The sequence below is a fragment of the Diadema setosum genome, chromosome 22 (assembly GCF_964275005.1).
Source record: "Diadema setosum chromosome 22, eeDiaSeto1, whole genome shotgun sequence".
Lineage (NCBI taxonomy): Eukaryota > Metazoa > Echinodermata > Echinoidea > Diadematoida > Diadematidae > Diadema > Diadema setosum.
The window spans coordinates 26,046,370-26,118,458 of NC_092706.1; the positions used below are offsets into that span (position 1 = coordinate 26,046,370).

At 39.1% G+C, this 72,089-nt stretch overlaps 1 protein-coding gene across 1 annotated transcript; it reads left to right on the forward strand.

The window, feature by feature from the left end:
• The first annotated feature begins 15,594 nt into the window (after window positions 1-15,594).
• On the forward strand, window positions 15,595-44,766 carry LOC140245081 (alanine--tRNA ligase, cytoplasmic-like). Its single transcript, XM_072324681.1, has 19 exons — window positions 15,595-16,002; window positions 16,529-16,717; window positions 17,880-18,025; window positions 18,989-19,180; window positions 19,978-20,122; window positions 20,704-20,849; window positions 21,527-21,635; window positions 24,739-24,889; window positions 26,491-26,618; window positions 27,022-27,172; window positions 28,228-28,397; window positions 28,862-28,975; window positions 30,220-30,357; window positions 31,034-31,284; window positions 32,429-32,591; window positions 33,508-33,702; window positions 34,647-34,739; window positions 42,763-42,870; window positions 43,921-44,766. Exons 1-19 carry the CDS (start codon window positions 15,643-15,645, stop codon window positions 44,101-44,103), a joined length of 3,132 nt encoding a protein of 1,043 aa, XP_072180782.1. The 5' UTR covers window positions 15,595-15,642; the 3' UTR covers window positions 44,104-44,766.
• The last annotated feature ends 27,323 nt before the right edge of the window (window positions 44,767-72,089 follow it).

Genomic DNA, 72,089 nt, shown 5'->3' on the forward strand with positions numbered 1-72,089 from the left:
TATCTGATATGCACAGTGCTACAAAACCTCTTGCAATAAAAATGCTCGAATGAATGATTCTTTAATGCATGGAGTAGGTTCTTTTTTTTCTAATTGCAACAAATTGACAAATTGCCTTTTATTGACATAAATTACGTACAGTGATTATTCAGTGTTTTTGCATACTAGCTGTGATAAACATCATGGGCATACATATTGTCCATACATACTCAGTTCGGACTCGAACCAAAGACTTCCTGATTGCTAGACAAGCGTCATATCCACTAGACTACCCAGCTTTTGCCCAAAAGACAGTGATGGCTCTGATCCCTTGAAATAGCAGCAGGTACTGCATTATGAGCGACTCTTGTGCTGAGTTGTTTTTATTGCAACTGAACAACAAATTGCACTTCGTCAACGTAAATTAAGACTAAACTAGAGAAGCACTCTGAGAGTGCAGACCTCCACCGAGCAGCTCATTTCCACCAATGATCTTGTTCTTCCATAGAGATCAGTGATTTCCACTGATGCATACATGCATACTGAAAGTCTCCCAATTTCCCAATATACCGGTAGAAGCCTTTTGTTACATCATCAACTTCCAGCTGAAGGGATGGTATAGTTGAAAATGGGGCTTCAGGTTTCCAACTTTATTGAGAGATAATGAGAAACCTCGTATGAAATATGAAAGAGCATAAATGTAATTGATGAAAATTGGTTTTGAAATGGCCGAGATACCAAAACCAAAGAGGTCCTAATAAATGGTGGAACCCACCTTTTGACCGTTTCGATTTACTTTCGTTTTGCTTTTTGATATCTCATCCATTTTAAAACTGATTTTCATCAAATAAAGTTTGGAGTCCTCTTAGAATTGTATGCTCTCTAATGAATTCATAAAGGGTATCTAATTATCTTGCAAAAAAAAAAAAAAAAAAAATCGAAATCTGAACCACCACCCCCCCCCCCATCTCAACCCAAACTATACCATCCCTTTTAAGTCATATCACGTTATGTGACAAGGCGCCATACCAAGCTGAGTAATTTGCAATTTAATGCATAATTTGCATCACCGTGACTATGTATTTGCACAATAGTTGTATTAGCTTTGGCGTAAAAGATTCAATACACTCTTGATCTCATTAATACTAGGGACCAGGGAATTACACACCATGTACACATTGTACATATTGGACTGAGCATTATAAAGTCCAGCTGTCAATTGTACACAATGAAATATGTTGTATCAAGCAACCATGGAAACCCTAAAGCATGCTGAAATCGTGCCTTATCAGGTATAGCAGGTAACGCACGAACCGTGCAATTCAGCCGATGTAGACAAAACATGAATTTCAGCAATTTGCAACCTTGGAATAAGTCAGTCGCTCACTCTGTTGTTGTTTTTTTACGAACAGACACTATCAGAAGGGAAGCATGCATCACTATTAACTCTGTATTTTGATACAAAATGTATCTTTGAACTTCTAACATATTCTGGTTGACACTCTGGCTGAGACCAGGGTGGGTGGGGGCATTTCATGAAATGCTTTGTCAGAATTTTTTTTTTTTCCCCTGACAAACTGTTACTGATTTGAAGCTACTGAAATCCTTGCATCTGACTGGGTGAGAGCGAATTGGTTCAACGCTTCATAAAATGACCCCCCAATTTCTTATCAAATTCAGAAAACTTCATCCACCCTGCATGACCAGTCTATGAATAATCAATGGACACAATGGACATTCAACTTGGACAGCTATGCAGTATACAAGATAATTTGTCAAGAATTTACATCCTCCCAAAGAGCATTCACAGAAACAAACTGTACATTACCTTACTGTGTGTTAGCAAGAAATCTTCACGGTATGAAATTCTGGTGAATTGGAGCTGACAGCCTTTATCGGGGCATGAAATTATCACAAACTGCACTGGCATTGCGTGCATATATAGTGTACAAATGTAGATGAGAACCTTCACATGCATTTTAGAACAGAATCTGGGCTCAATTGCAAAATTTTGAAATTAAAATGCATGCAAACATTTCTGGTTTTACAGGATGCAAACTTCCACTTTGATTACAAATTCTTCAGCTTTCATCATACATACTGTACAATGTACGCAATTGAACAGATTACACTTCATGTTTGATACGTAACTTGCATGTGTTGGTTGACTCTCACTTTTATTTTGTCGCCTCTTCTTGGTACACCGGGGGCCTGTTTCATAAAACTTGTCATCAGTGACAACTGCCACATTTCTGTGACAAACTTGCTCTCAGCCAATCAGATGCAAGGATTTTGGTAGCTTGTCACATCTATGACAACTTGTCACTGATGACAAGTTTTATGAAACGGGGCCCCAGGTTGGGCTCACTGCTTGCTCGGCCCACCCCCTCCCCCCAACTCTTGTTGTTGCTATTTCACTCTTTTCCTTTCTTTATCCGTCTGTTGTTTCTAAAGTTGTTATCTTGTTTGATGTTGCCTTCCTATTCATAGGGGATCATCACCAAAGACGCTTAACTAATAAGACAGGAAAATGCGCGCTATTCCTGTACAAAACAAATGGACAGCGCGCGGTCCTCAAGCGCATTACGCACATCACCTGAGACACGCTGTCTTGACACTTGATAAACAACAGCAGCGGCTTCAGGGACAGCGCGTCTCAGGTGATGTGCGTCTTTGCCTATGACGCGCTGTCTTTGAAGATGTAGCCATTTGAAGGGTAGCCATTTTGTGTCCATTTTTATCGCGCGCCTTCGTATCTTGTTATCTCTATCTTTGATCATCACTGACCCTCCTCTACCTTTTGTATGTCCACCCTCCCTTTCCTCCTCCCTTTTTACCTGTTGGGCTCCTTGCCCATGACCTTCAACCCTTCCATTTTGTTTTCTTTGTTCTGTGTCCCTAGCCCTCCCCTGACTGTTCTTGTTGCGTGTAGTCCTTATAAGTGATTGTTTTCCCTACCTGTTTGTCATTTTGCCTCTGACGAAGATTCTGCTAGGATCGAAAGCTCAGGCCCCTTTTGACTCCAATTGTACAGTTTCTTTTTTGGGGGGTGGGGGGGATGGTGATGGCGACATGTGATACATTTGCATAGCTACATGTATTCCCATTCTGTCCCCTCCCCAATATAGTTCATGTAAAACATAATTTACTTCATCATGCATGGAAGTGGAAATATTTAAAGGGATGGTACAGTATTGGTGGAGATGGAATTGGGCTTTTAACTTTTTGCGAGATACCAAGAAAACACTTACGACATAGTACAGGGCATACCATTTTAAGAGGAATTCAAAGTTTATTTGATGAAAATCGGGTTTGGAATGACTGAAACATCCAAAAACAAAGTAAAACAAAGTGATCGTAATAAAGTGTGGGTCCCACACTTTATTATAATCGCTCTTTTTTTGGATATCTCAGCCATTTCAAAACCAGTTTTCATCAAATAAAGGTTGAATTCCTCATAGAATTACATGGTCTTTCATACTTCATATTAAGAGTTTTCTCATTATTTCACCCCCCAAAAAAAATTTTTAGAAATCCGAAATCAGGTCTCAACCAAAACTGTACGATCCCTTTAAATAATGATCTGAAGTCATGAATGGAAATCAGAGCGCCATTGCTATCTATAGACTTTGTTGGAATACAGGAGTCTAGCGTTGAAAAAGAAGAAACAGATTCAGTCATTTCAAATTTGTACTGACATCTTGTTTGATTGAAGCTATATTTCTATCACATTTTTAAGACGATCTTCTCTGCGGAGCTTGTATATGTCTCAGACAGTACCTGATTGATCACCAGACTGTGACGTTTAATTCTTAGTTGTTCTTGGAATTTTGTGGTTGTTTGCACGGTTTCGCATTCAATGAGAAGATGAAAGAGGAAGGATCTGTACAGTTGAGTGTAGGCTCATATCATTTTGAATGTCCAATCCACACACCCTCCATTCTCAAATAGTGCAAATGAACTTTGCAGACTGCCAGCGTGGGGGTGGGGTACTACCACTGCACATTTCATACAATGCAATGTGAATACTGTACATTGACGGGTGCCACTGGATGAGAGACTTTTTTTTTAATTGAAATTTGTTACATGAATGTACTGCACTTTGATCAGAACAAGGGCTGGATGCGCACTTCTTCCTGATTCTTTCTGGTTTGAGCATTTGAAGATGATCCTGCTGCTGAGTCCCTGCCAGTGCTTACTGTCTGAAACATCTGATTGTTTTTTGGTTTTTGGGTTGTTTTTTTTCCGATATTTTAGGCAGGTTAAAGATAATATAAAGTTTTGGTATTACCTCAAAAGTTTCCCTGAATTTCCTTGTCTTAGTTTGTGTCTCAGGTTAAAGTGCCTTAAACTAACACTGTGAGACTTACTCGCCCCAAAGTGCTCTCATGTCTTAGTAATCATTCAATAATGGTTTCGTACCAGAGCCGCCGCCGTACGATGGCGGCGAGGTAGTACACGTATTGTGCGAGATAACTGCGACCAGCAGCGTGCAGCCCCATACGCATACTGTGTAGCTAACTGCGACCAGCAGCCCCATACGCATAGCTAAATGGGGCTTCGCATTGTAGCATTCAGGATCATGACAGATTTAGTATCGCGGGTAAATATCAACTTAAAATCCAAAAATTTCTTCAATTTGAAGACTTACCAGTTAAGTTGAAGTATTGAAAACAGGCTTTGGGCAACATTTGGTTTTGCCAATAGTCCCTTTCTGTTCGAATTGATGACTGAATGTGACTCGGTCGAGAGGACCTTGGGAGAGCTACACTGAATTGACGGCCAGCGCATGCGCACACAAACATCTTATCCGTTCATGGATTTGAAATTTGTTCGCATGTGATGTGTGCGTATGCGCTGGTCGTAGTAATCAGTGTATGTAGCTCTCCCAAGGTCCTCTCGACAGAGTCACATTCAGTCATCAATTCGAACAGAAAGGGACTATTGGCAGAACCAAACGTTGCTTGAAGCCTGTTTTCAAGACTTCAACTTAATTGGTAAGTCTTCAAATTGAAGAATTTTGTGGATTTTAAGTTGATATTTACCCGCGATACTAAATCTGTCATGATCCTGAATGCTACAATGCGAAGCCCCATTACGCTATGCGTATGGGGCTGCTGGTCGCAGTTAATTGCATGATTACTAAGAAATGAGAGCACTTTGGGGCGAGTAAGTCTCACAGTGTTGGTTATATGATAGATACTTTAACCTGAAACACGGAAATTCAGGGAAACTTTTGAGGTACCAAAACTTTTTATTATCTTTAAGACTTCTTCCACCTAATACATCTGGTTCTGATTTATATGTATTTGGTTCCTATCAAATGAAGAAATCCATGCACATCCATTATAAATATCACTCCAAACAATCATAGACTAATTAGAAAACGGCTGAACTTTATTTGTTTTACTGCATACTTGAGAATTATTTTTTGTCAGAAAAGTTTTTGTTTTTTAACTGAACAGTAGATATTGGCTAGAACCTAGAAGAGGAAAAAAAAAAAAAGCAGATCCCTATTAAAAATTCTACTGAGTTAAGCAAGATGCCGTGTTTTAATAAAAATACCATTTCTAGACTTACAATGTACAAGTAGTGGTTAGCAATATGTTACTTTGACTGATCAAACTATCACATTTTTGTCAGTCCTCCAAGTACAGTATGTAATAGCATACTACACATTCACCAACAAGTCTAGAAATGGTACAAAACACAGTGCTCAATAGAATTTCAGAGAGCTACGCTGTATCTTTTAAATAAATGAAGGGGTCGGTGCAATATAGTGCTAACCCACACTTTTGTCAAAATTGAGTTACATATGCATTTTCATAATCCTTATCCTTCACTCTAACCTCTGTGAAAATATCATATCTGAATTCAACCAGTAAGATGGTAAAAAATGCCTGTATTCATGTTTTATCAATGTACAATGTATGGACTTTCCAAACATTCAACAGCGATTATCTCAAAATGACTATTGTGTGGGTTAGCACTATATTGCATCGACCCCTTCAAATATCAGGCCATTCGAAAAACAACAATTTTCAATGAACACTTTTTTTTTTTTACCTTCACATGTTTGTACCTACAGTAGATGTCAGTCCAGCGTAATATACAGTATGTTCATCCCCAAATTATCATTTTGGCATTATACATTCTACTAGATTGCTTGTTTGAAGCAAGTTTGGGGCAAAGTTATCTCTCATTTTTAAATGTTCTAAAAGATAATTTAGTATTGGCGGGGGGGGGGGGGGAGATGCACAGTGGAAACAGAAAATTAGCCAACAGCCCTGACATGGCCCTTTTACTGATAGAAATATAACCCTTATGTGCAATGTACACTGCACATTGTACATGTACATCGTGCATGTGTTACAATCTGTCAAGGAGCAGGACCTTGAAACAAAATACTGTATTTCTTAACTTGGTTTACCATTCTAATGTGATCAAGCAATTTTTTTTCCCCTTTGTGGATGTAATGATTATGCTGATTGTACATGTAGTGGTAGTAGTGCTGAACGGTGATGATAATTCTTATAGCGATTATGAGTATTATCATCATTACTATCATTAATATTCTGAACATTATATCTTTGAACATCTTGAGCAGAGCTATAAAAAAACATCTGGGTCTTGAGAAATCATAAAACGTAATGTACACTGTACATTGTAGTTCAACCACAAACCAAGCACACACTACACAAGTTACCTTGTCAAACAGTCATTTGACCAAATAAAAACTTTCTTTGAGGTACCAGTACAGTGTACCTCAACACAAGTGGCTACACGAGGATACACTGTACATGTTTGATAGGCTTAACTACCCAATACATGTATTCCAAAATTCATTACTTCTTGATATCACAGTCCCTCATTCACATTATATTTGTATGCACCAAACTGCTGCCCTCGCTCTTCTACAGAATAAGACCCATTCTGCTTCCAGTAGGTAGGGTAAATCTCTTTAATTAAAAGTGATTTTATTCTTTAATTTAAAGTGATTTTATGCCTGATTTCACAGAAACTGCTGAACATTTGTGTGCTTAATTCATCAAAGCGAAATGGATGAACAGTAACTTACTACAGGATGTACACTTTAAATTGCACCAAATTTCACTTTAGATGTAGACACTCAATTTAGGAAGCAATTGCATTATACTTCATGTACCTGTAACAAATACCATCCCATCTCAGCAAAACAAAATGTAACTGTAGCTGGGTAATTCCATGAAGTTGGGGCAGTGTCCATGTAGCATTGTGACATTTAAAAAATACATTTCAGCATAACTCAATATTAATTATGCTATACATTGTATTGTTTGTAGGCTTTAAATTTGCATTGAGGCCACACATTTTCCTGGAAATTTTATGCCATTCAGACTCAATTTTGATGAAGTTATTAAACAATATATGTAACAGTGTCCTGTAGCATCGTGAGGTGTCCATGTAGCATCGTGATATTTTAAAATTTGGTCCTAAGAGACAAATTATGGCAATTAGCTTGACCAAAATTTGATGCAATATGCATATTTACAAGATATGAATGAGATAGCTAAATATCTCAAATTTCCTGTACACAGTTTTAATTTTAAAAGAAAATTACAAAATGTATCACGATGCTATGCGGTGTCCTTTTTTGTGACATTTGGTGGACACCGCGTAGCATTGTGACACATAGTGTAATTTTCTTGTAAAAGTAAAATTGTGGAAAGGAGAGTTAAGATATTTAGCTATCTGACTAATCTACAGTAGTAATTATAATGCATATCATATCAAATTTTGGTCAAGCTACATGTAATTGCATTAATTTGTCTTTTAGGGCATGGACATGTCACGATGCTACAGGACACCGTTACATATCGTTTTAATAACTTCATCAAAATTGAGTCTGAATGTCACAAAATTTCCAGGAAAATGTATGGTCTCAATACAAATGTAAAGCCTATAAACAATACGGTATTGGATGTATATTATATAGCATAATTAGTATTGAGTTATGCTAAAATGTCACACTTTGTGCCCCAACTTCACAGAATTACCCAGCTACACAGCATGTACATGTTGTACAACTTCACTTTGGTTGGTGGATTTCACTTGACTACCTATAGTATTGTTACACAGCAGATTCAAAAACCAAAGACGAGAAGGCTTCATATTCTTAACCCATTATCGGGCCAACTACGGGATATTCTGTAGCTCGTTCAAACGCCACAGGGGCCACATACGGAATATCCCATAGTGAATGAGATGACATATAAACGACGTCATTCCAAAGTTCTTTCACCTTCTAACCTTTGACAACATATCCCAGAATGCTTTGCTAGATTGTCTGCGATAATTCAAGAAGGTTTTGTCAGTGGAACGCCAACAAAATTGTAAAAATCATCGGAAAAAATGTGTGTTTACATGGAATAACGCGAATAACCACGAAGCGTCAGTGGGTACTATGTACATGTACAGCTGTACAGACTGCTCGATTTTGGATTTTCTGCAGCAGTTTTTGAGGAGGTTTGGACACTTGATTCGACTGTGATAATAGTCCCGCATGTACATCCACATGTATGTACAATAATTGTATAATTCAGTAGAACCTGCAAAAGCTGTAGCTGTATCTATCGTGACGAGTTTCGCTTCAACAAACTATAGGATGCACCAGGGCTGCCAACTCTCACGCATTGAGCGTGAGACTCACGCAATTCAACCAATTTTGACTGTCTCACTCTGATAAACGAAATCTCACGCTGAACCCCCAAAATGGAATGTAAATGACTACAAAAATAAATATATCTCTAAATTCTCTGATATTCCGAATATTGATATGCCCAAGCCCAAAATTTTGAGATTTTCCCACGCGGGTGTAAAGCTTAACCAATAATAATCGTTTTCGGTTCACGCGCAAAAACGAGCTATTGGATTACGATTGGTTTCTAACTATACCACGTGAGCGTACAATGTAGCTTGTGCTTTTGGCAAATTACAGTACATGGCTATGACGTGTGCTTTACATCGCTTTACATACACTGACTGTGTACGTAGTATGTGTACGTACGGCCACACAGCAGGCAGGCACACAGCAGGCACACAGCAGGCGCTAGCCAGGAGGTTGCTCCGCTTCCTCGCATAAAGCAGTGTCTCACGCCAAACTCTCACTCAAGGTTGGCAGCCCTGGGATGCACACATTATACTACTGATTTCCCATGCACTCGCAATGGCTTCATCGTCATAAATATAAACATAAACCTGTAATTATTGTATCAATGGTCATGATATTTATATGTCCAGAGAGCTGACACTCTGAGCATTTCATTTCCGGTACTGGATGTGTAAAATTACTACATTTGCTATTTTTAATCCATGAATGAAAGCAAACAAACAAATTTATTTCATAACTTTTGGATGACTGTACTTCACTTCTGCTGAGTGCTATGACTGCACTGTGAATTGAATGGCAACATGTCATATATATCATTTAAAAGGGAATTTTATCCTCTTTCAAATGATATTGTCTATGTTTTGTTTACTGTTTGCTAATGAAGAGCGATTGTTTGGAGAGTTGTCTGCCTGTCGGCGTGTGTGTGCAAACAGTGCTGGGCCACTGCGGTGTTTGTTAATACACAAGTGCGTTGGCCCGATAAGGGTTAAAGTGAATTCTTGGTTCTGTGAGTCTCCCCTCATTCAAAAAAGAAACAAGAAAAAAAAAGACTTATTAAAAACTTTGACAAACAAGAGGGGGGAGGGGTGGTATCGCAGTACTAACACAGGTCTGTTAAAGCAGTCAAAAACACAAAAAAGTTATGAAAAAACTCTGGCTCATAATAAGTCTAACTCAAAGAGCTAACCTACATAATTTCCTTCTACAGGTCATTGTGTATTATAACCAACAAAAGAAAATAAAAAAGAAGGCCCAACATGTACATTGTACCTCCAGTATTAGACAGCTAAATATCACGGAAAATTCATGAAAGAAAACAAAATACAAAACAATTTCATTTTCTACTCAATCACAATTGAGGGGCAGTTTGATCTACACAGTAATCGCCATTTACATTGTAAATCTAGGTCTTCTATAACCACCTGTAACAAACCTAATAGTTACTGCATTTATTTGTTGCTGTTCTGCAAAAACTTTACAGAATGCATTATATCAGGCTGAATTTTTATCTTAGGATTACAGATTTTTGCATTGTAGTTCCCTCTGCCAAGGGAGGAGGTTGTTTTCATTACCTTTTGTTTGTTAGTTTGCTTGTTTGTTTGTTTGTTTGTCTGGGTGCAAAATAACTCAAAAAGTTGTGAACGGATTTGGATGAAACTTGCTGGAATGCTTTAGAATGACACAAGGAACAGACAATTAAATTTTGGTAGTGATTCAGAAATTTTATGGATTTTATGAAGGATTTTCAATATTTTGGCAGGTAGGGTCAATTAACTTGAGAGTTCACGCTGCACATTTTTTAGGTTTTCATAAGTGCACTAATGTGTGCGCTCAGTGCCCACTCTAGTTTCTGCCAGGAAGAGGCTTGCCATGCAGCTGAGGGTTGATGATGTAACAAAAGGCTTCTATACTGGGAAATCGGGCAACTTTCAGCATGCATACGTATGGATGGAAATCACTGATCTCTACAGAAGAACAAGATCATTGGTGGAAAGTAGAGTTGCTTGGCGGAGGTCTGCGCTCTCAGAGTGCTTGTCTGGTTTTGTTTTGTCTTGTTCTCAAATAGTCTAAAGTTTCTCACCTCTCTCTCAGAATGGGCATCCTCTTCATCATCTCCGTCCGCCTGTTCATTATCAGACGAATGTGACGCACCCGATGAGCTGTAGTTCTCATCTTCTTCTTCCTCCTCCTCGTCGCTCCTCTCATATCCCCGATTCTCATCCCTCTCCTCCGCCTCGACCTCACCGGTGACATCCCCTTCCGCTACGGCTCCCAAGTCCTCCTCCTCCTCCTCCTCGCTGACTTCTTCCTTCACTTCCAGGTTCGTGTAGTCGTACTTGCCGTTCTCCTGACCGTCCACCACTTCGGGTTCTTCTTTCCACGGCGGCTGCTGCTGCTGCTGCTGCTCTGAGGGGTAGCTCCCGGCGATATATCCTCCTGCTCTGGTGTCACTGTAGTCGGTGGGCGGAGCCAGAGCCAGGCTCTCTGAAGCGGCATCCATGTTCTGTGTGGGGGGAATTTTCATGATATGCCTAGTTGTGGCGTTTCTTCATTGCAACTGTGAGGTTCAATGAGTACAAGTATTGTATGTACAGGATTGTCATAACAATGAGAGGGGGTATTATTCTCTTAAATAGTGTGATAAATACAACCCTTTATCTTATGACACAATTTAAAAAGAAAGGGTCATGGCCATGTCCTCCGTGTTCAAGCTTATTCTTTGGGGCAAGCATTGCATTTCTTTTATAAGCTGCAAATGAGTCATCTACAATTGTATTCACAGGTGTAAATGTAGAGTGGAAGGCTATATTATCACATTTATGAGCATGGCATATAAACCACAAGTATCCATTATCCTTACTTTAATGCATAATCCAAACATTTTTTTTCTTCTTCATCTTTATAAATCTGTTTCTGTAGTATCGATTGATGAATATCAACTGCAGTAAAACACGGATATCCTTCTACTTTTATGTTGGCGCCAACACTACTGCCAACTTTAGAAGGAATAATCCTAACCCAAATCAAGGGGTTGGTGCTTGACTGGTCATCCAAGGCAAGGGATTAGCAAAATCAAAGCAACATTGTGCATTTCTGCTTTTAATAAAGCAGACAACCCGTTGGTGACCAAATTGCGGGTAGTCGACACTTGCATTCAACCCCTCTGTTCATTTAGTCACTGCATCAGGACATACAGAGATTTTACTTTTCGTTTGTATTTTTGTGGATACCATTGCCATCACACTCTAAGCCTACGACAAGTGAAAAATCTCACAAGAGAATGGTTTATTTCTCTATTTTTAGTGCTTTTTCAGAAACCCTGAATCTTAACACTGGACTTAATTTGTGCATGCTTCTAAAAGTTGCATCAATTGTGCATTTTTTTTGCAGCAAAATTTGGGATTTTGGATGGATTTCTGGAGGTGACTATGGGTATAATTGATTGTATATTGATTATATTTGCCACCTGCAAATACACTCCGTCCGTTGGCCATTGATGTCACTGTGTACCATCCCAGACCAAGTATAGCTTCCCACAAAAAGCTGCAACAGGGATTATATTAGTCCTTCAAGGTTCAAGGGACTTTCCTGTTGTGAACAGTGGCACAGTGCCAGTATGAGAAATGTGATTTGGGTGTGTTGTGACAATAGAATGTGATTAGACTTGGTGATAAGTGACGGAATTCCGTAAGGAGACTGAATACTGCTAGTAAGCTTTACGAATAACGTAGATAGATCTATCTAACGTTACATTTCTTGACCATGAATGGACATGACATGACACCACTTACTTATAGTTTTTGACTTTGAGCTGTGCAAACAGCACAGCAGTTCTTCTAACCGCTCACTACTGGTACTTTCTAGCACTAACGTAAAAATAGGACATTCACCTAGGGACTCATAATTGCACTAGCACTGGAAAGAAGAGCAAAATCTGTAGAAAATCTGTGCATAGACACACATTTCACATCATACCAATCATCATCACGCATATAGATGCCACTACACTACAGTTGTACTACACAGTCCCACACAAGACCCAGCACCTGGCACCTCAGCTTGTAGATGCAGCAACGCTACACTTACAGCTCCCATGCATACACTCCCTTGCTTTGCATGCTCACTTGCATAAAGTGACCTGCAGCAGAGCCAGACAACTCTGCTCTGTACACTGTACGTTATACATTGCTACAAAATAATCACAACTTCTCATACTTTCGTTTTAGTACAACAATTTGAATACTCTTGTAATATATTCATAAGAGAGCCATGAGCACATGAGTAGCTACTTTCACCTCAAACATACGCATCTCTTACCTTTAGAGGTCAGAAGTAAGCCTCGAATGGAGCAAAACATCGATGTTTTGAGGCATTATGCCCCTCTTTGGATCCCCAGGATCTAATGTTGAAAACAGTATTATATACTCATTGTCTAGAGGGGGCGCTGTTTATGGATCGCGATCGCATCGCTCATGCATGCGCATCAGGGTCGGCGCTCGCTCATTGCACTCACCACGGCCAATCGCGACCGCCGATCCTACTCCATACTGTGTAGGATCTTTGGTTCAAGCATGCAATTAAACAGTTTACGACGGCTAAGCGAGCTACAAAATCTAGCTGCAGTGACCTGTAGAAGTACCTACCTGCGGAGCAGTTTCAGCAGTGTGGTAGAGAGCTACTACCGTACCACGTCCGGCCGGACGCCCGAGTAGATCTGCGTTGCTTGCATGCTATGCTGCTAAAATGCGTTGAGAAGACTCATAAGGTAAGTTTAAATAAGTGATGGAATGTAGCTCTGATCGATCGGAGCCCTCTGATCTTCTGTTGTAATTGTGCTATTAGGATATGTTTGCGTTGTTGCATGATTGATAACGCTGAGCCACACAGGCCTGGATCTGCTGTGCTCGAATGAGCTCGACGCGACAAGTGAAGCCTGGGCTGAAAAACAAGGGCCAGGGCAGGGGCATTCAGGCATCCCCATTGCATTGCCCGTAGTGTAATGACTAGGGCCTAACGTTAGGCCTACACACACAAAACACACACAAAACACAAGACAGTGAATGCCCAAAACATTTTAGGCTCGATAGTCAATAATGGTGTGTTGTTGCTATTTGAAGTATTGTGTTGTGGTGTGTTTGTGGCTCAGATAATGCTATATTATTATTACATGCTGAAATGGTGTGTTGCACGCGATTCATACAGTGAAGTGTGAAACTAACACTCCTGTGAGTCCTATAAACATATTGATAAACGTTGGACAAGTTAGAGCCGTTACCAGGTTACGGGTAAGTGTTACTCCAAAATGTCCAAAGCCCCCAGGCCATCCAGGCCAGTGTCTTGGCTAGGTCTATATAGAGTCTATCTAAAATTTGTGTTTATGTGAGTCATGTTTGGCTGCCATGCGATCAGGGCCATTGGCCAAAGGCCAACAGGGCCAGGGCTTGCATCGTTCTGTACTTCTGTATAATATTAATGCTAATCGTTGGCGTTAGTTCTAATTTTCGGTGCTTCTCATCAAAGGCCTGTTTATATAATGGTTAGAAACTTAATGAGGCGAGGGTTTGTGGTGTGGTGTTTCTGACACTGGATGCACTTTTATTTTATGCGCGCATTCTTTCTTGTAGTCCTGAAAATAACGAATTTTGATGAAAATTATATGACATTTAATATTTTCTCTGATTGAAAAATTTGACTTCAAGTTATAAAACCCCTCCCACAAAAAGTTATCATTTTGCGCGGTGCAGATCGCATTAATTCTGATCGACAGTGTCTCTCACATCTTATTCTTGTTCCAGAATCACAATTCATACTCGTGATTCAACATACACATTTGTACCGAGCGGACGACAAGAGTGAATCAATGCAAGTGGGGCTCAAATTTTGTATTGTACGGTAAAAGGTCAATCATGTACATTTTGAACAATAAATGCGGTAAAATCATGTCTTGTCTTCGTCTAAATGTGTGGTAAGATGTGAATTTCTGTACTCTTTTACATTTCTACATTTTTTTGTCACATTTTGGGGATTTCCCCAAACTTTGTGCGATGAATTTCTTTACTCTTTTACATTTCTACTTTTTTTTTTGCACATTTTGTGGATTTCCACATATATACAACACTTTTATTTTCAAAACAGTAAAAAATGGCTACCGGTATTAAAAGATACGTGAGTGAAGTCCCATGCATATCAGGGCTGGCGGAGCGTTTTCAAAAGGGGGGGGGGGGGGCCCACTTCCGGGTTTCATGAGCTAACAAGCAAAAAAGAAAAAAAAAAAGTTGCCAGATCATCTTTCTCCTTCTACGTCCTGGTTTCTTCAGCTGACAAACCAAAAAAGAAAGGAAAAAAAAAGTCTTCAGCAGAAAAACATAACCTCATTGCCCTCAAACTTCAAGATCTCTGTTTTTTTTTTCTTTTTAATGCCACTCGGGTACTTCCGGGTTAAAAATAGTGGGGGGGGGGGCCCAAAGTGATGACACCTTACAGTGTACACATGTATGTATTCCTATGTATGATGCACAAAAAGTGTGGGGGCCCGGGCCCCCACGGCCCGCACGGTTCTGCCGGCCATGCATATAGAATGTCATTATTTCGCAGAGATAGCACACGTCTGGTAATACTGTGCCATTGTGCTTGTTGTGCGGGTAAAAAGTCTCTGCCACTGCTTCAAGGCTTTATATTTGTTTGATTTTTCTTCTTCTTATTTGAACTGTTTGGCAGAATTAAGGCAGTTCACATGTGTTGAGAGAAACATGAAATTAATCATGTTGTGGTGACAGTTCCATGATCTACTGGGTATAAGTTTCAGATGCTAAAATCCAAAAGCAAACTTCATGGATGGCTTTCATTAAAGAATGTGTGATAATTGACAAGTTTTATCCCAAATCCTATTATCATGTTTTCATCTCTTTTCCTTCACTAGTCTTCTATAGGTCATCTCCTATACACTGAGCTGATACAGTCCCTCGTATAACCCAAACTCTTTCCACCGTCCCATCGAAGTGGATTGATTCAAAATGTCCTGGACTCGGCACGTCTCTCCACGGATGTCTCGGACAAAGCGGCTGTCCATATTACGAGCAGCCAGACACTCCAGTAGTGACTGCGCGCCATCGCCGATATCAGCGGCACACGTCTCGGGGCACAACGCACGCGACAAATGGAAGCGCCGCACGTCCAACCTGTACACCAGCGCCAAGATTTGCCAAAGCCAGTGGCGGCCGAGTCAGAGTGCAGAGGCGCTGACGTCGAGCCAAGTGAGGAAAACGTTTCTGGATTATTTCCAGGGACCGAACGACCATGTTTTTGTACCGTCATCTTCAGTAGTACCTCATGGAGACCCAACGCTCCTCTTCACAAATGCTGGCATGAATCAGGTAAAGGTACAATATGGTGTGATCGCCTATCATACATCAGCAAAGATAGCAACAGTGACAATGATAATTGTAGTCATAAAGATTTACAAATATAAAAGGCCTCACTGAATCTATATTCTATAATAATTTCAATACCTGACATAAAGTGTTGTAGTTAAGTGCCATTGACACACTCGTCCAAAACTGTGCAATTTTTCCATGATTCATTTAAAATGCTACCATCCTTTCAATGATGGATGGTGTAGATGGCATTGCACACTGTATGATGTTTGTACTGTTTATCACAAGTCTGTGTCAAAGATTCTTTGTAGTCAGGCATGTACACAAATTTGCCATTTATGTATCAGAATATTTATTCCACACTATATTCAACATTGAAACAAGAGTGCAGTCTTTAATTCAGTTGTCTCACTGCCTCTACACAGGCAGTGGTACAGTCTAGGCAAAGATTATATTACCCCTTGAATAATCCATGCTGTTGGTTTTTGTTTTGTTGTGTGTTCAACTCTCATGATCTCTCTTTCAGTTCAAAGATATTTTCCAGGGCACTATTCATCCAGACATGGTCCAGAACTGCTACCGCCGTGTGGTCAACAGCCAAAAGTGTATCCGCGTCGGGGGCAAGCACAATGACCTCGACGACGTGGGTAAAGACCACACCCACCACACTTTCTTTGAGATGCTTGGCAACTGGTCCTTTGGCGACTTCTTCAAGGTGGGCTGCTGATGCAAAACTTGTCCTTTCAATACTTCATCCCTTGATTACAGTGACACTGCTGAGCAATTTGGGATACCACCAATACGCAAAGTGATGTTGTAGAGCCTAGCCCTGTTGCAGATGCACTGTGGGATAACTCTGTAGCATTGTTGCTTTGGGATGTGGAGCTTGTTTCTATGTCCATGTGATGCAATGCGATCGATGTATGCATTTCATTTATAAGTGCTCTTTTCCTTGGTTTGGATTTGGCATACAAAGAGTTTACAGGTTTTCAATTTGACAGATTTGCATCCATAAAAGTAGTGGGTCGTCTCTGCAATGCTGCAATGTGCACGTCACATGATAAGCAAAGAAACCTTCAAAAATACCTCTGGATGAAAGACATGACCTGGGTTGGTTGGTTGGCAAGCTCTACCGCTGTAGGTGCTTCTTACCCTAGCTCATCTTGGTCACACTGGTCGCAGGCTGGTTCGGTGAGCGAGATGTCACCTAGACCTGGGCCCCATTTCATAAAAAGTTGATACGATAGCAACTTGTGCTGGAATGACAATTGTCATGGGAATGACAATTGTCATGGTAATGACAAGAATCCAGCTTCCTGATTGGCTGTAGCTATTGGAAGTTGACATTCCAGCAAGAGTTGCTATCCTAACTTCTTTTATGAAGTGGGGTCCAGATCCAACTTTGCTACTGAACCATCCCACAATTGAAAGGCATTTATGCATTGGCAGCACCTCATATTGTACACAGAGTGTGTCTTTACCTATATCTGTACCTGTTCAACTCTTAGAGATCAGTCATGTGTACGTGTATGTGGCTGTCATGCTCAAACACATTGCAAATTTGCAATTTTTGTGGGGGGGGGGTGGTTATGTTTACTTTCATGTAAATGCTGTTGCCTTTCCCTGAAGCTCTTGAATCCAATTTCTAATTTTCATGATCATGAGGGGGCCGAAGAAATTATGTTCATGAGAAAAAATTCATATTACGAAACTTGTGGTCATGAAAATAGGGTTTGGGGAAAATTCCCAGGGAAAGGAAATAGAGAAGAGGTGTCTAAGTTTGACCAATCTGGCTCTGCTGGCAATCATGTGAGTCTGAAAAAAGCAGACCTTTGAACAATAATGACATTTACATCTCTCCTTTCTGCCCTTTGCAGAAGGAAGCGTGCACCATGGCCATGGACCTTCTCACCAACGTGTACGGCTTGCCCGTGGAGAATCTCTACTTCACCTACTTCCAGGGAGACGGGCAGCTCCAGGTGCCCGTCGACATGGAAACGAGGGAAATCTGGCTCGAACTTGGGTGAGGATGATGTTGATGATGCTTCTAGTAATGGTGGTAGTGAGACGACAATGACAGTGGTGATGGTGATGGTGATGACTGTGATGGTAACGATGGTGATCATCGATATCGATAGCGGTAATGACAGTCAGATGAAGCATTTCTTAATGATTAACACATACACAGTATGCCAAATGTACTTTGGATCAGAAATCAAACGGGAAATTGTGTTTTTAGCAGTTTTCTAGAGCAGGTATAGTATGATAAGGTACCGTATGTCTTTAATAGAGGCACCTTTTCATGTCTTAGAAACCCCTTTACACACTCTTCACTTCTAACTCCAATAGCTTTACAAAGGATGGTGCCACTGCTTTGAAAGTTGGTTACAGTCATTGATGAAATGTGTTAATAGAGCATGCTCAATTTCAGCTTAACCTGATAATCCCTTCATTGTTGTTGCTATCAAGTTTTACATCCTGTTTTTTGTCCCATTCACTGCACAGAGTACGGCCTTGTAAGATTTAATGCTTGAATAGACCCTATACTTTAGAGCTCCTTTTCTCAGTACAAACTTTTCCAGAGTGTTTGCTTCTTTTCCATTGTTTAGATCGGTTAGGAGAGTCCATTTGAATCAAGTTATACATCATTTTAAAGCTTAATGTCTGCTCTTTCAGAATCTGCCCTTAACAAAAAAAAATCCATGTCTGGCGACTTTTTGTTGGTTTTGTGCTGCAGGGTCACATATATGCCTTAATTCTCCCCATAGACATCAGTTTACATCATTAAACTTATCATGTGATTTTGAAATAACAGCCCATTTCAATACAAAGGTGTAAGCTATGACTCCTGTGTACAATACTGTAGCATTGATTAGTGAAAACTTGTGTGCGATGATGTAAGTTGCACTGACAGTTTCTTTTACCTAAAAGTACTATGAAACAATGACTGAATTTGCCTCCATATTCAATCTGTTTTCCTAAACAGTGTCCCAAAGGAGAGAGTTCTCCCGTTTGGCGTGACAGACAACTTCTGGGAGATGGGTGCTGTCGGGCCCTGTGGACCTTGTTCAGAGATTCATTTTGATCGCCGTGGTAACAGGGATGCGGGACACCTCGTCAACCAGGACAATCCGGATGTGGTGGAAATCTGGAACTTGGTCTTCATGCAGTTCTACAGGTGGGGTAGAATACAAAACATGCTGATGATTAACCTGTGCAGAAGGGCTTCTTTCCTTAAATGGAATAGAAATTCCTCCTTCCCAAATTCACCAATTGCCCCCCCCCTCCCCCCCCCTCCCCCCCCCCCCCCACACACACACACACATACACAAACACACTCCTCAGTCATAACTGGTCATATGCCGTTTTTACTTTGGCTGAAGTGAACCTGCGATAATTATCCTGATTGTGCTTGCGGGGATGTTTTGTTACAGAGAAGACAGATTTTTCATTTTCACCTCCAAAAACTTTTTCTGATCTCCCACACAAAGCTCCACTTCAACGATTTAAGAAATAATGGTATGAATAATCATGATAAATAATCATGATATGCTTAAGCCTACCAAAGTTTTGAAGAGCAAGTAGCTTAACACCCTTTGAGTGAGTTACTTTGTATGACTACAGCTGCAAACTTTTGAAGAAAGTTAGAGGAATGGTAGACTGCTCTGTTTTACTTGCTTTTCTGATCAAGATGAATATAGAGTAGGTTTTCTTAATTATGTTGGAAGAGTAGATAAGGAATTTCTGGAGGATAAAACTTCTAAAGATTATTGCAAGATCAGAGTCTTGAGATATTTTTTTTTTCTTGGGAAAAGTTAGGTGCAAAGGCATTTGTTGATGCTATGTGGTTATAGGTGTCTTTGGGGCATTATGATTTTGTTTTTGTTTTTGTTCCTGTCTGCTTTAATCAAGCATAATATGATTCTTTGTTTTCTTGTGTGTGCATTTCCTTTTGTCCAATCGCCTTGACATCAGAGATGAGACTGGTAGCCTACATGGTCTTCCCAAGCACCATGTAGACACAGGAATGGGACTGGAAAGACTGGTGTCCATCATGCAAGGGATGGAGTCCAACTATGACACAGACCTCTTCAGGCCACTCATTCAGAAGCTAGAAGAGGTAGGTAACCAACAGCCATGTGTTTAGCTCATCAGAGCTACAAGCTCTTCACATTATCATCTTCTTGAAAACAGGGAGTTGGATTTTAACCAAACTTGGCAGGAATCATCAGTGGGGGAGAGGGGATCATAGTTTGTACAAGTGGTGGTGACCCATGGGGGGAGGGGGGGGGGAGGTAGGGCTTATGGCAGGGCCAAATGCTCCAAATTATCTTAGGTCTTAGTTGTCATGTTCTTGAAAACAGGTCAGTAGATTGTGACCAAACTTAACAAGAATCATCTGTTAGGGATATTTCATGTACTTTCATGTGACATTACTCTAAGTAACTGACATATTTTCATAGTAGAATAAGAGGTTGATGCATGGTTCAGTCCCATGCACTGATTTCTGTGTGATGTTGCTTACATCACTAAGCATTCTACCTTTTTATAAGAAGAGCTGCTTGACCAGGAGGAAAGCCGACTCTTCCTAAGGCTTTTGTTTTGATGAGATGTACTCTGCAGACCCCCTTACATGTATGTATGGTCTTGCTTCTACCTTCTTTCATCTCTCTGTTTATTCTCCTTGGTGTTGTGATGCAGCAATGTCCAGTACGGCCTTACCAAGGCTTTGTAGGCGAGAAGGACTCTGACCACGTGGACACAGCATACAGGGCTGTGGCTGACCATGTCAGGATGCTAACCGTTGCCATAGCCGATGGCTGCCGGCCAGACTCTCAGAAACGCGGGTCAGTGAGAACAACTATTCGATTATTACTGTAAAACTGGAAATTTTCACATGATATGAATTTCCATGCATTTCACAGAACACAAAATTGGTGCAATAAGAATATAGATGTGTGAAAATTTATGCTAGATATATGTAATATTATTTCATGTATTTTATTTTAAGGTGGGTATGTTGTAGGATAGTAACTGATGCACTATTTGTAGTTTTCGTCACGTTTGGTAGTTATTTAGCGTGAATAATTTCGCTGATGTAATGCAGACCAGTTATCATTAACCATAGTGTGTGCTGCCGCCTTAGCACTGGTGAGCTGTAAAAAATGCTCACTCAATTGTTGTGACTGACCATGAATTGAAACTACACAAGATTTATCTTATCCATCCACACATGAAAAAAATTTCCACTTTTACAGTATGGCATTTTATCAATGAATGCTCATCGGGCAGATAAGTTGTCAAGTATGAACATTTCTATCAGCAGTAGTAGTGTAGGGGTGCGTTGTAAACACATCACAGTCGTCTTTCTACCAATGAGACTATTCTTTCCTTTCATCAATCATTGCAAGATTTTCAGAAAGTTCAATTGTATCACCAAGCGAGGACTCTGTTTTGGTTATACTGTATTACCTGACAGATGCCCCCTTTTTTTTTCTCATTTTTGTTCCTTTCCCTGGTTTAGCTATGTGATCAAGAGGGTCATTCGAAGGGCAGTGCGGTACGCCACGGAGAAGCTGAAGGCAAAACCCGGCACGCTGGGCAGCCTTGTCCCTCTCGTTGTGCAATCACTGGTAAGAAAAGAGGAGACTGCTGCAGTGGCAGATCCAGGGGAGAGTACAACTTGCGCATGCCCCCACCCCATTATTATTTTTTTTAAACTAAAGAAATAAAAAGAAACACCCCCCGCTTAAATTTTGTAAAGGCACCTCCTCTTCGGAATTCCTGGATCCGCCCCTGCTGCTGTACCAACCATTTCCACATTGTGCACCATGTTCAGAACAATTTCTTCTATCACATTATATACCCACACTCACACTTCTGCACAGACGTTGATACCGATCTTTACTTGTTACCTTTACCTGTCTTTACCTGTTGCACCAAGCTGTTTCACTGAGCTCTAAAATTAATCCTAAGTTCAACTCAATTGATCTTAGTGACAATTTGTGACCCTGTATCACAAAACCAACAAAAAGTCGCCTGACATGGACTAAGGGCAGATTCTGAAAGAACAGACTCTAAACTTTAAAATGATGTATAACTCAATTCAAATGGATTCTCCTAACCTATCTAAATATCGGAAAGAAAGCATGCACACTGGAAAAGTGTGAACGGAGAAAAGAGGCTCTGAAGTACAGGGTCTATTCAAGCGCTTAATCTTTACGAAACCACACTAGCTGTGCCATGAATGGGACAAAAAACAGGATGTTAACCACTGGAGCAACAACAATGAAAGGATTATCAGATTAAGCTGAAATTGATCACGCTCTGTTAACACATTCTGTCCTTGTTTAATGCTTACTTTCAAAGCAGTAGGATGATTCTTTCAAAAGTTATTAGAGTTGAAAGTGAAGAGTGTGCAAAGGATTTTCAAGAAATGAAAAGGGGCCTCTAAGACATACCTGATCTCACTACTTCAAAAAAAAGTTGTAGAAAAATTGCTGAAAACATACTTTCCCATTCCTTTTATGATGCCAAACTTAGGAATAATGTAGAAGAAGAATAGCTCTATCAGAAAATATTTAAAACTCAAGATTGACTTGCTTGACCAATTTCACTTTTTTTTTAGTCCTCATGTATAATCAAGGGGCGCAACTTTTTGTTGGTTTTGTGATGCACGGTCACATTTATAGGTCAATCAGTCGTCAGAATTTAGGGACTGTTTTACTTGGCCATTCGCGAACAATACAAGTATCTTTCACCCACCTTGCCACACTCTAGAACCATCTATCATGTCTACATGTACATGTATGTATCCTTCCCAATGGGAACTGATCTGAATTTGTCCCAACTCTGGACTCCTTGTTTGACTCGATATAGTTCCCATGTATGTGAACTAGGGCCCTGCTGGTCCTTTCCTATAGTACTGTATGCGCCAAATATTTTGCGAGGTTTTTATTTTTCTCGAGTCAGGTGCTATTTGAGAATTTAAAGACACACAAAAATATTAACTCTGCTCCCAATGTGAATGAGATTTAAGCAAGTATTGTACTCCACGATTGTGAATTCAACCACTCGTGAAATCGTCGGGAAGTCGTGATTGGCAGAAATTTTGGCTCGCTAAATATATGGCTTATACAAGAAATGAAAGGATGAGGTATAGCTCAATCAATCAATCAATCAATCAATCAGTCAGTCAATCAATCAATCAATCAATCAATCAATCAATCAATCAATCAATCAATCAAACAATCAATCAAGTCTGGTAGATCTCCTGATATCAATGGATAAGCATATGATTATGAATAGACCTAGTCGGGGCACGAACCATCACTTTCATGGACTTATATATCATCAACGCCGGCACCACGTTTTCAAAAGTGGGGGGCCCACTTCTGGGTTTCATCAGTTAAACAAGCAAAAAAAAAAAAGAAGAAAAAAAAAAAGGCCTTCAGCACAACCTATGGTGCACTTCCAGCTTTCTTCAGCTGACTAGCCAAAATAAAAAAGGTCTTCAGAGCAAAACCAAAGGCCGTGCCGTGCTCACACTTCAAGGTTTCATTCTATCTCTAGTGCCATTTCCGGGGTAAGAAAAGTGGAGGGCCCAAAGTGGTGACACCTATGTAGTCCTATGTATGTTGCAAAAAAGAGGAGCCAAGCCCTGTCATAAGCACTTGGTACTTGATGGGTACTTATTTCTCCCTGTGTGTTCTAGGTATGTAAGTACAATTAACCACTTCTCTTTCTCACATAGCTTCCTCTTGGAAGTCTATAGTTGTGGATAGTAACACAGTAATAAAAGCTGAAGTCTCAAGGGTTAAGAATATGGGAAGGTTATGTTTGAATTGAGAGAATATGTAGTGTTTGTTGTTTTTCTTTTAAAATGCATCCCATGAGGGTTCAGACATGCTTTACAATTTTTTTTTTTTTTTTTTTTTTTTTTTTTTTGGGGGGGAGATTAAATGGTTAAAAACTCACGCAAAACCATTGTAGCAAGTACATTTACATGCCTCAATCATTTGATATTATCAATGGTAAATCCAGCCAAAATAGGGTGAAATGAGTCAACCGAGTCAATCTCGAGTTTTTAATATTTTCTGAAAGAGCTATCCTTCTACATTATTCTTTAGTTTGGGATCATAACATGAATTGGAAAGTTTGTTTTCACCAGTTTTTCTACAAACCTTTTTGGGGGAGAGTAGAGGGATCAGCTATGTCTTAGAGGCCCCCTTTTCATTTCTTGAAATCCTGTGCATACTCTTCACTTTCAGGTCTAATAACTTTTAAAAGGATAAAGCTTCTGCTTTGAAAGTTGCCATTAATCATGGACAGAATGTGTGATGGATCATGCTTAATTTCAGCCTAATCTGATAATCCCTTCATTGTTGTTGCTCCAGTGGGTTACATCCTGTGTTTTGTCCCTTTCATCGCACAGCTGCATGGCTTGGTAAAGATTAAGCGCTTGAATACACCTTATACATCAGAGCCTCTTTTCTCAATTCACACTTTTCCAGAGTGTGTGCTTTCTTTCCTGTATTTAGATAGGTTTAGATAGGGGAGTCCATTTGAATTGAGTTATACATCATTCTAAAACTTAGAGTGTGCTTTTTTCGGAATCGGCCCTCAACTAAAGATCCATGTCTGGAGACTTTTTGTTGGGTTTGTGATGCAGGGTCACATTTTGTTTCAGTTAGCAGTTTTGTTGTCAATTTGATTTCAATCCATGAATCGTTACAGGGGAACACGTACCCCGAGTTGGAGGAGAACCCGCAGTATATCAGCGATCTCCTCGACAAGGAAGAACAGCAGTTTCTATCAACTCTCAGGAAGGGCGAGAAGTACCTCAAGAAAGCCCTCACCACTCTCAACTCAAGCCAAGTCCTGCCAGGTAGAGCACATTCTATTTCTTTCATTGTAAACCAAACCTCTTTCCAGTCATATCCTGCCTTCCTCTGCCTAGACAGATCATTTACCTCCATGAGAACGTTATCTGGGGGGGCATTTCATGAAGCATTTTGGTCAGATAAACTCCTCAAAATAAGTTCTGCAATTAAAGTTTGATATATCATATTTCTCTTATACCCACATTATCTTCATTAAATATGACATCATAAGAAAACGTGATTAATTATCTTTAACATGACACCTCACTTGCTACGATTGGACATTCTTGGAATGTGCAAAACAGCTGAATATGGGGATAGATCAAAAGTGAAAAGTCACAACAATTCTGCCACTGATAATGTAAAGTTTTGATGAAAAAGGGCCACAGGAATAAGCAATGCTGAAATGAGAGCACTTTCAAAAACTCCCATTTCCTAGACAATAGATGACTTTTTGGTCAACCTTTATGTTTGATTTTAATCTGCAGATACTACTGCAGTTTTTGATTCATGGATGAAGCATTGAATCTAATGATAATCTTACAATTGCGTTCTTTTCAAGCACATTCCTTCCCTGAAATGACAAAGCAAGTGGGAATTATACTGTTAGACATAACATGTTTGCTCTACATATTTTGCAGCATTCACATTTGACCTTTCCTCATACTCAGTCATACTGTGCATTCCAGGAATGCATAATGTAAACAAGTGAGTTGTCGTTGTAAAGAAGATTAATCAGGCTTTCTTATGATGTCACATTTGAATGAAATGATGTAGTCTTAAGAGAAATATGATACATCAAATTGGACTTTACAGGACTTTTTTTGAGAAGTTTATTTTTCTGACAAACTGTTACAAGCTCCTGAAATCCTTTCATCTGATTGGCTGAGAGCATGTTTGTCCGACAGCTTTGTCGGACAAAATGCTTCATGAAATACCCCCCCCCCCCCCCCAGAATGAAATCTCTGAAGGACAGATATAAAGTGATCAATGAAAAGTTTGCCAGTATCACAAAAAGCATAAAAGACAATCGATACAAGTGTATGGCACAGGTTTATAGCATCATAGAAGATTTGGTCAGGCGACTGTCATGTTGTGTCTCCCTTTCTGCTTTGTGCATTTCAAGATTCGATTCTTGTACACATTTGACATAATCCTCTAAAAATGGATTTCTGCAGAACAAGGTCAGTTGCAAAGATACCCTGGGTTGTTTGTTTCTTCTTTTCTCTCTCAGTTTCTATACAAAGATAGATGACAAATACTATGCACATGAATAAGAGGAAATTCAGAGTGAGCCATTATGATGAAATTGTTCATATGCTATTATTGACTAAATGTTCAATAGATTTCTGTTGGTCAATTACAGAATAATTGGCTTTGATTTCCATTTATTTTTCGGTATATATGCTTAGGGTATTTTTTTTTTTCAGTAGGGTGAAGATCTTAGTATGCATTATAAACTTCTCTTCTTTTTTTTTTTTTTAATGCAAGTAGTATGTTTCTTAAATTGTAGCCAGGAAAAGAATTTTAGGCTTCTTTATGCCTACATTTTGAGCTCCTGTCCAATATAAAGTAATCAGTTACATTTGTGCACTATTTTTAACAGGTGACATTGCGTGGAGAATGTATGATGCCTATGGCTTTCCAGTAGATCTCACCACCTTGATTGCCAATGAGCATGGGCTCACTGTCGACTTGGACGGCTTCGAGGAATGTCGGCTGAAGTCTAGGGAGGTGAGATGAGAGTTCGTACTATCATATGAAACACTTACCATTCAGTGCAAGTCAGTGATATGCAATGCAATTTAAGTTCCCTTCCCATAGATTTGCATGTAGAATAATTGTATGTATTCCCCTTTAACACCCCATGCCCCTTTCCCAAATCACTCACAACCATCCATGCAGTATATGACCTAGTATATAATGTGCAATGTTGAACTTTTCTAGCATTACAATTTATTATGTCTAGCTGTGATGTATCCTTCTTGCCAGGTGGAAAGATCAGTATAATTATTTCTGTATTTGCATCTTCATGTACATGTATACAATGTATCTATCTGTATCATCAATTTCTCTGATGACATTTTGGTGTTGGACAGTATTTAATTTCGCATTTTGTTGATCTTTCTGCTGGAAGATTACGTCAAGAGGTGGTGTCAAGAATATTCAAGTATCGGGAGAGATATCCCTGGACACCAATGACCTCGGTCACCTACAGACGGCGTCCGTGCGGGCCACGGACGACACCTACAAGTACGACTACCATCACAAGGAGCATGGCAAATATGGTGAGTTGTGTACTGCTGGAGATGTCACGAGATACATAACTTTCTCTCTTCCTGTCTTTGTCTTCTGTGTGTGTGTATGTGTGTCTTTGTGTGTGTGTGTGTGTGTTTGTCTTTCTGTCTGTCTGTCTGTCGTTATGTTTTTCTGATTGTCTTCCCATCTCTCTCTCTCTGTGTATCTCTGTTGTCATTGTTATGTTTATAGTGCACAAAACTTTCATCTTGGCATTATGATTGAATTTAAATTCCATTTTTATATGACAGTAAATGGGAAATGTGCACTTGTACAGAAGTGTTCATTTCATTATGATGACTTGGTTTCAGACAGACAAAAATTATGTAGTCATGCAACGTCTCAAAACAAGACAGTGAGAAAGAATAGATAGTGGTTGCCTCTTTTATTCCCAAAGGATGTTCTATCAGTTCGATGTGATGTGAATGTGAGAGTGTGTGTTGTGTACAGGTGTATGTATATTAGTGTGGGTGTTCCTGGTGTGTAGATGTGTGTGTGTGACTTTGCTTCTGAAATAAACATACGAAATACATTTTTGCACTCTCTACATCAATGTCTCCTGTTTATCCAAACATGAACTTGTATCACATAAGAACGATACCAAATGATTTGAAATAAAACAGTCTTTCAGAACATGTATGATAACCATTTGTTCATGGTTGATTTGTGAAGGTAAATGGCGATGTTGTGAGTGTAAGCTTTTTTCCTGACTCACCCTGTAGTGAGAAACATGTGCATGGCACATAATACATTGATTGTGTTAGGGAGAGGAAGCCAAACTTTACTGGGAGTGGGGGGGGGGGGTAGGGGGCTGTTTTACAAAGATTTAATTCAAATTAAGTTGGACTTGTTTTATGAATGGTTGCTTGCTTATGCCCTGTGCCAGACCACTCATACCATTTCTGATTTCAGGATGGTTTCCAATTTTGTATGGGCAGTGATGGCCATCTGTAACTTGAGTGCAATCTGAGGCAGACTTAAATATAAGTACATCTTTGTGAAACATACCCCTTGTCTTAGAAATATTCACTCTCTCTGCTCACAGTCTTTCCACACGTTCACGCCCACATCCTTGCCCTGAAGACTGCTGATGGTTTCGTGGAGAGGGTGAAAAGTGGGAAGGAGTGCGGCATCATCCTGGACCGAACGTCCTTCTACGCCGAGCAGGGAGGTCAAGAGTGGGACGAGGGGTGCTTCATGTCAGCTGATGATGAGGTAGCTCAGCCGACCAACTATATTTTAATAAATTCAGCATGTAAATGGAATACACACATTTCTTTATGTCATAAAGTGCTTGATGTGTTCTTTCATATGTGCCAGTAGTCCTATGGATCTGTTGTATTTGGTTTGTGGTATCAATTCTTTGTCCAAATAAATGATCTTTTTATGCCTCCACCCAAAGGGCGCCGGAGACATTATGTTTTCGGGTTGTCCGTACGTCATGATTGAGAAATGGATTTCTGGCTAGAAAATTGTCCCCATTCTGTAATACAAATGATGCACACGTCTTTGTGCGTGTGCATGTGGTAACTATGGAATTTAGCCTAAACCCGCTTGGCTTCGCCTCGTGGGTTAAGCATTCCATAGTTACCTTATACACACAGTTTGGACTGATGCACTCGGACCTGCACGCCATTAGTATGCTGTAACCTACAAATATTTTGTTCCATGTCTAACAGGAGCTGGTGTTTACTGTGTCCAATGTGCAATCCCATGGTGGCTATGTTCTACATCTTGGAACCTCAGTGGAGAATCTTGCCATCGGAGACCATGTCAGTCTCTACATCAATGAGGTGTGTGAGCTCAGGATTTGATTTTTTTTTTTTCCAGTAGTCTGGGGTCATTTGCATATTTTGAATCTTGATGCTGTGTACGGTGGTTTATACATGTATTTTGTCATGTTTGATTGTATGTATATATGCAGACTCTTTCACACACACACAAAAAAAAATCAACTAAAATAAAAAGTTTTCCAGTTTGGCATATTATCCGCACTGTGAAGAAATTGAACATTGGCAAAAACTTTTTGCGCGTTCTCATATTTTGCTTTGTTTTGTTCTCATAATCTTTCTTTGCTTACAAAGTTTCATTATCAAATCATAATCAGATCTGGTTTTGATACATACTCCACTGTTATCTTGCATATGTGTGTGTTTGTGTACAGTGTATGTGTTTGTATTTGTATTTATCATGCAGGTGCCTAATTTTACGGCTTAAAATGCACACCATGTAGTCCAGTTGACATTTTCATTGAAGTATTACCCTGCCCTTTGCACACTTTCTTATTACTGTAAAACCAGGAATGTTCCCTTGCATTTTGATTTCACAAACTTCATGAGAGCCAAGATTTGCAAAATTAAAATGCACTATATGCATAGAATGCCAGCGACATTTTGCGAAAATTTCATGCTCCGATAAAGGGCATTGAACCTTCGCTTCTATTTGCGAAAATTGCATGCCATGAAAATATCTGGCATTACAATATGACTTCAACATGTTCACAGATGATGTGAACAGTGTACATTTGTAAATGCTTCACACCTTGAAATAAAAGAAGGTTTATCATGAAAAGTGTTTTGAGAGTGTGTTGACAATTACACCATAGTAGGCATAGCAATCAGACATTAGGGAGCTTTAGATTTTTGCGACGGGGACGTTAAGAGGGGAAAAAACTTGTTCTGAGCATGCGCAGATTCGCGTATCAAAGTCAATCTAATAGCTCGTGTCATCTGAGTTTTCACTACGCGTTCTGTGCTATTTTTATGTCCGCCCAATTCACGACGTAGAGAGCTATTTCATGCACCGATTATGTTGGGGTGCCATTTTATTTTTTATAGTTACGTCTCTGTGTAATCTAAAGCGTCTTTTCAACATGATGCAGGGAAGAGGAGAACGTCCAGCTCAAGCGTCGTCTCAAACGTCCGCGCTGCAAATCTAAAGCTCCCTAATGACAAGAAAGGAGAGGACATTCTTTGAATGGTTTTGTAATGGAAGATGTGGTTATTTTGTGTCATGTTTCTTCATCTTCTTCCAACAGGAGAGAAGAGAGGCCCTCATGAAGAATCACACAGGTACCCACCTCCTTAACTTTGCCCTCAGATACGTCCTGGGGAACACCGAGCAGAAAGGGTCACTGGTGGCGCCAGACAGGTTTAGATTCGATTTCTCCGCCGAGGTAGGCAGCTTCATTGGCTGTGTATATTTCCATGAATGCGTATCTATTCTTCAAAATAACAGAAATTGTGTATGGCTAAAAAATTGCTTTGATTACCACTGGCAGTCAAGTATAAGTGGACATCAAACGCATGAATTATGCATTCATTGTACGTGCATATGTACGTGCAATATATGTGTGTGTGCATTTGTATCACAGGTATCCTTGTATATTTTATTTTTGCCATGTTGCCGTGTAGTTTTGCCATGGTTTAGTCTTCACCCTGAGCGTGTATCTCATTTACAAAAGTGCCAGGTCTCCCAGATTCGACAGGAGGCCTCCAGAAAACTTCAGTATACCCTCATGTCTGGATAGATGAATATGAGAGTCTATGTGATTTGAGAATTGTTTTTGCCCATTTAGATGCATGCAATACACAAATATCTCCCTGGGCGCTTTTGTGAAATCTTCTTGGTGTTGATTGGTGAATGTGGGCAGCCCTGCTTGTTAGCCAATGACTTCAGCTCTGATGAGCAGAGTTTTGAGAGTTTTCCGTTAATAGTTAGAAAAGCACTGATTTGTGAGTTTTTAGCTGTCTTTTAATCAAATAACAATGATTTGTAGATAACATTCATTATTTTGAGAAGATTGCCAATTCTAGAATTTAGTCCAATTGCTGGCATTTTATTCTTTTTAGGGCCCGTTGTCAGATTCGCAGCTTCAACAAATCTCCAGTATCGCCAACGACCTAATCGCTGCAGCCCTTCCCGTCCATCGCGAAGCCGTTCCCCTGGCGACAGCCCAGGGATTGGCAGGGGTCAGAAGCGTTGCTGGGGAGACCTACCCAGACCCGGTGACCATCCTCTCCGTCGGAACCCAGGTCAGACATTTGGATGAGGAGGATGCAACGTTGGGGTTGGAAAACTCGGCAGAGCTCTGTGGTGGCACGTGAGTGATATAACGTCAATCACAATTGTTCAGATCATGTTTTCTGCCTACATGCAGAGTAGAAAAAAAAAAAAGAAGAAATGAAAATTGAGTTTTGAACACCAAATCAAGCTACATGTATGTGTCATAAGAGAGAGTAGGTTACTCCAGTGATAGCATTTTTGTCCCCGCCGAACGAGTTCGAGCAGGGGACTATGAAACGGGCTCCGTACGTGTGTGTGTCTGTGCGTCCGTCCGTGCGTCCGTGTGTGATCAAAATGTTCAATTTGCTACTTCTCTGTCATTTATGAGCCAATTTTGATTCTGTTTGCTTTATATGATAGCACTACATGGGAGCTTTGAAACTTCTACACAGAATTTCAGTCGTGACCTTTGACCTTGACCTTTGACCTATATAGTACATTTTGCTACAAAATGCTACTCCTTCGCCATTTCTAACCCGATTTCGATTCCGTTTGCTTTATGTGATGGCATTAGGTGAGGGCTTCAAAACTTCTACACAGAATTTTGACTTTTGACTTCTTTGACCTTTGACCTTGATTTTTGACCTATATTGTACATTTTGCTACAAAATGCTACTCCTTCGCCATTTCTAACCCGATTTCGATTCCGTTTGCTTTATGTGATGGCACTAGGTGAGGGCTTCAAAACTTCTACACAGAATTTTGACTTTTGACTTCTTTGACCTTTGACCTTGATTTTTGACCTATATTGTACATTTTGCTACAAAATGCTACTCCTTCGCCATTTCTAATCCGATTTAGATTCCGTTTGCTTTATGTGATGGCACTAGGTGAGGGCTTCAAAACTGCTACACAGAATGTTGACCTTTGACCTTGATTTTTGACCTAGCTTGTACATTTTGCTACAAAATGCTACTCCTTCGCCATTTCTAACCCGATTTCGATTCCGTTTGCTTTATGTGATGGCACTAGGTGAGAGCTTCAAAACTTCTACACAGAATTTTGACCTTTGACTTCTTTGACCTTTGACCTTGATTGTTGACTTATATTGCACATTTTGCTACAAAATGCTACTTCCGGCGGGGACATATATTACGCACCGCGTAATTTCTACTTTTCCTTGTTTTTTTTTAAAATTCAGTTCTAATGCTGTGATTTCTTAACGTATACTACTAATCCAGTCATGTTGAGAACACCAGTCACATTCGAAGACTTGTGATCGTCTCGGAGAAGGCAGTTAGCAAAGGCATACGGCGTTTGACAGTAGTGACGGACAACGACTTGACGTCAGCAGACTACGCTGCCAACAAATACCACCAGCAGCTGAGCCTTCTGGAAACTCAGGTGGGAAAAGAAAACTCCCCATGCTGCACAGTTTCTCAAAAAATGCATTTCAGTGTTGCGTTTAAGTTATGTGGAGACTGTTTTGAATCTGTAATGTCTTGATGAATAAAATAAGAACAAGAGTGAATGGTCATTAGTGCAATGGTACAAGATTTTGCACGACGTGAAAGATGAGGTGCTCTCTTAAATGAATAGCAAATGTCATGTGATGAGTTAGTGACCAATTGGATAGCATGGATCTTTCTAGCCTTGTACAATGCTTCTTGTCAGCTGACATTGTGTCATTTTGAGCTGTCATAGATCTTGTGGCCAAAACCATGTCACCATATTCCCGGGCTGCGTGTTCATTAGGGAAGACTGGATGTCTATGTCATTTTTAGGATTTATGCATTCCAGAAATATGCAACAAATGTTTCCATGCCACTTTTCCATTGTAACAGATTTTCACCTGCATAAGTCAAGTGTGTTGTGCAAGTCTTATTTGTATTCCTTTGCACAAAGTGAGAATATGCTCATATGTGTACAGTCTCTCTGTAAGAAGTAAAACATATCTTGATGAGGAAAACTGTGATGCCAAAAGTCTTTACCCAATAAACCAGTATTCTTGAATTCAGTTTCCATACCACTTTAGTGGAAATACATTGAGATAGAGGCTTCTCAGGAGAGTTATACTGTATATGTAAATTGAGTGCTATTGTTTTTTTGTTTTTTTTTGTAGGGGGGGGGGAGAAGGAGTAGGCTGATGTTCAGTTACAAAAGTTATGTAAGATTGAGGTAACTTTTCCCACCATGCTTAGCTGTAAAGTTTTAAAAACCTTTAAAAAAGATAACAACATACTGTTCCCTCACGCACTGTCATGCTTGTTACTATGGCAATGGGACATCCAACCTCCTGCCTCTTGTCCACGCATCATAGGTTCAGGTTGTATCAACCCCAGAAAGCCTTCTGACGAAGGAGCAGCTTGCGCAGTCCGTCGACAGCTTCGTCGCCGAGCTGGAGGGCGCCCGATTCGACGTCTGGAAGAAGAGGGAGATTCTGAGGAGAGTGGGGGCGCTGCAGGCCTCGCTGAAGAAGGCCTCCAAGCTGGGGAAGAAGACCCTGGCCAAAGAGGTCAGTGGCCGTAATGACTGGACACACAGCTGTCCTAATCACTATTCATTTCAGCGGACATGACGAGTGAAAACACTCTGTGTATTGATTCCTTTGTAATTGCTTCACCTTCTGAGGGGCATTTCATCAAACTTTTCATCACATATTTTTCTGACGAATTTGCCCTCAGCCAATCATCAGATGCAAGGATTTCAGTAGCTTATAAAAGTTTGTCAGGAAAAAAAATATCTGACGAAATGCTTCAGGAAATGACGCCTGGAGACTGCTATGTTCAATTACCAGTGACATTTTCTACATTTGTAGATAGAGCCCATGGTATTTATCATTTTGCCAAGAAGTGTCTTTTGCATATTTAACTCAAATTTATGTCCTTTTTATTCCTTTGTCTGTCCATATTTTGTTGTTTATATCACAGATGCTACAATTTTCCTACACAGTTTTCTGGAGATTTGTAATGGTCCAACTTTTAGTCTAGTTGTGACCAGCTTTGTGTCAGAGATGGACTTAGGAAACTCATTGTTGAAGTTGCAGTCCAAACTCACAAGTAAAGTTCAAAGGTTAATATAGGTCATTGCTAATGTTTGCCACCGTGACTTGCTTGTGAGAAGCAAGTGTGTAATCACCTACATCAGGAACTTCTCAGTGCTGTGTTTTAAAACCGAATACTGTAAAACACAATATTTTTGTGGCATGAAATTGTTGCGAATTGGAGCCGACGGCCTTTTGGTGGCATGAAATTTTCACGAGTTGCCTCTAACATTCAGTGCATATGGTGTAGACAAGAACTTTCACATGCATTTTAATTTTGCGAATCTTGGCTCTCGCGAAATGTGCGAAGTTAAAATGTTCGCGAACATGCCTCATTTTACAGTACAGGCTATCCTGGGGAAATAAGACGGTATTGTAACAGCCACATACTGACCTCTACTCTGTTCTGTACACAGGTTGCTGATAGATTGCACAGTCAGTTTAATGCCATGGAATCAGCCAACCAGAAATGCCTTGTAGAGTATGCTGGTGATGGCATAGACAACACAGTATGTATAGACTGAGTCTTCTTTCATCTGCTTTAGAGTACCATTAATTCTCCTTGTGTGTTTGCTGTGATATTATTCCACATGCTCTCTTTTTTTTTCCTGTTTTCATGGAATCCATTTCCCTGTTGCTTTACATGTTTCATTGACTGCATGTGGGAAGCATATTTACACAACGTGATTTGTAAGATTGTTAAAAAGGTATTTTGACCATGTTTCCTTTTCAACTGTAGACATGGTATGTATTTTATGAATAGATAATAAAATGTGTTTGATAATTGTCATTTGAGAATATTTAATACAATTTACACAAGATATGAAACTCGTCACGCTGACGAGTTAGGTGATACGCTTGGGGTCATCAGGTGTCGGTCATCTGTGATCGACAAAGAAAAGAATGTGATATAGGCACCTTGAAGTTATATTGAGCGTGCATGCAAAACCGTTTCTCTAATCACTCGGCCACGGGACATCCCCGGACATGGTAAGGCAAAAAAGAAATGTATGGATATTACAGGGGGAAAAAGTCAATGCCCACTCAACAATCGTGGCCGCGTGAACATGTATTGCATTGCTAGACGGAAATGCGGCCTTGTAACAACTGATGTCGCTATGCCATTTCTGGCAACTTGGGAAAAATACGCGCCGTAGACATAAAGCCTATAATCGGCTAGTTTTGATACCTTGCCTTTAATCACAATTTTCAGTGTGATGACGTCATCAAAGTACAAAACAATGACGTGGTCTTGAAAGACAATTGTTCAAAGTACAACACCTCCGTCGTCGTCATTACATACTATGATCGGTTTGACAAAGTCAGCCTACAAAATTGTGCAGCAGTCGAAGCAATGTGGTCTCCAACACACACAAAAAAGGGATATGGTGTGTGTCTGTGTGTGTGTGTATAGGTGCGTTTATACGAACGTGATTTCTACATGGACGAATATGTAATACAAAATTGAAGAAAAAAAGTAAAATAGCTAAGTGTTTTGTTTCGTGATCTTGTGGGGTTCGAACCCGCAACCTCACGTCTCTGAGACGTCGCCTTTAACCACTCGGCCATACGTCTCGGCGAGAAAATATGAGGAACGTAAACTTATGTATGTGAAAGCTGAATCGGGAATCGTTTTGTCCACATTCCATTCTCATTTTCAGTTTTAAACTGCAAAATTGTCAACCTGATGATAGGATTTCAAAAAATAAAATGCATGATTACTAAAGCTTATTGTCTCAGCTACAACATACTTAAGTTTCAGAAGAAATGAAGCAAAATCAGCTGAGATAAAGGTGCTTAAACGTTGTCAAGTCAATGCATGGTTTGAAAAAAAATCACCTCCCATTGACATAACACGTAGTATGGTCCGATTTTGCATCTTTACCTTTAATCACAATTTAAGGTATGATGACGTCATCAAATTTCATAACCATGACATGGACTCAAAAGGCAAATGTTCAAAGTACAACATATCTGAATTTGGGATAATATTGAGCTTAAACAACAGAGATACGAGCAAATGAATGTCAGAAACAGTACCTCAAAAAATTAATTCCACTTTTTTTATTTCAGATGATGATATGATGACGTCATAATGTATTTAGGGAAATATTGATACTTGAAACGTTATTTTCAATTCATATGCTTTTGTAATATGCAATAAAAACATAGGGTCACCTGACGTTTTAAAGAGCTATGGCGAAATAAACAAAGACATGTTTTTCGCTATATTTCCACATAGACGCGCACACGAAATTTCAACTTTGACGCCAGCGCATTCCTTTGTTATAGGTCAAAATTGATCGGAAATCAATGGATATTGTTACCTAATGTATCAGGAATCCAAATCTGTCAAAAAATGTGCATTTTCATGTTGCTTACGCACACTGCGCGCGGAAATGCGCGGACGGACGCGAACGCGCGGAACGCTTAAAATTGTCTGAAACTTCGAGATTTCCCATTGGGAAGTCGTTTTGAGCCTTTTAAAAGTTTGACGCGCGCTAATGCGCGCGTAATGATGTCCTAGGTAATTAGCATTAGAAAGTAAGATAGAGCGTGACCTGAACTTTATGTTCAATGAAAATGATACAGAAATGACCTTTAGTTATGAAGTTATGATCGATCATGTAACATGGTCCGAAAATCACAAAATGGCGCCTAGATGACGTCATAGATATGTTACTGTCATGAAAATCTTATTGTGGCTAGATGTTGTCATGAGACATGTTGACTGAAAATGTCATGTTATTCCGTCATGTCAATGTTGAGATATTCACGACACAAAATGTGCCAGAAAGAAAGAAGAACGAGACATGAAAACTCGTCACATTGAGGACGAGTTAGGTGATACGCTTGTGGTCATCAGATGACGGTCATCTGTGATCGACAAAGAAAAGAATGTGATATAGGCACCTTGAAGTTATATTGAGTGTGCATGCGAAACCGTTTCTGTAATCACTGGGCCACGGGTCATCCACGGAAATGGTAAGACAAAAAAAAAAACAATGTATAGATATAACAGGGGGAAAGTCAATGCCCACTCAACTAACGTGGCCGTGTGAACATCTATTGCATTGGTAGACGGAGAAGCGGCCTTGTAACGACTGAGGTCGCTATGCCATTTCTGGAAACTTGGGAAAAATACATCCCGCAGACATAAAACTTATCGGCTGGTTTTGAGACCTTGCCTTTAATCACAATTTTCAGTGTAATGACGTCATCAAATTACAAAACAATGACATCGTCTTGAAAAACAATTGTTCAAAGTACAACACCTTAGTCGTCGTCATTACATACTATATGATCGGTTTGAAAAAGTCAACCTGCAAAATGTTGCTGCAGTCGAAGCAATGTGGTCTCCAACACACAAAAAAGAGGGATATGGCGTGTGTGTGTGTCTGTGTGTGTGTATAGGTGCGTTTATATACGAATGTGATTTCTACATGGACGAATATCTAATACAAAATTGAAGAAAAAAAAGTAAAATAAAAAAAAAAATTGTTTCGTGATCTTGTGGGGTTCGAACCCGCAACCTCACGTCTCTGAGACGGCGCCTTTAACCACTCGGCCATACGTCTCGACGAGAAAATATGGGGAACGTAAACTTATGTATGTGAAAGATACATGAGGAATCGTTTTGTCCACATTCCATTTTCATTTTCAGTTTTAATCTGGAAAATTGTCGATCTGGTGAGGAGATTTCAAAGAATAAAATGCATGATTACTGCAGCTTATTGTCTCAGCTACAACATACTAAAGTTTCAGAGGAAATGAAGCAAAATCAGCTGAGATAAAGGTGCTTAAACGTTGTTAAGTCAATGCATGCTTTTAAAAAAAATCACCTCCCATAGACAATACACGTAAACTTGTTCGATTTTGCGTCTTTACCTTTAATCACAATTTAAGGTATGATGACGTCATCAAATATCAAAAACATGACATGGACTTAAAAGGCAAATGTTCAAAGTACAACATATCTGAATTTGGGATAATATTGAGCCTAGACAACAGAGATACGAGCAAATGAATGTCAGAAACAGTACCTTAAAAAAATTAATTCCACTTTTTTGATTTCAGATGACGATATGATGACGTCATAATGTATTTATGGAAATAATGATACTTGAAACGTTATGTCCAATTTATATGCTTTTATAATATGCAATAAAAACATAGGGTAACCTGACGTTTTAAAGAGCTATGGCGAAATAAACAAAGACATGTTTTTTCACTATATTTGCACATAGACGCGCAGGCGAAATTTGACCTTTGACGCAAGTGCATTGCTTTGTTATTTGTCAGAATCGATCAGAAATCAATGGATATTGTTACTCAAAGTATCAGGAATCCAAATCAGTCAAAAAAAGTGTATTTTCATGTTACTGACGCGCTGTGCGCGCGAAAACGCGCGGACGGACGCGCACGCGCAAAATCGTTTGAAACGCTTAAAATTGTCTGAAACTTCGAGATTTCCCATTGGAAAGTTGTTTTGAGCCTTTTAAAAGTTTGACACGCGCTTACGCGTCCTATATGACGTCCTAGGTAATTAGCATCAGAGAAAGAAAGAAAGATAGAACGTAACCTGAACTTAATGTCCACCGAAAATGATACAGAAATGACCTTTAGTTATGAAGTTATGGTCGATCATGTAACATGGTCCGAAAATCACAAAATGGCGCCTAGATGACGTCATAGATATGTTACTGTCATGAAAACCTTATTGTGGCTAGATATTGTCATGAGACATGTTCCCTGAAAATGTCATGTTATTCCGTAATGTCATTCTTGAGATATTGATGACACAAAATTGTCCAGAAAGAAAGAAGAATAAAAAGAAACGAGATATGAAACTTGTCACACTGAGGACAAGTTAGGTGATACGCTTGGGGCATCAGATGTCGGTCATCTGTGATCGACAAAGAAAAGAATGTGATATAGGCACCTTGAAGTTATATTGAGCGTGCATGCGAAACCGTTTCTCTAACCACTCGGCCACGGGACATCCACGGAAATGGTAAGAAAAAAAAATGTATAGATATAACAGGAGAAAAGTCAATGCCCACTCAACAAACGTGGCCGCGTGAACACGTATTGCATTGCTAGACGGAAATACGGCCTTGTAACGACTGATGTCGCTAGGCCATTTCTGGCAAATTGGGAAAAATACGTCCCATACACATAAAATCTATAATCGGCTGGTTTTGATACCTTGCCTTTGATCACGATTTTCAGTGTGATGACGTCATCAATGTACAAAACAATGATATGGACTTGAAAGACAATTGTTCAAAGTACAACACCTCCGTCGTCGTCATTACAAACTATGATCGGTTTGACAAAGTGAGCCTGCAAAAATTTGCAGCAGTCTAAGCAATGTGGTCTCCAACACAAAACAGAGGGATATTGTGTGTGTGTGTTTGTGTGTATAGGTGCGTTTATATCCGAACGTAATTTCTACATGGACGAAATGTGTAATACACCATTGAAGAGAAAACAAAAGTAAAATAGCTAAGTATTTTGTTTCGTGCTCTTATGGGGTTCGAACCCGCACGTGTGCAACCTCACGTCTCTGAGACGTCGCCTTTAACCTCTCAGTCATACGTCTCGACGAGAAAATATGAGGAACGTAAGCTTTTATGTGAAAGATGAATCAGGAATCGTTTCGTCCACCTTCCATTCTCATTTTCAGTTTTAAGCTGCAAAATTGTCAACCTGATGAGATTTGAAAAGAAGTAAAATGTATGATTACTGCAGCTTATTGTCTCAGCTACAACATACTTAAATTTCAGAGAAAATGATGCAAAATCAAGTGAGGTAAAGGTGCTCGAGCGTTATCGAGGCAATGCATGGTTGAAAAACAAAAATCCCCTCCCATAGACATAACGTATAATATTCGCTGATTTCGGTATCTTGCCATTTATTAATCACAACTTCTAGCATGATGACGTCATCAAATTAGAAAACATCGATATGGACTTCAAAGACAGTTGTTCAATGTATACCATATTCATTGTATGTTGTCAGTTTGCTATTGACATAACGATCGATCATACGAATATGAGGCAGCTATAAGTACCTGTATGAAATTATTATAGGCATGGTTATCAGATTCCCCTAAAATTTCCTTATAATTGCTTTATTTTTACACACAGTTAAGCTATCCCTTTAAACTCGTCACAGTTTAATTTGAATCGTTAACATCATACATTAGTACTATATTCAGTTCCATAGCTGATCACGTTTGCTAATTAAGATTAAGATTAATTGTCTAGAATCTGTCATATGGCCAACCTGTATACACACGTATACACACACACACACACACTATGCTAAATGTATGTATCAAACCTCTGTAACTCAACTTTGAATTAACTGTAGGAATTATCGCTGCACTTATCATCCATACTTTTTATCACTATCTGAAACTCCACAAAAACCACTAAATGACAAATAATCATCAATACAGAAGACTGACTTAAAGGAACAATTCAAATACCTTTTTTACTATGTATAGCTTGTTACACGTATAAATCAGCACAAAGTAACCACGACTACATTGTGTTACTGAATTGATATGAACAAATTTCATTTTGATACAAGATTATTTTGAAAAGCCAGCCTAAAAAATTTTGCAGCAGTCGAAGTATGCAGTCTCCAACGCAAAACAAAGGTATACTGTGTGAGTGTGTGCGTATAGGTCTGTTTACATGCAAATGTGATTTCTACATGGACGAAGGTGTAGTACTCCATTGAAGAAAAAAAAAGTAAAAAAAAAATAATTATTTTCTTTCGTGTTCCTGTGAGGATCGAACCCGTACGTGTGCAACCTCACGTTTCTGAGACGACGCCTCTAACCACTCGGCCATACGTCTCGACGAGAAAATTAGAGGAACGTAAACTTATCTACGTGAAAGATGAATCAGGAATCATTTCGTCCGCATTCCATTCTCATTTTCAGTTTTAAATTGCAAAATTGTCAACCTCATGAGGAGATTTCAAAGAATAAAATGCATGATTACTGCAGCTTATTGTCACAGCTACAACATACTTAAGTTTCAGAGGAAATGAAGCAAAATCAGCTGAGATAAAGGTGCTTAAACGTTGTCAAGTCAATGCATGGTTTCTAAAAAAATCACCTCCCATAGACATAACACGTAAACTTGTCCGATTTTGCGTCTTTACCTTTAAACACAATTTAAAGCATGATGACGTCATCAAATTTCAAAACTATGACATGGACTTGAAAGGTAAATGTTCAAAGTACAACATATCTGAATTTGGGATAATATTGAGCTTAAACAACAGAGATACGAGCAAATAAATGTCAGAAACAGTACCTTAAAAAAATTATTTCCACTTTTTTGATTTCAGATGATGATATGATGACGTCATAATGTATTCATGGAGATATTGATACTTGAAACGTTATTTCCAATTCATATGTTTTTGTAATATGCAATAAAAACATAGGGTAACCAGACGTTTTAAAGAGCTATGGCGAAATAAACAGACATGTTTTTCGCTATATTTGCACATAGACGCGCACACGAAATTTCAACTTTAACGCCAACGCATTCCTTTGTTATAGGTCAAAATTGATCGGAAATCAAAGGATATTGTTGCTTAATGTATCAGGAATCCAAATCTGTCAAAAAATGTGCATTTTCATTTTGCTTACGCGCACTACGCGCGAAAATGTGCGGACGGACGCGAACGCGCGAAACGCTTAAAATTGTCTGAAACTTCGAGATTTCCCATTGGTAAGTTGTTTTGAGCCTTTTAAAAGTTTGACGCGCGCGTACGCGCGCGTAATAATGTCCTAGGTAATTAGCATTAAAATGTAAGATAGAGCGTGACCTGAACTTAATGTCCACCGAAAATGATACAGAAATGACCTTTAGTTATGAAGTTATGATCGATCATGTAACATGGTCCGAAAATCACAAAATGGCGCCTAGATGACGTCATAGATATGTTACTGTCATGAAAACCTTATTGTGGCTAGATTTTGTCATGAGACATGTTCCCTGAAAATGTCATGTTATTCCGTAATGTCATTCTTGAGATATTGATGACACAAAATTGTCCAGAAAGAAAGAAGAATAAAAAGAAATAAAGAGAGATTTTGACAATCACAATAGGTGATACGCTGATAGCGTATCACCTAATAAAGAGAGATTTTGACAATCACAATAGGTGATACGCTGATAGCGTATCACCTAACTAGAATGCTTGAGATCTGATATGCAGACAGTGAGTGTATTATAAAATAAATATTAGATATAATCAAATGTAATCAAATGAGATAAAGCAAAGTAAGGTTGTAATAGATTAGGCAAGGAAAATGTTAGAAGTTGGATATTACACTGGGAATAAAGTGTGATTTATGCATGAACTCTTTATGCTAGTGACTTTCCCCATGTGTTTCAGTGCAGACTGATAATGTGTTGTCATGGGGAAAGAAGAATTAGTTGGAATGGATGTTTTTAATGTGCTGTAGCTCTGATTTTTCATGTTGTGTTTGTTTTTCAGGTGCTCCTAAAGGTTCAGCAGGCCTTACTGGCTGAGCTCCCTGATACACCTCTTCTACTCCTCAGCTCTGAGAAAGACAAAGTTTTCTGTGTGTGCTGTGTACCTGAGGTAAGGCAGGAGGATATTCTAGGGGTGTTTGCTTGTCTGAAGCGCGAGGCCATTGCCATGTACAGGCGTGCATTGTTACATCACTAGCCATCAGAAGGGGTGCTCTTAAACCTCTTTATTTCTTATCGCGAGCTCGCACCGATGACCTAAACTGCTCAATCCAAAGATTGAGAAGTTTTGGCTGCCAGTGTGACCGCACGACAAAAGATCGCGAAGACTTCGCGATCTTAAACTTCTCGATCTTTTGCCAGTCTGACCGCGCCTATTGTCTTCTTCGTCTTAAATCTTCTTCTACTTTTCTTTTCACTTGTTTGTGTTCTTGTCCTTCTTGTTCTTGTTCTCCATTTTCTGTTTCCTCTCCTTTTTTCTTCCTCATCCCTATTTTCGTCTTCATGCAGTCCTCCTTCTTTTTCTTCTGCTTTCTTGTTCGCCTCCACACTTTTCTCAGTCTAGTGTGTAAAGAGCTTGATTTACAAATAATAAGGAAGTAAATGAATGAATTCTGATTCCACTGGAACATGGCATTTTGATAATTGTTGTGGTTTTGATGCTGCTGCTGCTCTAGCAAAGTCTCAGCGACTTCATTGAATAATGAGAGTCGATTGTTGTCCTGTTTGTTGCATATCATTTAGAGTCTGCCATATGTACCATTAGGCCTACCAAAAATAAGTAGAAAGATTAATTTTAGACTTACAATATTAAAGTGAAGTAATCATATGCCCCCTGTTAAGCTCTTTATAAGGGTAAAATTGTTTAAGATTGATGAGGTTTGGTCTCTCTCCAACTATGTTAATTAGAAATGAAAGGAACGTTCAATGTATTTAATGATGTGTGGGATAGATATAAGTCTTACCAAGCATAAGTTTGATTCTTGCTGCAGAGCATGTAATGAGATGTCCGAAGTGTCTTAATTTCTCATACTATGATGGTGTGCTCTAAATGTTCATCTATATGTATATGTGTGTGTAGTTGTGGAATTCATGATGTCAGAGTGTACATTTGCAATCATTTTTATTTGGACTTTGCTTTTGATCTGTGTATCTTCTGCAGTGCTTGGTGCATACTGGTCTGCAGGCCAATGAGTGGCTGAATCATGTGCTGGCGTCCATCAGTGGGAAAGGGTTCGGCTCGGAGACTTTTGCCAGGGGAAGAGGAGTGACGGGGGCCAGCCCCGATCACTGTGTCTCGTCAGCCAAAGACTATGCACTCCAGAGGCTGACGACAAAGTCATAGTGCTTGTTAAAGGGAGGTGAAGCCCAGCATGAAATGCTATGTGTGGGACATGCGGTATTCAGCAGTTGGCTAGGGATTTTTTGCAATGCAGAGACTACGGTACTGTGCGTGGGCAAGTTGTAGCACTTTCGTGGGAAATGAAGCCCTACGTGAAATGTTATGTGTGGGACAGGCAGTCCGCAGCAATGTGTCAAGTTGACTAGGGACTATGCAATGGAGGGACTGTCTTGGTGTATGTGATGCCAGAACTCAAAGAGTGAAACCTAACATCAAAGTCTGTGTGTGGGACATGCAGCCATGAGGATATGTGGAGTTGGTGAGCAGTTGCTCTGTGTGCAGAACAGCTGTCCAGTCGCTATGCTTCAGATCTTTGCCTCTACTCAAGGCACAGCACAAACGAGGATGTTTTTGTGCAGCATTTTCTGAATTAAGGAAATGGGCTCAACATAAAGTGCTTTGGATGGGCCTGCAGTGCTTCGGGATGGCTCTGCACCTGCATTGGTTATTTTGTAACTAAAATAATCTAAAGCGTGAAACCTTTGTTCTTATGGTGCAAGATGCTTGAAATTAAGTATTGCATGGATGCAGTCAAATAAGAGAATGCATTGCTTGTTGTGCAACAATAGTTCTACGTCAACTTATGAAGCTATGGTGCCATTTGTTAAATGCTGTGGCTTAGGGGATAAGACTACAGGGCCATGTTTTGTGTGAAAGTTGAGATCAAACATAAATCTCTGAATTCTCAATTCTGATTGGCTAATACCTGAGTTATGTTTGATTTTTCTGACTTATGCTTGATTGCATATTTTTATGCAACAGGAACAAGTTTGTCAATCACGAGGTCCATGGTTAAAGTCACTTGGCAGCAGTGGTGTGCTTTAAGCAAATCATTTAAAAAAAAAACATAAAACATGTAAATTCAAAATCAAGTTTTATGTAAACTACTTCATGATGCCAGATGCTTTAAATCTGTATGTACATTTGCCAAAAGGCAATAAAACACTCTATTCACTTTCAGCAGTTGTTTGCGGAAAAAGGACCTTTTTTTGTGCTCAAAACAAGTGTGTGGACCTCCATTTAAAGCAACTACGTTATTCTATGATTATCTAGCACTTAAGGGAAATACCAGAAGATTGCAGGGGAAACCTGTTTAGATTCAAGTTGTCCCAAAAAAAAAAATGCAATTTCCTCATTTTTTCATTATCAGTTTTGTTGTGGTGCCTTTCATTGTGTGCACACAAACATTTCTTGCCATTTTTTTTTTTTTGTTCACCATTGTTTATATATCAAGGAATATTCTTTGCAATGGTGTATTACTTTGAAAGTAGTATAATCACCAGAAGTTGGCAGTTAACATGCTTTCATTGAATACTGCATGAAAAAAATACAAAGAAATTTTGTAGTATGTTTGTACACGTGTATGTGTGTGATAACCTGTCTCCATTTGATTTCAATGAGACATAAAAAAAGACATAATTTATTGAAGATGTATGAAGATATTTTTATGCATTATGCAGAAAAAAACAACAACAACAAACAGCTGTGGTAGATTGCCAAACAGTGGCCTAGCGACCATTTATGTGAATTGATATGCTTTTACCCCATCCCGTGTGTCATGAATGTATTTAAGTAGTAGCAAAATCATGTTTGAAAAGGAACATCCGTGAAAGTGCTTCATACAAGAAAGAGGTCAACGCCACAACAACCCCTGACTTTCTTATTCTGTGTGTGCATGAAAAAGAGAAGGGTCCCCGAATCTTTTGTGAATCAGTTGTTAAACACCTGCTTGTTTAATATAGCTTAATCATCCGTCCACATTCATACTATTTGTCAGAAAGGGTGCATATACTATTTTAACCCACCATATTCTGCTGAAACCACCAGAAAGCAAAATCGAATAAATGAAAAAATATATACAATTTCATTTTCACATGCTTGTAGCTTAGTAACAGAAAAAAAAAAAAAAATCAAACACATTTCAGCACATGTTACCAAACTAGATGAAGCAAGAAAAAACAAAATTGTTTAATCAGTCAATCCCTGACATGAATACCATAGCTGTGGTAATTACAATCTTTTCCTGCAATAGTTCTACACTCCCAAATATACAAACGTATGTTGTACCTTTTCGAACCTGCCAGATCCATGGGAAATTAAAGGACAAGTTCACCTTCATAAACATAAGGATTGAGAGAATGCAACAATATTAGTAGAACACATCAGTGAAAGTTTGAGGAAAATTGGACAATCGATGCAAAAGTTATGAATTTTTAACATTTTTGTGTTGGAACCGCGTGATGAGGAGACTACTACAGCTTGTGAGTCATATGCGTACAACAGTATAAAGAAAATGTAAAGAAAATTCAACATATTTTCATGATAAAAGAGCACTTGACTTGCCTCTTTCTAAAGGCAGGAGGAATAATATTACCCATAATATTCGTCGGTAACGAGTCGGGGGAATGTGTACTTTTTTCAAAAGATGAAATTTTGTGAAATTCTCTTTATATTTTCCTAATATTGTTGTACGCATGTGACATCTAAGTTATTCACACACTGCAGTAGTCTTCTCATCCAGCGGTGACTGCACAAAAACTTCAAAAATTTATAACTTTTGAACGGATTGTCCGATTTTCCTCAAACTTTCAATGATGTGTTCTACTAATAATGCTACATTCTCTCAATCCTTATGTTTATGAAGGTGAACTTGTCCTTTTGATATGCGACCAGGGCACTGTTGAATAAAAGCTGAGATCAAACGTAATTATTAAAAAAAAAAAAAAAAAAAAAAAAAAAAAAAAAAAAAAAAAAAAATCAAACGTAAGTCTCTGAATATGCAATTTGTGATTGGCTGATACCTGACTTTTATTTGATTCTCTGACTTCTGTTTGATTGCATCTTAATTGTGCAACAGGATCCATTTGATATATTTTTTGCTGTTACCAGCCATGGTAGGCAGGGATGCTTGTCCACAGATTAATGTGCATGTTTAACTAGTCAATAGACCAAAATTTAGCTGGAAACTTTAATAGTAACATAAAAGAAGGTTGTTTTCCAAAATCATTCTACAGCCTTTGACATGTTCATTATCATTTGTGTTCTGTGACCATGTAACACTGTTAAAGGGAAGATAAACCCCAAGAACAATGTGGATTGAGTGAAAGCAGCAACATTAGTAGAACACATCAGTGAAAGTTTGAAGAAAATCGGACAATCGATGCAAAAGTTATGAATTTTTAAAGTTTTGGTGTTGGAACCTCTGGATGAGGAGACTACTAGAGGTTATGACGTATGAGTGGACTACAATATCAAGAAAATATAAAGAAAATACTACAAAAATCCATATTTCATGAAAATTTCAAATTCCATCAACTTGATATTTACATATGTTAAGGGTAGCAATTATTCCCCCTGCTTTCTGAAAGTGGTTGGTCCACTGCTCTTTCATAATTCCAGAAAAGTGAATTTTTGTTGAATATCCTTTATATTTTCTTTGTATTGTTGTCCACTCATACGTCATATCCTCTAGTAGTCTCCTCATCCAGCGGTTCCAACACTAAAACTTTAAAAATTCATAACTTTTGCATTGATTGTCCGATTTTTCTCAAACTTTCACTGATGTGTTCTACTAATGTTGCTGCTTTCACTCAATCCACATTGCTCTTTGGGTTTACCTTCCCTTTAAGCTGAGAGTCAGACATATAAAAGTGATGCCATAATCACCTCAGCCAAGGGAGGAGGTTATGTTTTCTTCGCTTTGTGTTTGGTTTTCCGTGTGCAAATTAACTCAAAAAGTTGTGAACTGATTTGGATGAAACTTACAGTAAAGGTTGAGAATGACACAGTAACAGATGATTGAATTTGAAAGTGATCCGACAATTTTTTGTGGATCTTATGAAGGATTTTTGATATTTTGGCAGGTAGGTTCAATGAACCTGGGACTTTAAGCTGCACATTTTTGAGGTTTTCATGCACGCACTAAAGTGCGTACTTTAGTTTATGCTGAGGTGAGGCGCACCGCGCAGCTGGAAGTTGATGACGTAACAAAAGGCTTCTATATTGGGAAATCGGTCGACTTTCAGTATGCATATGTATGGGTGGAAATCACTGATCTCTATGGAAGAACATGATTAGTGATGTAAATGAACTGCTTGGTGGAGGTCCACGCTCTCAGAGTGCTTCTCTAGTTTTCATGCGCCACATGCCTGTGTCAACAAAATTCACCCTTTCTTTCCAAGTGCCCATCATTTAAACTGAATGCACACACACACACACACACACACACACACACATATGCAAACATACACACACACATTCAAAAAACATAACCATGGTGTAGATAGAATGAATAGAAAGTAGATAAAAAAAGAAAATAAGTTTAAATTGTGGTGTTTTGGGCTATTCCTGAAGCATAAATCAGCACTTGCGATGTACGCTCCACACACCCTAGCGACATATGGGGGAAACTAATAGCCTCAAGAAAGTTTGGAATTTTCTCTCTATACATTTGATTACATCGTCACTTGCATAAAATAGCAATTTATACGTAGCCATGAAGGAATGAAGGACTTTTTTGTTTTGTTTTTTATTTAGGGTCATATTTTCTAATCACCAATATGTGTAATCAGTATGTATAAATCTTAGTCGAACAAGTATCTGCATAATCTAAATATTTGAACGAGGTTATGTGAATATGTTTACCCAAAATTATCCAATTTGGGATCATGAAAGACAGTACATACATTGCCTTTCACGGTTCACAACTGGGGTTGCTCAATGTTCTTATAAGTTCAGGTAAACCATGGCACATAGACGCATGGGAATGAAATATTATTTGATGTTATACCATAGTATGTCTTAAAGGGTGACAAAGAATTGTCATGTGAAAAATGTATGTGCCGTGTATCATGAAAAACCTTAGGGATATTAAGTGGCAGATAACACATTGCACAAATTTTACTCAATATACATGTACTGGATTGTTATTGGTGCGTATCAAGTACTAGTGCATCACTATGGAAATAATCTTTATTTTTATTTCTTGTAACTTCTATATTGGTGTATAAGACTATTTGGAAATGAGGTATTTTGTTGCACAAAATCAAAAACCATCAAGCCAGTTGCATACTGCCTCTACTAGGCATTTGCTTATCCTGTAGTGAAGTGGGCTATTTTTAGATCAACTCTATGGTAGAACTGAGTGAAATATTCACTTGAGATGTGAACTGGTGCATTTAAATTTGTGTGATCAGCCATGTACATATAGACCAAGCCATCCTACAATGTTTGTTGCACAAACTGTGTAGATGCTGTAATTGAGGCCTTAAAGTGGGTGTGTTTGCTTTTTGTCTTGCCCGCTTAGCGGAAGCGAGACATAGGCATCACTTTTTTGTGTCATTGGTGGTGTTGTCGTCAACAATTTGGTGTGCTCTCTCTAACTTTCCACAGCTTTGAGCTATGACCACCAGACTCATACCACAGGTACATACCAAAAATTGCCAGTAAAGTTTTAATCTGGGTGCAGTCTGACAAGGTCAGAGGTCAAACTGTCAAAGAACTTTCCCTGATAAGCATACACTGTATTCGTTGTATTATGGTGTACTCTTAATAACATTCTACAGATTTGAGCTTTGACCACCAAACTCACACCACAGGTGCACGACCTGAAGACACATGTTCCAATCAAGTTCAAATATGGGTGAAATTCAGCAAGTTCAAAGGTCAAATGGTCAATGAACTTTACCTGATAAGAACTGTACACATATTATTGTGGTGTACTCTCAATAAATTTCCACAGCTGTGAGCTATGACAACCAAAAGTATATCACAGATGCATCACTAAAAGATGCCAGTCAGGCTGATGTTGTTGAATTCTGGCAAGGTCAAAGGTCAAATGGTCAATGAGCTTTACCTGATAAGCATTGTACACATACATTGTACATGGTGTACTCTCAATAACTGTCCACAGCTTTGAGCTACGACCACCAACTTAACATCGCAGGTACATCACCTATTGATGCCAGTCAAGTTCCATTGTTGATGAATTCTGACTAGGTCAAAGGTCAAAATGTCAGTGACCTCTCCCTGATTTAAGTACCATATATTGTGTGCTCTCAAAATGTACCACAGCTTTGAGCCATGACCACAAAACTCACACCACAGTTAAATCACCTAAAGATGCTGGTCAAGTTCATATATTGGTTAAATCTGACAAGTTAAAGGTCAAAAGGTCAGTGAACTTATATTGAAAAACACTTGAATCACAAAGCGTGATATGCTGGCATGCAAGACATAGCTTAGCACATACCTTGTTGAAATATAAATGTACTTAAAAACCTTGAGGCTACCATGTTTGCTTAAATCAGTATCCTGTTGATTCCCAAGGTGATGTGAAGTTGCACTAGTGACTGACACACTAAAAAGAAACAGCAGTCCCCATGCATATTTTCCTTCTTCACATGGAGACAGATGTCTTAGATTGACACTACATGTATTTCCTAGATTCTAATTTGTGTTATATGATAGTGTTCATGGACATGTGATGTGCTACTGTAGCAATGTCAGTTCATATCTGGATTGTCTGTCAGTATGTCTGTTATCTGGTTATATGACATATAATACATCCGTGATGTTGATATATGAATATGCGGCAAAGCGTTAACGTTATTTCATCAATTCATTTATACCATACTTGGCTGAAATGTACTCTAGGGAAATATTAACAAGGTAGAATTTTTTTTTTAAATTCATGTATAATTTATTGTCATAAAGTATCATAATATTATGTCTGCTCTCTGATGAAATATTGAAATCAGCCAAGGAAAGCAGTGAGAGAGTTAAAGACTTCCTGAATGGAAATTATTTATTTTGTGCATTTCAGATTTGTGTCCAATTTGCCTAGTGTACTGCAGAATATCTGCTCATGTGCCTCGTGAAAAAGCGTCTGTATGTGAATGTGTATGTGCGAGTGTATGTGTGCCCTGCCTTGCTGTCTTGTGTACTTCAGGGACAGGGGACAGGGTGGCTGTGTATTCAGCAACAAACTGGTGTATGTATGTGTGTATGTATTTCAATTTTTCTGTGTACTGATCATGTCGGTATTTATGATAATTATGCATTAAAGGCATATGAAGGAATGTGACAATGCCTCTTTGTAATGTTATGTGGCAGTTCTTTCGCTGTATACATGTAGAAATGAAAAGGAGATCAAGAAAGTGTGATAGTGGGAGATGATGCAGTTAAGCATTTTGTTCTAATATTATTGTCCCTTTTTTTTTCCTGTGCGTGAAATGATTATGACAACAGGTGCCCTGAACCCTGTATAGCCAGGGCTATCATAATTTTGAAACTGCCAGAGATGCCAACTGCTACTTTTTTTTTTTTGCAGTATTTTGTTCTTTTTTTGAGGGTTCATGGAAAATACCATTTTTCCCAAATTGTATGACTACACATGTCTTTTGCAGCATAGTTACAAATACTGTTTTTTCCACCAAAAGTATGCCTTTTAAACCCTGAGAATACTATAAATGCTGTTATACAAGGTTGCCATTCCTGAACTGCAGGGGGGGGGGGGGGGTTATCACACACACACACACACACACACACACACACACACGCATGCACACACACAAATCTCGGGCGTTTATTTACCAATTATGACCAAACTTGTACTACACCTTGTAGGTGTCACCATCATGTATTTTACAAGAATGCATAGTCAAAATTATGATAGTTTTTTTTTATTTTCAAGTTATCTGATTAATTATGCAAATCTGCTGATTTTCTGGATATTCTGAATTTTTGCATTTTGGTTACTACTTCCAGACAGAAATCTTTTTTCCACTTGTAAATGAAGAAAGGTGATGTGTAGTGTAAATTAGTGACAAACAAATATTCATTTCAAGAATATAGGCCTAGAAATTTATTGTTTCTCTCTTTCCCAAATCTTATGTATATCTTTGTATATTCAATTGATTATGTATTTCTTTGTCTTTCACATTTCTTGTTTTTTCATTTCTTTTTTGTTCACAAGAACAGCTTATGATAGTTAAACATTTAGGTTGGCATACTTGCCAACTAGTAAGATTTTATCAGATTCAGTAAGATTTTTTACGTTAAAAATAGCAAAATCAATAATTCTGTCGGAGAAATCAGATTTTTAAAAAATATTTAGATATACCTTTCATGTGTATTTTCTGAAGATTTGACCGAAAGTAAGATTTTTAACTTCAGTTTGCATATAAGATAAGATTTTTTGCAATCCACGAATAAGATATTTCATCTTGAAATGTTGGCAGGTATGTGTTGGTATGTATATTATAGACGTGTTCTTCCATTTGTAATTTCATATATCATTTGTGATTTTGTTTCTTTATGCCGACTTATTTACCGTTCACCTATTACTCGACAATAATTCAAGCTTTTTAACCAAAAACCCTTATATTTGAGTACAATGTCATATTTTGGTGCTATATTTGCATCTAACAAGCTACAATAATCATGTATACGAAGATATTCAGGGATGAGGGTTTTGATAACAATTTATTTCATAATGATGCAAAAAACAATTGACATAATTCTGTGTTACACTGTTTGCGAATACATGTTAAAATGACTGGAAAGAAAAAAAAAAAAAGAAGTCGCCGAATATTATATATTGACTTTATATGATTAGCTGTAGATCACTGGTTGTAATACGCCAATACATATTGAACTGAATAGAAGGTGTAAGATTTATTCAACACTGATGATTCAACATCGATGTTACATGATACGCAAGTACTGACGTCAGAGAGCGGTCAACGCTTCACTATCACAAAATACGCACATCCTATCAAACGTATATTACGTACACTTTGTAAAATGCATACAAATGTTTTAATCTTTACTGTATAATTAAAAAAAGATACTACTACTACATCATTCTCTGCAAGAATTATGCACGCTTTTGCATAAGAATTGATGCATGCAATTTTATAATAACACTTTTTGAAAAAAAAAAAATATCTAAGCCGCTCCTCGTGGTCTATACGGCAGAATTCATAGCTTTAAACAGGAAATCAAAAAAAAAAAAAAACTCTCAAAAGGAAGAGGAAAAAGTTCCCTACGGAACGTTCCAAAAAATGGCAAAAATCGCGGATAAGAAATAAGGAAGGTATGACATTTTGAAATTTGAAATTTTTTCAGAAAACATTTTTTGACCAGTTCTTATGAATATTCAAATGAGCAAGTTTATGATGTCATGCCCTCAGAATTTTTCATGACTATGTTTGTATGAAATTCGAAAAATGGGAATTTTTAGCTAATACAGGTACAAGCATATCCCCGTACAAAAGTATATAACATCCATCAGAGTTAACACTTGTTTTTTTTTGGGGGGGGGGGTGGTTTCAAGGCAGGTTTTGTGTTTTTATGCGGCTGAAATATGAGAAATTTGTCATTGCTGCATATCAAATGAATAAAAAAATTGTGAAAGCATGACGTCATCAAATTTGCTGATTTAAACCTTCATAACGACTGGTCAAGAAGTGAAGAGTTTGTTTGCAAAAACCGATAAGTCCATATTTGCCAAATGGAGATATTTGCGATTAAAGGTCAAGAAAAATAAAGAGAATAATAAGAAATTTTTTGCTTCTTTTGACCATAACTTCAAAAATATACCATTATATGTAGTGACCAATATATCATTTAAAAGGTATTATTTTGTACTTTATGACAGAGATCGTACTTCAAAATCTTCAAAAATGGACTTATCGGTTTTTGCAAACAAACCCTTCAAGTGTTTTCAGAAGAATTGTGAAGTTTCAAAATGTCGTAACTACTTATTTCTTATTCTATTTTGATTATTTTGACACTGTTCTGCAGGGATTTTTTTTTTCTTCTTGTCTTTCTTATGAAATTGATAAGATTTTGGAGTTGATTTCTTCTTTAAAGACCTAGTAATGTGAGGATACCATGGAGTCTATATGGCTACTGTGGGAAGGTTGGCCTGGCTTAGATATATTCGAGAATCTCCGGATTAATTTGTGTACAGCTCAATCACAAATGATCTCTATGTAAATACAGACACTATACCGAAGGTTTTCAACTTAAGTCGACCGTTACCGATGAGCGTACGCTTCGATGTACATTAATACAAATGATGACTGGCGGGGAGGGAACATACCGAATGTTCCACCCGAAGGGTTTGAAATGCTATTGACATGATTGAGGGGCTTATAGCCTCCCGAAATAGCATTTCAAACCCTGAGGGTGGAACGTTTGGTACATGTTCCCGACAACAAAAGTCATCATCGGTTATATTATTATATGGTTAGTCAAATTCACTGTGCGCGGGTCCTTCAAATCACACTATCGTACGCATTACAATAATCGGTCATCTGCTTTTTCACATTGTATGGAATAGGCAAATTTATCCTATCGATTGCGTGAAAAATATGATTGTTCAATCGTTTGATATCGTTTGTCATTTCTTACGTGAAAATGTTTTCCCATGTATTACAAAAATGTTCTGCCCATGGGCGAACATAACCAATGTGCCTCCAACACGTGACCGTGTTTAGCCAATCACTATCAAACCGGTATTTGACTAACCCATTCTATATAATGTAATACTTTAAATTCTCTGACTGGCGCTGTTCGTGGTTTTCGAATCAATGCACCACGGTGGGTATCCAACGAATGAAAATTGATTCGACACCGGTGTTTTCTGTCGCTGCCATGTCTTTAAAAGTCACATAACATTGCTACTTTCGAACTGCTTGATTTCAGACCCTTTCTTTTCTTTGTCAGCAGGTTTGTAGGGTAATCGAAGCAACACAATTTACAGAAGTTAGTGTATGTTAGCAATGTCAAAAAAGTAGGGTCAATACTTTTCTTTTAAAAAGTCGTTATTGCTAAATAATCAAGCACTAAGAATCACTTCCTGGGATAAGTGAATTAAGTGCATCTCCTTTTCGCATTCCTAAAATCCCCGAAATTTCCATGATGAATTTGTGCCTAGCAACCAAAGACCTGCGAAGCAATGACGCCATAATCTCGTTTTACGAATTTTACGTTGTACGAAGGCCTATTATTGTAATGTTTTATAAAAGATAATATAGATTATGAAACTTTGTAATCTAATAAAGTACATCCATGACCGATTTTAGTGAAACATTCAGTGCTCTGTTTGTTTAAGCCATCATTTAGGCCTACAGTTGATTTCCGCTTAGTGTCTTTGAAACTTTGAAGGGGCGGACATTTAATTCATACGAATCTTACTATCTGAAGAAAAAGTGTAGGCCCTAAATGATTTTCATTAGTGCACCATAAAAGAAGCATAGGTGAGACAGTAGAAAATGCTTACAACATCAGAACATGGCCGAATACTTCTTTTTTTTTCGTCAAGCTGTGTGCGAGTACTTCTAAACTCTCTTCACCTTGAGATGCATATTCGTAAAGGCGATTGACAAAGACATAAAACAATTTTCTCTTCTCCATCTCTTCTTAACACTGAAGAAAAATACATGCACACAAAATTGCATGCATTCTGTTGCGCAAGCGCCCGACATAATCATTTTGCGATCAGACTAAATTGGAAACTACTGCGTAGATCTGTTAAAGTGAAATGGATTCAAGATTCAAGAGGGAGCTATTGCATGGACCCACACAGAGTACCTACAGTGTACACGATGTAGGTAAGCATACAACTCTAGACCAACGTTTGCCATTGTTTGCGTTTCTGTCATGTTACGAACATCCGCCGAATAGAATTAATTCGTACGGTATGTCAAAAATGTCGAAATAAGGCCAATCTCAGTTCGTTTCTTGATTCGGCCATTGTTCCCGGTTGGTTCAGTCTACTATCTATGGATCCTTCAAAGACTAGTTTTCTTGCTGCAGCTACGGCTGCGAAAACTTGCGAGTAAATACGTGATATAGCCCATCGACATCCTTCTACGAGTACGCAGAAGGTGATAAATTGCTGTGTAAGCGTCAGAGTAGATCTCGATTTTCATAAAATCTGCGTAATAAAGATATAGGTGATCATCACGTGCATCACGCCATTCATAGCGCCCTCATGTTATCCAGATCCGTGTCCTTTAAAGCGCACGCGTCAGGAGCGGCAGGACTAGAGTAAAATATCTACGATTGGAGAATGCCATGTATTGTAATCCTTCATTGTGGTTATCGTAGCTCAGGGTCCATGTTTCTGCTACGAATTACACCTCAAAAGTTAACTAATGATGATGAAGTATCATTGTATCCGAAAACTCGGACTTTTCTGAACCTTTCTTTACATTTATAATACGTCAGTACTCGCAATTGCTTGTAAATCTCTACATGTTGTTTACTTACATTGCTTCAGTGTTTGTGCACACAAAAGCCGTAAGGCTTAGCTAATCTTTGGCAGACTTTGTATGAAACGAATGAAAGAAAAAAAATGTCATATCAAACTGGTACACAAGTATATTTCCTATTAAGAAATCCATACCCGCAAATCTAAAAGCAGCAGTCAAACTTTGCTGGAGAGCGTGAACGGACGTCCGACGGATAGAAACTTCGCAAAAATCTGGTAGTCATCGAAAGTCGCCTCCGTTCCAGGTTGACATGATCGATGCTTTTACGAACGCGGTAGAGAGTATGGTATTCCAGCCCCGAGTCAATATCTGCCGTACATCACCGCATGCGAAACTGACAAGTACAGAACGATGGATATATGGACGGTTTCCTCACAAATTTACATCGTACAGGAGCCGTCCTACCAAATGACGCATTTCTGCTATGGAAGGGACCTCGCCTGACAAGGAACGCATGCGAACGGAGGCGAAAGGATTGACAAATTTTGCTCTCCTCCGGACGTCCTATCCGGCAAGGTGTAATAGTGGGAATTTAAACTGAAACAAATTGCTGGTTTGCAATGACTGAAACACGTTTCTAATCGTGTTAAGACCTACGGGCCATTCACACACTGAAACGGGTTTCATCTCCGACACGCCAACTACTGTAAAAGTGGAAATTTTCGCGGTGCTGAAATTATAGCGCGATGATAAAAGCACGTGAATATTTTTGCTTGCCATATGTTCCTGTAGTTGATGTCTTAATACCGCGGAATTAAAAACACGCGAAACTCTTTTTATCCGGCCAAGCGCGAAAAATTAGTCGCGCGGAAATATCCACTTTTACAGTATACAAAAGACATGCCATCAAATTTAACAGACACCGCGCTTTAGAGGTCAGACCGTTCAGACTTCGAACGCACTCCCATAGGCTAAGTAGAGCAAACTTGGATGTAAAAAAGACATCCCGATCACAATAAATCAATCATGATTTGAGAAACCTACTTAGGAGGAATGATTAGACCTCTATTCTGATTCGAGTTTGCTTTCATCAAGTTAGACATTAGAGAGAGGACTCAATCATGACGAAACGTGTTTCTTAACGCATTTGCAAACGAGTTTCCGTGAAACCTCTCAAAACTTATAAGGTCCATAATAACCATAATGTTTTCGCTTACTACAGCAGCCGAGAGGTCTGGATCGGCTATGTAGTTTTGCTATATAAACCATCAAGCCACGTTGGGTCACAGAAGTCTCACGCTCTCACTTTTTGCGCAACAGTCCATTACACTATCCGGAATGAAAATCTCAGTGTACTTATAATTTTGACTCCATTCTTGCAAATGGTGTAGATGATGCCAAGTAATAATAATTCTGGGATCAAGGGGAAATCAAGCAGGTTGAAGAGTTCGACAACAAGTATCAACTTTGTCTCTATAATACATATGTACCATTAACTTATTGAATGACGCACTTCTGAAAAAAAAAGTCGGGTAATCTCCCTTTCTTTTCTTTTCTTTTTAAATCCTCGTTCATTTCTTCTTAAGTTTCGGATGCACTTTGCGTTTCTGAGTGATGAAACTATTTGACGCTTTTAATTTGCTTCTCAAGCTCGGCTGCATCATGCATCATCGCTCTACAGATACAAAATGTATTGCCATTCTAATCGTCCACGGACAAGACATTTTTATAGGATACCGACTGAATACGCAAGTCTGACCCATGACAATGCATGATCCACACTGTAGACAGATCTTCGTACGATCGTGATTGTCTGGATTTTCATGGCAGAAAATTTTGCAAAGATATGAAAATAGCGTCTTTCGCAAATCATCGGTGGAATCCGATGTTCGGCGGTTTTCAAAAATCCACGGATCGGATCGCGGTCACGAATCCGGCATCAGAAATTGGCCTGGGGAGAAAACCGACGCCAGGGCGATCGCCACGCCCATCGATACGGTGGCCAGTTTATACCCAGCGCCCTCTGTCGATGACGACGGTATCTGGTTGCAGAAGTCTGTGTGACAACATGTGACGCAGACGTAGTGCGAAGTTTGGTTAATTTGGCAGTCCTTGTTACCGCTCCTCTCGATTTCATCCAAGCAAAAAGTGTCCACCATGCAGCTGCGAGTGACCTGAATTACTTCTCGGGTGCCAGCTGCAACGAGAGCCAGAAAAAGAAAGGAAAGATTAGCGGCAAAGCTTTGATGTCGTTGTTGCTGTATTTTTGCTCTTTCGAAGAAAGAAATTTGCTCTTTCGAACAAGAAAAAAAAAACTATCGAAATAAAAGCGGGAGATTGGTAACGTTTTGACCATCCAGCATAACACAAACATTCTAGACCTGTCCCACGCGAGAGGCAAACAATTATTGATAAGTGTCTTCATGAGTGCGTGTGTGTGTGTGGGTGGATGTGGGTGTAGTGTTTACCTGGTGTGCATTGCCATGTTTACGCTAACATTTTATGCAAAAGACGGAACAAGCACAAATTGCCTATTCAGTTCCGTGAGACTATCATATATCATTATATCAAACCATTGTTTGTTTGCTTTTGCCGACTTTTTTTTTTCGAAGACTTGTTATATCCCTTTCTGGTCAGGGTTCTTCGGTCTTCCTCTAACCTAATTATCTCTTTTCATGTAGGCCTATGTCCATGTAATATGTGTACTGTTATAGCATTTGCATGGAGATGTGTGACCTTTTGTGACTATTAGCTGTGTGCATGTAATATGGAGAGTGAGATTGTACTTGTCTGTACGCCTGTCTTCTTTTTGCATCTGGTTAATTATGGTGCTTATGAGGAAAATATGGACGGGTGGGATTGTTATAGGCCTATTAGCTTACGTTTAAGGGAATAGATTTAAGTGCATGTGTAACGTAATACAATGCTGTATGAATTCAATCATTTTTCACGTTATTATTCTTCCTTTACTACTCCACATCGTCGATATGGATCTCTCACAATGATTTACCAAGGCTGATAAACATCAAATTGCTCGTCAGTTCGTACATAGTGCTCAACTAGAATTTGTTTTACCCTAACTTTGCTTTCTTGTTTACTACGTGTGCTCCTTACTCAACTGAGTAAATCAATGGATGTAAGATTTATTAGAATGCATATTATGGTCATTATTTTACACATAGATATGACGTAACAGCAAGGTTACAATCATCAATATGTTACAAATTTGCTAGCATTTGAGTCAGGGAAAATTGAACCCCGAGAAATTTTATAAGAAACAACAAACAAACAAACAAACAAACAAAAGAACAAAATAACCATAATATGCAACTCACACTTCCTAAAGAGTATGATAAAAACAACAATACATAGATGAACTTTTCTTCTTGCTTTCCGCTGAAGATATGAAATGACACATGCAACGATCATTATAGAAATACATAGTCACAATGATCTCATATAATCTAAATCAGACACCCATCCGTTAGAAAAAACCAAGCAAAACGAAACAACACAAAACAAAGCAAATTCCACCCCTTTCATCCCCTTCTAAAAATAGAATAAAATAAAATAAAGGGAGAGAAAGGTGGAACCTCCATTCACGTACCTCTATATCTAGTCTGAATGGAACATGTCCTCGTGCCCACGTGACATTCCTCCGTCGTGCTGTTCAAGTGGCAGTCCGAGTGGTTTTGGGACAGCGGGCAGCGGAAGCAGTCAAGAAGGCGCACTGGAAGACGAAATGGACAAGATCAAGAGATGATCGTTACGGTTTAAACTTCGGTAATCAACCCGGAAGTGGTGGTGATAGTGGTGGTGGTGGTGGTGGTAGAGATTGTGATGGTGATGGTGATGGTGATGGTGATGGTGATGGTGATGGTGATGGTGGTGATGGTGATGGTGATGGTGATGGTGGTGGTGGTGGTGGTGATGGTGATGGTGATGGTGACGGTGATGGTGATGGTGATGGTGATGATGGTGATGGTGGTGATGATGGTGATGGTGGTGATGGTGATGGTGGTGATGGTGATGGTGATGGTGATGGTGATGGTGATGGTGATGGTGATGGTGATGGTGATGGTGATGATGGTGATTATGGAGGTGATGATAGTGATGGTGGTGATGATGGTGATGGTGATGGTGATGGTGATGGTGATGGTGATGGTGATGGTGATGGTGATGGTGATGGCGATGGTGATGGCGATGGTGATGGTGATGGTGATGGTGATGGTGATGGTGATGATGATAGTGATAGTGATAGTGGTTGTGGTGGTGGTGGTGGTGGTGTTGATGGTAGTGTTAGTCAGTTAGTGGTGGTAGTGGTGGTGGTGATGGTGGCGGTGATGTTGATGGTGGTAGTGGTGGTGGTGGTTATAGTGGTTGTAGTAGTGGGATGGTGTTGATGGAATGAAATGCAGAGGTGCAGAATGTTTGGCCAGTAGTGGCCCGTAGTCAGACGGATTTGCATAGCAATGCCAGAGTGTTTCAAACCTTACTTTAATAATAGCAATCACACTAAGTGAAAGAAATTTAATCAAGTTTAGACATTCGAGTACAAAAGTTATTGGATCTCTGAGTATCGCATGAAGGTTCTACAAAAGAGTGACAATCTGATATCGAAGGTAATCGTCCTTCATCTTAATTTCATGTTACAATTCGGAAATTTGGGAACGAATTATGTGCTAGACGATGTGATACTTGTGCGGCAGTGGCATCGTCACCTCATTCAATTTGCATGCATGCTTTCGGCTGCATGATTACATTTCACATCACTTATGTTACGTTGTTTTTCTGCCGCTGATCAGATTTAGTCCACACCGTTTCACTCTTATTTCTTTGCCGAAGGCAAACTTGAATATTGAGTGGTTTTAACAGGTCAAACATGCAGTAAAGTGTGGTGAAGTACAGAGTACGCTAAGTGGAATTCCGGTGAAGTTGTTTGTCTATGGACAAGGTGTTATTTTTCTACAAGGTCCCTCTGGATCATAGTTGTAAAAGATGCACACATGAAATGATGGGCATAAAAGGTAGAGCAGCGAATAACCCTAATAAGGTTTCTTTGAGTATAATGCGATGGTGTCAAAGATCGTGCTAGATATAGTACGACTGCGAGGAAGAATTATCAAATAACGCCTCTCACTTTTCACGGTGACGCCTGTACGCGTAAACAACATTACATACATGATTGCATTGAGGAGTACATCTTTCTTAATCCGCGTCTCAAATGATATTTTTCTTGGCGTGTCTGGTGCACCCGCAAGGTGGGGGGGGGGGGGGTAGTCCATTACAGCGCATTTTTCACTTCAGGAAGTACATGCATTTGTGACATGTACTGTAGGAGAGCTCTTCTAGTACCTTTTTGCTAACTGTACCCCAGGATGCAGCCTATGTCACAACACATATACACACTTACACACACATACACATATAAACGTAAACGCTCACACATAGTATAGCATAGAACTATGGAGGATTAGGATTGAAACACAAATGCCTGTCTCGGACGTTATTGTCCTCACATGGCGGCTAAACGCAAACGACACTGAGGAAGTTTCCCCCATCACCTTCTCATGCTTCCTAAAAGTTGCCTCGAATGTCCTCGCCACCTTCTCATTCGCATTTGAACTCAGAGGATGTTAAAATCAATCAAGCAATCAAGCATTTGAAGTACAAAATGATTACATCGTCTAATTCTCATGCGCATGCGGTATATATAACTGTTTAAAAGACTTTTATCTGATGTTTCGTCCAAACATATCAAAACAACAAAGACGTTGAAACCAGCATTATAGATAGTAATTTAACATTCTCATCAATGTTACAGCCATTAAGATAAATGTTGCTATTGCATGTATTTGTCATCAAAATGTCTCCGTAAGGGAGTAAAACAGACAATCTTTGCTATATCATATTTTCATCTCTTCATTACATCTCTAAAAAGTGGTATATATCAACCTAAACCCATTGCTTAAGTTGTTTTCGTCCTCACACATCTAATCACAGAGGACATCGAAACAAAATATCACTGATTGAATTCTCGTAATCCATCTTATGGGACAAGTCCACCTTCACATGCACGTGGATTGAATGAATGCAGCAACATTAGTAGAACACATCAGTGAAAGTTTGGGGAAAATCGGGCAATCCGTTCAAAACTTATGAATTTTTGAAGTTTCTGCGCAGTCACTGCTGGATGAGAAGACTGCTACAGTGTATGATGTCACATGCGTAGAACGATTTACGGAAAATGTACAGAGAATTTCACAAAATTTTACTTTTTGAAAAAAGAGCGCATTTCCTCAATTTGCCAGTGCTGACGTACATGGTAAGGGTAATATTATTCCCCCCGCCTTCTGAAAGAGGAAAGTCAAGTGTTCTTTTATTATGCGAGAAAAGTGAAAATATGTTGAATTTTCTTTATATTTTCTTTAAGTCGTTGTACACATAATATGATATCTAAAGCTGTAATAGTCTTCCTATAGTCAGCAGTGACTGAGAAGAAACTTCAAAAATTCATATCTTTTGAACGGATTGTCCAATATCCTCAAACCTTCACTAATTTGCCGCATTCACTCAATCAAAATGTCTTTGAAGGTGAACTTGTCCTTTAAAGACAATACTGTCCCCCATCCTCAGTGATCGTCTTGTCCTCACACGTCTTTCCACCGAGGACAATGTGGGCAACGTGACAGAAATTCGTTAATAAACTTCCAAACAGTCTCAAGGTTAATATACAAAAGCATATGATGCACACAGACTAGTATGATTCCTACGTCATTTCCGACTGTCGTCGGATGACCCAGAAATGCTCCTTTACCCGGCAACCCCATTAGCTCGCTCTGTTTTCTTCATCTTGGGTCATTAACTCCTCTTCCCCCTTAGAGTGTGTGGCACATCGCTTGCTGAGTATTCCTAACCGAATTATTAATCAAACTGTAACACTGCACTTTGTCATGGTGTGTGCATGTGTGAGGTCCCACAGATCTACTTCCTTTGCTTTGCTGCGATGGTTCTTGCAGTGTAAACAATGTCCTCTTCTACTAACCTTCTCTTCGTTGCTTTTGCTTCTTCAAGCTCCTTTTTCCTCATTAAATTTGCTACTTCACAGTCTTTGTTTCGATTTCTCCTCGCTCTCATGTCTCCCCGCCCCCGTCTGCTTCGTTTTGCTGCCATGTTTACCTCTGTCTTCTCTTATCTCCTCCTGCTGCTCATCCTCTTGCTCCTCCTCCTCTTCCTCTTCCTACTCCCCTCCTCCTCCTCCTCCTCCTCCTCCTCCTCCTCCTTCTGCTCTTCCTCCTCCTCCCCCTTCTCTTTCTCCTCCTCTTCCTACTTCTACTCCTCCTCCTCCTCCTCCTCCTCCATCTCCTCTTCCTCCTCCTCCTTCTACTCATCCTTCTTCTCCTCCTTCTAACCCTCCTCCTCCTCCTCCTTCTCCTCCTTCTCCTCCTCCTCCTCCTCCTTCTCCCGCTCTTCCTGCTTCTCCTCTTCCTTCCCCTGTTCCAGCTCCATCCCCTAGCTCCTAATCCTCCTCTTCCTACTACTAATACTTCTTCTGCTACTGCTTCTCCTTTTCCTCCCCCTCCTCCTCCCGCTCCTCATCTTCCTCCTCCTAATACTTCTTCTGTTTCTTCCCTTCCTTCTTTTCCTTCAAAATCACCACCATCGTCGTCTTGCTTCTTGCTCCCTGGCAAATTATCGATGACATTCACATCCTTCAAGCTCCTCTTTTCCCGCGAAAAAAAAAAAATCTTGACTCGATGCTGCTCCCGTCTTCCTCTAGCTCCCTCAAAGTCTGCATCACAATCACAATCTCCAAAAACGGAAAGACGGAAGCTAGACAGCTCTGATGCCAGAGATCATCCCGGTAATCCCCCTCGGTGTATGTTACTGATGAAAGGTTACACGTTCACAACAGTCTCAACGTCACCTTGAATTTTTTTAGTTTCTTCATTTCTGTCATTCGCAATCGTATTCTTCGATGCAGGCAGTGTCCGGTTCCGAGGCGAGCTCTTAAGAATATCATCATCGACTTCACATGTCATGAAGTCGCCAGCCAGGGCAAAATTTGAGCTCATAACGAATCCGGTATAAATATTCAATTTGCACCTTATTTTACATAATGTACATTTGACATTTCTCACAAATGTCACAGGGTGGAAATGGAAAGTGAGATCCCTTGTCATATTTTTCCTCGCTTGAATCAGACTCATGGCAAGCGAATTCACGATACACTCTGCGAGAAGGTGTGTAATTGCAATTACGCCAAGAGCGAGAGTCTATTTCTGCATGATATCCACTGAAATTAGCTGACATTTTTTTGGATAAGCTTAATGTACCTTTTAATCAAGTAGCTTCCTGCAGAATTCCTGTAATTTTCAGTACGTAGAAATCAGAACAAAGAAGTGATATTTGGCAGAAACCAAGTAACATCTTAGAGATCTTTTTCTAACTCTAAAGAAACGGTACAATTTAGTTCCCGACTGCTTACGAAGTACACGACTGTCCAGAAAAGAATTTCTGATAAGCAATTGTAATCGTACTTCAAATATAGGGCCCTACTCATTGCATTCAAAACCCTTCGCTTCATCAGACAACCTAACCTAAAACAGTATATTATCAATTATATCGTAGTTAAGACTCGTCATAATTCTTAATATAGACCAGTTCTCATAATCGCGAATTTTTGGCCTTTCTTAATTGCCCAGGGGTTGAGTCTATAGTAGCGTGTATCTCATAATGGTGATCCTTTTGATGTCAACCACGTTTGGAATGTAACCTTTTGTCTGAAAATTGAATGACCCGGATTTTTGGTTCTTACACTTACTGTAACAATGGCTTAGACTGAATTTCGAACGTTTTTGTTCGTTTCTACTTCTTCTTCCCTCCTTCTCCTCCTTCTTCTCCTTCTTCGTCATCATCTTTCTTCTTCTTCTTCTTCTTCTTCTTCTTCTTCTTCTTCATCATCATCTTCTTCTTCTTCTGCTTCAATTTCAAGCATCTCCGAGAACATAGAGAATGGGAATCCTGCAGAGGAGAGGGAGCAGACTGACACTCACCATTGCTCGGAAGATTTACTCTGTCGCCTGGAAATTCAATTACCACTAAACACTTCAGCTCCCATAATCGATCCCTAATCGTATACATCACTACGCCGATTCACTTTCATCGCCGGCGTTTCGGGGAAGAATATCGAACTGGGGTTGGCGGCAATAGCTCGAGACCGTAATATCCTGGAACTCGTAAGACACGTCATCACTGTCATCATTACTTCCTTATGAGTTTCCCCAGAATTCATTATATAATGGTCTTTGCCTGTATTTGTAAACGTAGCTACAAGGGGGGGGGGGGTGTTAAAGCAACAAGCAGACTTTATAAGAATGCTTTATTGCCAAGACACTTCCGCATCTTTATGAAGAAAGAAGACATTGCTAAGATTTTCTTGATGTAAATCAAGTGACAACCAAAATAAAATGGTGAATTATGAATTGTGCAACTTTGGTATACGACTAGCACATTTTCCAGGAAAAAAAAACCCAACCATAATACTAAGTTACTTTGTTACTAAGAAATACCGACCTTTCGTATTACCGTGCACTGTAAAAACATCGGTGTTACATTTAACACCTAAATCTAACACCGATCAAACTTCAATAGAGGACCACACCCACAGGTGTTGAAAATGTACTGTGACGGTGTTAAAAAGTGTTCGCTTTAATTTGACACTGTGGCTGGTGATATTTTTGACACTGCGCTAATTCAATAATGACACCGCATGGTGTTGATTTCATATTGGTGGTGTTAATTTCAATCGTATAACACCCGTCCAGCTTCAATAGGGGACCACACCAACTGGTGTTACTGTGGTGTAAATTTGTCTACACATTTTTTCAAAAATCAAGTACTTTATCGGAAAATTCTTTATCGTCTTGTTGAAGTTCAAAATTAACAAGAAGTGCAGTAACTATAAGAAACTATTCAAAAAACAATTTTAAATTTTGAAATGACACCGGGAGGTGTTAATCTAACACCGTGAATGAGCGCCGGAAATTTAACACCAGCTCGGTGTTTCATATTTAACACTGGACTTTTTGCAGTGTGGAGAAAAGAAGATCTAAACAGACTGGTCGAATTTTGTGTATAATTTGAGTTTTATAACTCTGAGCCACACAGTGGTGAGAAATATCTACTATTTTATGTTCCTTTAATATACAAATGATGCACAGTCACGAAATAATCCTGTGCATCATTTGTTTTATAGAATGGGTCGAAAATTCGAAAACTAACAGCATTTTCCAGCGTTTTTCACGTACCTTTGTGGGTCAAGACGTCCGAAGATGTTCGTCCCAAACATTTACGCACGTCGCACTCGGAAATCCCGCACATACAATGGGGTTGGGTTTCCGGACACTTAAGTTCCCGCATGAAAACTTACTTATTTTACATAGAATATGCACCCTTTACCTTAAAGACTTGATACAGACTCCTCATATAGGCCTACTAGACAACATACTCTGAAAACGGCGTGAGAATTAACCTGCTAAATCGTTGGATTTGCCCTTCAAAGTGACTCCATGTACGCGTCCGGTCCCACAACGCTTGGTCTACTGTACTGTACAAAGTGTATGTATACGTACGCCACACATGTTATGCACAAGGGAAGAAAGGCCGGCCGGCCGGCCGGCAGCGGCCCGAACTAGAAGTTGTTTACAGGATTGACAGCGCGTACTGTATGTATGCATGCAATAAAGGAGCCGCCGCGCGCACAGACGATCGGCAATAGGATTTAACCACGGTGGATTTAACGTGCGATGGGACTAGAATAACCAAAGCACACGTGACTCATTTCAGCGCTTCCTATTGACTACATTCTTGAACCCATTTTATAAAATGTGTTTAATTTACGGTGATATATCATGAAAAACTTCTTTTTGGATGTGTTTGACAACGATTGAAATGTATATGTTAATGTAGGTATAGAAGTGGGCGACATTTTTATTGTATAATGTCAATGGTGACGGTGGCATCGTTTCGTGGCAACATAATATAGAATCGGGGCTGACGTTATGTTTCTTAAAGGGGAATTTTACACCACATATATGTATATATATATTTAATATATATATATTTATACATAAAAAAAAACTTATGGATTTAGTGAGTACACGAAACATAGAAGAACACACCAGTTTTGTTTAAAGAGGATGATTTATGATTTTTTTTTTTTTTTTTTGGTTTGGATATGACGGCTACAATAACCCAAACAATAAAAGAATGTGTTTCCACATGATAGGATGTCACAACATTTCACCCTAATAATGTGTAAATTATGAACATATTGGAGAACGTAGTTCTCCAATATTAGTTCTGTAAGGACAATATTTGATATATGTCAATCTTTGGTATTGTGTTTTGTGTTCGTCGTGTTTTTATCCATATCTTGTGTCTTCTGATGTTGAATCTTGATGACAGACTTATATAGGCTTTCGTTTTTACATCTTTTTATTGATTCTAATATAAAGAATGTTTATTAAAACATTGAAAATATCCATCCGCAGACGAGGGAGAGAATATGCAACAATCAGTAACGAAATGGGATGGTATTTGTAAGTTGATGGAATCGTTCAAAATCAAACTGACTTGGCAAGGCTATGATGTCCTTGTATATCAAACGTACTTGCTGGATCCCCGTCGCCCGTTTTGCACCCCTGGGTGTACGGAGAGTACCAGTATGCGTGGTTGCACCATCATGCCTCATTCAAGCCCGCGAGGTATGCATAATAAGGGGGCTTGAATTTCCCCCCTTTTTCTCACGATGTTTTCCCGTGGGGACAGCAGCGAGGGAGAGCTGCACAGTGCGTGGCGGAAACTAAGGAGGACGTCAGGCGCTGGAGAGACGAGAGGTGAACGGCCACAAATGCTTCCCACGTCAGCTGCCGTACATATCAGAGATCAGGGAAAGCAAACTCGAAATGTCGTATCCTTTTTTCCCCCTATTTACTCTTTTTACCCTTTTTTTTTCTGATTTTGGGTATGAAACGAGACGGATACGTTTCTCCATTTCCTGAATCAACAAGGAATGTGTGTTTTTCTCCAACGAAGCTGGAGGCAATTCCCTCCTCTCTGATCTGCCCATCTACTTTCTGATCTGTCCATTTTTCCTTCTGTTCTGAAGAAAGCACAGACATCCAAATAGCATGTATGACATTAAATTTTATCTTCGTAGGTAGGTACCCCTTGTAAATGGAATTTGTTTTTCATGTATTTTCATATGATTTTTTTTTACTTTCTTAAGAGCTCCCCCAGAATCTTACGATGACATTCTGATTCAAGTTTGTCCTGTAAAATGTCGCATTATAAGACCACATAATGGAATAGTTTTATTGTGTTATATATAACATGTAAGCCATTTCAATAATTTTCACTCGTGACCTTTCAAGAACACATACCAAATAGTTTCCTATACGTCTAATTGTCAAAGCATTTTGTCAAACTACTGTCAAACAACTATAGTCATCAGGGCCAGCTGGAACGGGGGGGGGGGGGTGCTCGGACCCCCACTTTTTTTTTTTTTCACCATAGAAAGAAATACATAAGGTGTCATCCCTTTGGCACGTCCCCCCCCCCCAACTTTCTTTCTTTTTTTGTACCCCGAAAGTGCGTAAGTTGCGCTGAAGACCTTTTTTTTCTTCTTCTTTTTCTTTTTTTTTTTCTGTGTGTTTTTGCACAAGAAGCGGGCCCCTCCACTTTTGAAAACGTGGCGCCGGCCATGGTCATCTTAAGAATTCCATTGCAGAGCTCAACAATCTATCATCCTTAGGTGCGGCAGGTTGGAAAACAATTCTTCACAGCAGTTACGAACAATATAATGATAACAATAACAACATAATGATAGCAATGCTACTAATAAAATGAGAACTTTACACAAGTTTCCTTTGCAGTTTTCCCCAGGAAAATCCTAAGAGTTGGCCGAGGCTGGCTGTACAAGTTCACTGTGCTAGACAAGAATATAACTTACAAACAAAACAGAAAGACTCAGGGCCAATGGTTATGATCAGATATATGCTGTAAGGTCATATGTACAGAGCTCACTTCATGATCTTTAAATCCGAGGTACGAAAGTTCATAAAACGCATGAACCCATATACCAAACCCGCCTCCTTTTAGCCTTTCCACTTTCGATGGTGCTTTTGAATGAGGAACACACGTACTGGAGTGTCCCGTAGAATATTCATTAGATTCTTTTAAAAGGCGGTAAGTCAAGGCCAAATGGTGAGATTTGCTCTCTGATATTCACCAAGCAGTCACTCACTGGTAAAGTGTTTTGCTTTTTCAAAGGTTGATTCTTTTGTGCATGGCAGCCATACAGCGTTTGTTTTCAGCCTATTTTGGAAGAATAATTCATTTTCATTATTTCAGTTTCAATTATCGTGAGTACCTTTATGTCGTATCTTGCTACTTTATCACTTACCTTCTTCTTTTTCTTATTCTTCTTATCATCATTACCATCATTCTTACTATCATTATTACTATAATCATTACTATTTCTTCTACCACTTCTGCTACTATACTGCTACTAGATATCACTATCGGGCATTAGGGGTTGATGGTCATGTGTATGTGAATGTTCTGGAAATGAAGTTTCACAGATTTTACGAAATTTGCCAAGTTAGTGAGCCTTCTTATTGTACAGCTTCGTGATGGGATATTGTATGCCAAAAGAGACAGAGACAGAGACAGAGAGAGAGAGAGAGAGAGAGAGAGAGATAGAGAGAGACGTACGTGAGACTTTTTGATTCAATGCATTTTCATATGATTACATGTAATTTGACTAGCCCTTTGTTGACGTCATATTGCCGTAATGTGGTAAATCGTGGTAATGTTCTTGGTAATGATGCATATGTATATAAAAAGGCGGTTTCAACCATTTCCTCTGGTTCAACATTTTGGATTCGATACTATTACGATATCAGGACATCATTATACCTTCCTTTATGGTTTGCGAATGTTTTTGTATATTATGCAAACGATACCAACGACCACACCCCGAAGTTATCATCGTATATGTAACCATTTCACCTGTTTTCAAATTTCAAATCTGTTCGAAAAAGATACCTATAAGTCTCTCGAATGAGAGACATAAGTATAGATATATGAATTATGCATGTCGTCCGAGTGACGCAACTGAGACAATTTTTCCTTTTTCGCATGTTTTTTTTTTTTTTTGGGTCTATTCTCCTATTACCATTCTCTTATATATTCTCCTGCACTGTCATAACTTGTCCTAGATTTGTCACAGATTGTTAGAGGCCAACTAAGCGGATACATGAATAATATATAAGATACACCATTTGGAAAAAGCTCTGGTTGGAATCTCTTCGTTCTGAGAGTGTCTATTCTCAATTTTTCTCTCCTACATGCACGGCACAATACCATTTGTCACATGGCAGGTTTGTTGCGTATTGTCATTTTGCCTAACGGCGTCGTTGATTCTCGAGATACAGACATGACATTTGGAGACAGCGTACCTTTCAGAGATTGCATTGATTTTCTCTTATTTCTTAGATTGGCTCACAGCCACGACATCCCCCATCGTGAATTCCACCTCCTTTTCTCGACTTTCACGACTATCTTCGCCATGCATGAAAGTATGTCGTTGTACCGATCGATAATCGATTATGCGCGTTGTCATGGCAACGAATGATTTATCTACGAGTCTTGTGAAGATACGTGAAAATGCGGCCTATCCCGGGACAACCTGTAAATTGTTGGTCACACAAACTTTTCTTTCCTCTTCGCTTGTAACTTATTCCGCTATTTCATTTTTTTCTTAATGTGTGCACTGCTTATGTCTATTACTAGTATGTCTTGTCCTGTGTACGTCGTTTCCGTATAAATGCTCAGTTTTAAGTTTCATTTTATGTCACACATCGTCTCTCATTTAAAATTTTAGCACTTTTTTCTTTGCATCATCGGAAGCTTTATTGGGAATACATTTGAAATATAACACATGTTTGTTGTGCCAAATAAGACAATCTGACATTTTCACTTCGGGCCTATACTAGGAGTAACTATAAGCAAGCATATCCCACGTATATTACAGTATATTTCCCATGCCTTTGAGACGTCCTTACAGAATGATGGGATTATGAATGTGTGAGACATCAGATGTTTGGGTGTAGGATAAAAAAGAAAACCAACAAACTTGATTATCCTTTGAATGACTTGTATAACTATGTAACAAGATTGATGTCGAACAGAAAAGTCTCGTAACCTTGTTGTTTAAGAAAGGTGATTTTCACCATTCAAACCAACAAAAATAAAACAAACAAACTGGAAACATGCAGCAATTTTGCTTTAACAAGGGTCTAAGCACGTTAATCTGAAATGTCATTTTGTGGTAAAGGTTGGATTCCACGCACAATTCTTTTTTGTCTTCCTCTTCTGATAGAATATAACACACACACACACACACACACACACACACACATACATATATATATATATATATATATATATATATATATATATATATATATATATATATATATATATATATATATATATATATATATATATATATATATATATATATATATATATATATATATATATGTATATATATATATATATGCCTCTGTGATACGCTCTCGCCGTTTCCCTTACTGCGTTTTCATGTTTCTTTCTTCCTTCAACTCTTCTTAATTT

What these genes read in the sequence shown, in the direction of transcription:
- LOC140245081 (XM_072324681.1), top strand. Translation starts at nt 15,643, where the DNA reads ATGTCCTGGACTCGGCACGTCTCTCCACGGATGTCTCGGACAAAGCGG. An exon ending in CTCTCGTTGTGCAATCACTG is followed by an intron (nt 21,636 to 24,738) that starts GTAAGAAAAGAG and finishes GAATCGTTACAG; the next exon opens with GGGAACACGTACCCCGAGTT. An exon ending in TGAGCCTTCTGGAAACTCAG is followed by an intron (nt 32,592 to 33,507) that starts GTGGGAAAAGAA and finishes CACGCATCATAG; the next exon opens with GTTCAGGTTGTATCAACCCC.